A 72,089-nucleotide genomic window follows, 5' to 3' on the forward strand; every position below is an offset into this window, starting at 1 on the left:
GCAGCTCTGCATATAAGTTGTTCTATTCTACATCTGGTTTGTTGCATTAGCATGTAAATTATGTCTCATTGTGTTCGCAAACAGATACACAAAACAGTTTTTAAATATGAGCCTAAAAGCTAAAAAAATAACAACATATGATTGTGCAAAGAAATTCAGTATTAGAATGTGCACATCGGCAAAACCATGCATTTTTCTTAGCAGAATTTACTTATCTAGCCACTGCGTATTAGCCATGTCTTTTATGTGGGAATCTTATCTTTAAGTCTCAGTGAAATTTCACTGTGTTTCCTACTAGTTCAGTCAGCTCACTTGCCTGTATAATGTCTTCTGTTGCCCACGTTCTTTCCAGTTCAGTGAGTAGCTGGCTATTGATGCAAGGACACATGTACTGTAATTATATGTATCTGCTGCTGTAATATTCCTCTCTATGAATAAAACAGAACATAGATGAGTCCTTGGGGTCAGGATGTACTTTAAAACATCCTGGGACTGCCATCACTTGTGGGAATCCAATAACTGGTCCTGGAAGAGGCTGTGCTAGGTTTTTGGTGGAATGGTATTGTAGTTACAGATGAATATAAAACACCAACAGTATATATACATTTGTGGAGGGAGGGGAACTTTAAGTTTGAAGTGTTACACAGGTAGCCTGAAAAACATATCCTCACAGAAATGTGGCTACTAAATTAGATCTGGCAAACTTTAAAAGCTTTTAACATTTTAAGAAGTTTTACCATAACCCACACAACACGCCATTGTATTTGGAAATTGTTGTCAGGCTGAAAATTTCTTCTCAACAAAGATTGTGTGTACTTTATCAAAATACATTGGTTATAAGATGCAATAAAAAGTAGGAAAATTCGGTCTGACTGTACAGCCATGAAAAAAGTGTCATTTCTGCACATGGCCCTCCCTAAAACACAGCATCTACAGGATAATGCTTGTGACTGTTGCAACACACTGTATAGTAGTTTGGTTGGAACAGGATTTTCCAGAGACCCTGTGGAGTACAACTGAACTATACCTTCTATCACCAGGCATATTTTATCAATTAATTCTTTATTTCTATCTGATGTTCAATAGATTTACTGTCCACTCTGATGTATACTTCTGAATATCCACATGGTAATAAAAAACGGCTCTACTTTAGGCTGAAGTGTAATAGAATTTCTTGTAGTTATTTGTGATGTCCTATGGATCTGTATATATTTTATGCCTGTATTTGCACTGAAACTGTACTATATACTTTCCGATTAAACATCACAGACCAAATGGGAATATGCAACATAAAAATACTGAGAGAGATTTAGCTTTTCCATGTATAAACTCCTGTCTTCCTGGAAATTATACACAAGTACAAATAGGGCACAACTTAAGTGTTTCAGTAAAAATCTTTGTTTTCACAGCCTCATCTTTGATCCTGCAATGCAGTCAAAATGTAGACTGTGTAACATCTGATTATAGTCATCATTTCCCTAGCAACAGACTGATATCCTCACTCAATACATTATACAGTATATTTCAGAGAACGAGGCATGCCAGAAGGAAAGAAGATGGATGACTCAACAGGTCTTTTTCATCTGTAATTCTCATCCGTGGAAAGAATTAAGAACTCTCTGGACACACACACACACAACATCCTCATTTGTTTAGAACTGCAAACACTAACAGTGTATAATAATATTAATAATGATTATTCTATAGAAACTGCTACTATTATGGCATTATTATGGAGCTCTCCCCCCAAAATAAAAAAAAAGCAAGCACTCTGGAAAGTAACCAAAAAAATGGCACACTGACACCTCCTGGTGGCACTGGGATGTATTTTTAAAATAGAAAGGTTCAAAATTAAACCAACCCGTAGAAACAAAGGTCCAAACAGCCACGATGGATCGAGGGTGATTAAAGGATTGAGAAAAATCTTTGAAAATCATGAAAGTGGAGTATTGTAAATATATTTTTTACATGATTGAATTATGGCCTTGGGCTTTTGTACTTAATCTCTTAAAACACATTATTCTTCAGAACTTCTCCAGGCACTGCACCCATACCCCATAAATAAGAATTCCATAACTACAGGGAATAAACATGGGGTTTTAAAGTAGGCCTTACAACTGCTTGCAGTAGATTAACTAAATTCAGAAATGCATTATTGGCTGGTCTTCATGCAAACTCTGATAGCTCTGAGGACAACCAAAAGAATCCCAGCCTGTGTTCACCAGTCTGGCAGCACAGACAAAATACTGTACCTTCCTGGTGGCATTTACTATCAGGAAATTAACAGTCTTAGTATATCAAATTGACTATAAACTTAAATAGTCATCATAGCAAAACCAAAGAATCTGAAATTTGTGGAAAGTCTGTGCTTAATTTCCCCCTCCCCACCCCTCCTCCCAAAAAAAACCCAAACAAAAAAAAACCAAAAACAAACCAGAACAAAACACCAAAAGCACCAAACAAGCAAGCAAAAATCCCTCAAAAATGTCATCAAGGCAAATTCAGAAGGGAAATTCCAAAGCATTAAAGAGTGTTTATGTTAGACCTCTCTTTCCTTGTGCTATTCCCATGATCCTGGAGAAACAGCTAGGTGTTGAAGAGATAAATAATGAAGGGATTTCATGGCTATTACCATAACGTAACTCAAGATGTTTCAAAGAGAAGGGGAAAACAGAAGAGAGCTCTGGTGAGTAAACCTATTTTCTACCTTCTTTCTTGATGTCTCAAAGGTGATTAAGTGCTGCGGTGGGTTCAATTTTATATCAACAAATTTTTTCTCTTTTCACTCTCTGGAATATGTTCCTTCTCCAGCAAGTCTTGTGACACATCATTTAGGATTATGAAACAGTTCTGCATAAGACAAGGCCACAGAGAAATTTCATTCCCTTTAAAGTCGTCTATCTATGCTTTTAAAATACAGATTCCACAGCGTATTATAATATGAATTATGACAGGGAGGATAAGTTGTTTTGCAATGGTACTTTCAAACAGAATCAGAATGGTTTGAGCTAGAAGGAACCCTAAAGGTGATCCAACCCTCCTGCCATGGGCATGGACACCTTCCACTAGACCAGGCTGCTCAGAGCCCCATCCTTGAATACTCCCAGGGAGGGAGCATCCACGGCTACCTTGGGCAATCAGCCCCAGCACCTTGCCACCCTCATAGTAACAAATTTCTTCAATATGTCACAAAACTGTTACGCTTGTATCACTCAAAAAACAGAAATTGCTCTTTCACTATGGCAAACACAGTTCTACTGCATGCACAGCTTTCTTCCAAGGAGTTACTGGCAACCTGGATGTACATAGCCACCTGTGAATCTTACCAGTTGTGAATTCTGTTGCTTTTGTTTGGGAACTCATTCCTCTCTAAAACTTTCTGCTTTTTCAGAGGTCACAATGATATATCTGTCTGATGAAAGCAATTTACTTTCCATATATGTATGTGTGTGTTTGTGTAAGTATTTAAGGACTGAAAAATTAGGCAGATATTCCATACCCTTGGGGATGGTGCTATGTAGACCAGGAGCTGGATTTTATAATCCTTCAGGGTCCCTTCCAACTCAGCTTATTCTGGGATTCTGGGATTCTTTGTCAAAGAAAAACAAGTTCACATACTAAATATTATAGAAAAATCCACATCCTTTACTAAATAGGATTCTTCTACCAAATTTTGGGCATGAAATATCTGACATTAATGTAAATCTCAGCACCTTGTACCTTGTGCTGTCCTGAAGACACTGCTTCCAAAAGGCAAAGAACCTTATTTATTCTACCATGGTGGTTTAGCAAACCCTAGCCCTAATTAGTTTTGCAAAACTTGCATGCAGGTCTATTAACATATTTTTAGCACTGTTTGACCTGCAGGAAACCTGCTTTCATGTCAGCTACATACAAGGCCAGTCAACATCTTCCCAAGACCTCACAACCTCTTCAGGGTGCCTCCTTACTGTCTTCCTTTAGGTATTTAGGGGCTGCTCTCTGAAGCATTATTCTGTTTCTCTAAAATACTTCAGTGACAGCTGCTATTGTGTTGTGAGATCAGAAAATATTTAGAGATTACTACTTTTATCTACCATATTAAAACTTTTTTTTTCTCATCTGTTTTTATTTCTGTAAATAAATGGACATGTAAAACTATTCAGTAGATATTCCAGCTTCCTGGATATTTTCACAGTAATACTGAATGTAAAGAACTGAGCAGTTAATTTCAAGCTAGAATACAGGTTATAGAGAAATCTGATAAAAACTCTTCACTCTTTAGTGGAGAGAGCTAAAAATTCCACGGCTAAAAAACTGTGAATTGAGTTGTACCAGTGGTTTCATTTTAAAGGGACAGGATGACACTGCTGTATTACATGTTGTCTTATTTCTTTGCACTCACCTGTAAAAGGAGGTAGAAGATCTATGTCAACTTGGAATGTATTTCCTTTCCCTCTATACTGTGTTCTTTTCTATCTGAGTAGTGCTGCAAAGTGAATTTAGCAGAATTAGCATAACAAATTAAACCAGTGGTAATATCTGAAACTTAATATATTTAATAGAACTCAATACAATTAAATATAATCTAATACTTTTTTTACCAATATGTTTCAGCAATATTAGTAGACTGATTTCATTTTTTTATTATTTCTGTACCACATACTGACATTTCTCTCCACTTTCTGAAGACACTGCTTGCTTAAGCTTGAGACATTTACCTTTGATGCTTTAAAAATCAGGTTATTTGGTTTGTTTAAGTCAAATAGAAAGGCTTTTTTGAACATTTTTACATAGGAAATATGCAGTTTCAAAGACGCATGTGCACTCTGTAAGTAACAACTTTGAGGTGATTCTGTTCTTTTGCCTACAGCCCAGGGAACATTTAGGAAGGGTTTCAGAAGGATAGTGAGGCTTTTTTTTTTCATAATATGGGGGCATACTGACTAAGAAAATCAATCTGTTCCACCACTAAGCCAGGAGCAATAGGTTTTTGCCCCCTTAGTATGTGAATGAGTTCAGAGCAGTGAAGGGTGCCCTATCTTAATACTTGTTTCTTGAACCATACAGTGAATCAATAAAATATCTGTATTTATCCTTAGGCCTATATATTTTTATCTATATCTATTTCTATATCTAATCATATGGATTAGATATAGCCATGTAGAGAAACACTATCCATATTTATACAGATATAAGCATATATATATATATATATAAATATATATATGGATATCATAGGTATATATTACATATCTCTGTAATCTATAATGAGTAGAACAGTACAATTTCCAAAGCAAAGAAATTGCTCAGCTCACCAACCATAGTCACAAGGCAATTCAGTTTGGGTTTTGTTTTTTTTTTTTTTGTTTCAGTTTCATCAACAGGAGAAGCATAACATTTATTTCTTCAGTATTATAACACCTAACAAGTCCAGGTAGGATGAGATTATTTTTTTCTTTGTTCAAATGTCTTTGTTAGTTTTTATATTCCAGTAAAGATAATACACTAAGCTTTTTGAAGACACATTACTGGACAAGGAAGCAATTTTATCTTAAAGCTTTCAGGGTGCAGTTTGACAGCTTGGGGTTTGAAATTTGTGATTTCTGTGAACCAGTTTGCCAGGCTGCATCGCAAAGTACAAATGTGCTGCACATGAAGTGAAGGCGCCACATATAATCTTGAAGCTTCACACATAGGAAAGGTTAGCCCTCTCTTTCAATTGCCATCTTTTAGCCATAAGCCAATATGCTCACTTGTTCTTGCCAGAGAGCTGAGATAAACGTTTGGGGGGAAGTGTTCTGCACAGGAATTGTTTTTGTCTAAGCTCATTTCGTGGTTCTGAATATGACAGCCACTGAGTGCAAAACTCAGGACTGCTCCCTAAACACTTTATTCTTCCAGAAAATCAAGTTCCTACTCTTTTGGACAGCTGTCCATCACTTTTACCAGTATCTTTTAAAGTCAAAACTTAAAACCTTAAATCAGAGTCCTAAACATAGCTCAAGGTCCAGATGCCATGTCCCTTTGTGGCTGAAGGTGAGATCTGTTCCTCTTTCCTGTTGTAAAGCACAGGAACTTTGGGGCATCTTTAAAGAAAATACATCAAGCATACATGAAAAAAAGACAATGGCCAGATGATCATGACAGTACACTGTGTCCCAATCTAACAGTCATTCTGCCTAGGATACCACTTTACTAAAGGACATAGCAATAGTGCCTGTTTCCACAACAGTTTGAAAAATAAAGCTTTGTTCCATGGCATCAAAGGTTTAGCATAATTCTCATGCTTTGTCTGAGGTTTTGAATCTCCACCATCAACCTTCTAGACAACAAAGTATTCTAATGCTGAGATTCTCAAGACTTCCCTTAAAGTTCACATTTCCCCCCTGCATAAAAAGAAATTAAAGGCCTTACTTACCTTCTCCCAGGGGTGAAGCCCATAACCACTAGATTACCTCACAATGGGTCTGAAACGACACCAAGTATTTTCTTTAAGGAAAAAGACTAGGATTGATAATGTCATCTTCAAAGGGAACTACTCAAAGGAATTTGCATACTTAATAAAAGTAGTCAAGCCAAAGAAGAGAAAGGCATCCCAAGCTCAAAAGGAGACATTTACATCCTAGACAAGCAGGTCTTAGACATCATCTTGTCCTATTCTTTACAGGCTTATGTACAAGCACACGACTTCTGCGGATCCCATTACTATGCCCATAACCCAGGGTCAGTCTAGGCATCCTCAAAGGATAAAGAACTGCAGGGGTTGCATCCTCCTCATGAACACAGTCCAACATTTATTAAGTTTTCTCACAGGGAAGATCACAAGCCACAACTAATCTGAAATTTAGATACAACCAACATTTTCTGTCCAATAACAAGAATAATAAAACATCCTTCAACTGTAACTATTCAACTAAGCATTGGCATCCAGGAGCAGATTTCTTTCCAACATTAATATTCCAGGTTAATTTTCGGAGAGGATAGTGACAAACAGCTGGTTTTGAACTGGCATTTACTTATTGCTTCTCCATTCTAGGGTCTTTAACTTAATAACACAACCTGCTTTTATCATGTATGATGTTGATAGTTCATAAAAAAATCTCAAAACATCCTTTACCAAGAGAAACATGCAACTGCAAGAATGAAACCTGAGAACAGAAGAAGAAAAAAAAAATCTGCAAAATCCTTGGAGTTAGTCCTTTTCTGACCTGGCCATTGCTTTTATAGTGTTCCAAACAAATATTTTGATGACACTTAAAAATAAAGACCTATCCTTCGCCAAGAAAGTATATTTAAAACTAATAGGAAAAATAGAACTTATACATCTGTGTTTAACAGAAAGATTTATCTGATGTGCAGATAAATAGGTATATATGTGACAGAAAAGTATACCATAAATCTATAAATATGACTGGAGAAATTGATGAAGTGAGATACTGAAATTAAGTGGTCATCTGAAAAAAGAAAATTACAAGTGAGCAATTTCCTTTGACTCTAGCTCTCTAAAATCCATTGTTCCTGAGTAGATGTGAGTCTGCTGAGACAAATTCAACTCCTGTGACATAAATTTAGGGTAATGGTGTTGAAGTGAATATTACATTTATTTATCAGCTGTTAGGGCAGCAATTAACTGTACCCTGTAATTTCTGCATCATGCTGTAAATCAGATTCATGTTTCATCAGGATCTAAATCTATGGATAGATGCATTTATTCTTAGAGTGTTTGCTGAAAATTGCTACTACACATCCATCAGTGAAGGGGAGGCAGAAGTGTCCACTGGTGTACTGGGGTTCCTTTTAATGCAAAATGTCTGTATCCTAGAAAATGATCCTTAACAGAATCCAGAGAAGATATTTCAGAGCTCCTTTCTTTTTTTGAACATATGACTGCAAATACTGTTACTGCATACAGCTGCATGGCAGTATCTGAGAATAGCATATTGTTCTGAAAGTTCAGAAGAGCAAACAATACATTTGAAACACAAACAAAATCCCCATTCTTCAAACAAAATGTTGAGTATTCTCATTCTCATATTTTTTTGACATTCAGCTTTGAGACTTTAAGGTGTCGTGAGGGGGGTTGCTATTATTATTGCTGCTATTGTTTCTATTATATAATACCGAGTTCATTTTCTTTCATCATAGCTTAATTATGCAAAACTTTCTCACAAAAAAGTCACCTAAATGGAACTGTGGTGAAGCCCATAAAACAGTAAAAAACAAAATAACTGTATGTGTATATTTAATACATGGTAACTGACTAATTTAATATAATGGTACGCATTGGCAACAGACATCTTCTACATGCCTCCAACTTTTATCCTTATGTCAACCCCACCCTGCCCTGACATACCCATGAACCTGAGAACACCATTCTACATCATCATCACCTTTATTTTACTGGGAAGGGTAAAGACAAGGGTCTCATATGCTATATCCTTTTTTACCAGGAACATGGTGCTTTTTTGGAACTTATTAATGATATTTTCTCAGGTCATGTGATATCATCAGTACACTTGACTTTTTCATTGTCCAAAACAGGGGTTTTTTAGGACAGCAGATGTGATTTCCTTCTAATGGAAACCATTAGATTGAGTGTGAACAGTGAGCTGATACACACAGAACTTTTACTTCCCTGCAGGACCAAGGGCCTGAGTCCTAAAATTTAGCTTTTCAGTGCTGTATTCTAGGGGACTCGTCCCATGCTTCTTGCTATACCCTACAGACCTGCTCATTTCTAAGATAGGATATCTGGTAACTGTTTCACATTTTTTGTTCACTCAAAATATGCAAAGAGGCAGGTAACCTTGTTAACATCATATACTTCCAAGTCACACTACTTCATGATTTCAATGTTTTAGAAGAGATGATGGAGGACATTTGGAAATTAAAACAGTAATAAAGCAGAGAACATAGACAGACAGACTGTGCACAGAGATTCTGGAAACCTGATAAATATCACGCTTCTGGTTCAAGCAGAACAACATACAGCAGCATTTTTAAGAAAAGGGTAGGACAGTTAGATTTCTTTGCAACTACACATGTTATTTGCTGCTTCTGTGAGGACCCTTCCTCTGAGTTTCATAGCCTCATTCTTCTTTTTGAAGTGTGTCATTAGTAACTCTCTTCCAGCTGGGACTGCACTTCTCCAACAGCAAGTCCGACATCTCAGACTGGAGCATCTTGCAAAAATCATACATACAAGTCAGCATTTTGTTTTCCTGAATAAGTGCAGATGAACTTTCCCTCTTAGACACTTCACCTTGTCTTATTTCATCTTTTAAGTCTTCCAAGCCTGAGTTATAGAGTGAGATCCCTTTCTTTAAGAGTTTCAGAAAGCCATTTGTAGTCACATAGCAGATGGATACAGCAAAGCATTCTCAAGCTATGAAGTCACATAGCAGATGGATGCCTATTAAGATCATGACAGTCTCTTCTTCCTCTTTTTCACAAAAAACAAACAAAAAACCCCCCACATTTCTTGTCAAGTTTCTCAAGCATTTTTCTCTGTTGCACTAAGGGAAGAACACTTACAAAGCTTGTTCTGTAAGCCAGTGCCCTGTACCAAAACAATGACAACTTGCGCTTCTGGGGACCTGAGTAGGAAGGTAGAACAGCCATTCAGGCAGAACAAACTCTCTGGGCAGAGGCTCAGACGCCAAAGGACTACACAGTGACTTTGGCTGCACAAGCTTTGCTGTTAACACTTTTCATAAAGTCTTGTTTGAAGACGCTACTGCAGAGAAAGCTCTGTTCCCCTCTCAGTCCTTGACCAAGTCATAGGCTAACAAATATGGAAGAAATCACTAATGAAAAAGCTGCAATACACTATTGCAGTTATGATAGTTGTAATTGGTGACACATGTTTTTCATAACCTGTAAGATTTAGATAAGAGAATGATAACCTTTACTAACTAACTAAGTCTTAGTTACTGGTTAACTAAGCAATGTAGAAGAGAAGACTAGGGAGCAGTGTCTTCATGCCTTAATAAAAGCTCTGGGACTGAATGCCTTTGCTGTAATAAGGAAAAAGAGTACTCTTTAAGGGCCTCCCTGGATTTCAGGAGGGTTGTTAGGCAAATACCAATAGGATTTTTTAATGGCATTTGACCACATCATTGTTTCACTCTCTACTACTGCTTCCAAGTTTCCTGACTGCACTGAACCTCTACAACTTTAGGAATTCACCTCAAATAAAGAACAGGAGCATTTCTGCATAACTCCTTCAAGCAAAATCCTCCTTGAAATGAAGGAAACGTTTGCATAGTAGGTATAAGAATCTCAGAATAACATAAGAAGCTCTAAGAATGCAAGATCAGATCTCACGCTGATGGCTTTGGAAGCACATACTGAACCCATGAAAGGATAAAACAGAGCTTTAGTATCTGCTGATAACAAGGGGTCACATTTTTTTCTACACCAATTATGTGGGCGTAGCCTTCTATAGACAGAAAGTCAAGTATCCAGGTCAAACCTTTTAAGAACAACTTTTCTAGCGAGTATTAAGGCAAAAAAAAAAATTCACATCTTGGAAAATGAAAGGCAGAACCTGAAAAAAAATATATTTCGCAGTCTGTTTTTCTACCCCACAGCAGATAGATGAACAGTCATACACAGCATGATTAAAACATATAAAAATGATGTTCCACACCTGTTCTCAAGCACAGAGAAGAATTTATACCTTTTTATTAATAATATTTCTGGAATTATGGAGTTGCTGTGAGAAAAAGGCACAATAAGCTTTTGTTATTCTGATATTCAACAACAATGCATACCCATATGTCCTAGTTTGAAAGACAGGTGTTTGCTAAGGAAAGCAGAAGCCTCCCTTTGAACTGAAAAATGTGATCCCCCCTTCTTACAGATTATTATGATTTTGAAATTAAGGGAGCTCTCAGGCAAAGATATGGGGGTAAGAATAACAGTTCTTTACTAGTATATCTAACAAGACAAACAAGAGCACCAGCAATTATGAAATTACCCACAAACAGAACAGTGACTCAGTCCCAGTGTTTTTTGGCTGCAGGCACCTTTTCCCTGAGCTGCAGTTCCCGGTGCTGGGGGCGGGCGGGTCCCGCAGAGCCGCAGGAGGGCTGGGGGTGGTGGCAGAGCTGTCCCAGGGGGAGAGAGAGATGGAGAGAGAGCTCTCCGCTCATGGTGTGGGTCCTGATGCTCAGCAGAGTGCTGGATGGTGGCAGGTTACAGTGAGAAGGCAGCAGGGCAGGGTCTGACAGCAGTGAGGATGGCTCCCGGTGCTGGGATGGTAGAGATGGGGCTGAGGCAGCGATCGTCCTTCTCGTCCGAACTCCGCGGGGAAATGGGCAGAGCCAGAGCCTTCCGTCTGCTCTTCTGGATGTTTGGATATTGAGGGATTTCCCTCCTCTCTCCCCGCCCCTTGCCACTAGGGCTCAGTCAACAGGTATCTTAGCATGACAATGGGGAAAATTCCACAGAGGGAAAAGGGAAAGAACCAAAACCCAACACCATACCAAGTTCCCTGGTTTTCATCTAGTTTTGGTTGGATAGTACTTTTTAGTCTTGATTATTTAGCATGCAGCTAACTTGACCAAGAAATTTTTTTTGTAATTTTAAGGATGTCCTTCCACTCACACAAAGGATTTCTACCAGTCATTTAAAAGAACTGTAGCTAAAAGTGATTACTGGGAAAGGAAGAATTTTTGTTTCTAAATAATATCTTGTCTATCTGAAAATGAAATAAAATAGTTTCCTTGCCAAGGCGTACAATCAGATTGTATGTAGAAAACCTTGTGTCTGTCAATATACTTCACAAACATTACTAAAAGAAGCACAAAGACATAAATCATCTGTACCACAGCAGCATCCAAATTCAGCTTATCTGCTGTTTTCATGGTGGTTTAATGGTCCTTAGCAGTAATAGGAATATTTTTAAAATAAGCAATACTATTTGTTAAAATGGTATTTCCTCAAACGAGGAATGGCAGGACTTTTAAAGCTGCAAACAAAAGCCTTGAAATGGTACCAGTAAAGAAAGAATTTCTCTGCAAAATAAAAAAAATTCTCAGCTAACATAAAAGAGAATTTGCCTTAAAGGGTGTACATATGCTATTTTTGAGAGCAAGTACAGATTTCTGAATTCAAGTGCAAACAAGAACAATGCAGAGCTACTGTAAATTACTGTATCAAGTAGAATACTGCATGCTGATCCATATCTCCATAGATGTGAAACAGTGACCTCATCCCTCCTACTAGAACTATGAAATCTGTTATATACAAAAATAGCTACACAGTAATTGTAAGCCATTGGCAAAGAAAAAACCAATTGCCTCAAATAATGTCAGTGGAAGCATTTGCTATTTTGTTTTTGTTCATGGCAAAAATAATAATCATTTTGTTAGTAAACCAGATGTTTACGCATCAATCATATTAACTGAGCTGGCATGCACACAACTATAGGATAACATACACAAAAGATGACTGATTAAGATAATGGATGATTAAACACATCAGCTGATAGAAATTACATTTGAGATTTCTGTGGAGGACTTTGAGGGAAGTACAGAACTGGAACGAGCTAAAACAACAATTCAAATAGAAGGTCCAAGACCCAAAAAGTTTGGAGTCTGAAAACAGGGAAAGAAATTGGATGACCTAAGAGATATCTACTCATTCATATAACACGGTAATTCAGACATAGAAATAATAGTACAAGGGGATGTTCAGGTTCTGCCAGTTTCTGTGATGGACTTTCATGTTTGAAATTCATTACAGAATCACAGCATGCTTGAGGAGGGAAGGGACCTCTGAAGGTCATTTGCTCCAACTCCCTTGCTCAAGCAGGGCCACATACAGCATGCCCACGACCAAGGTCAGTGGTCGTGTTTAGTCACCCTCAAAGTAAAAAGCTCTTTCCTGATGCTCAGTCACCCTCACAGTAAAAACACCTGTGTCAGTGTTTAGTCACTCTCACAGTGTTCAGAGGAACCTCCTGTGTTGGTGTGTGCCCACTGCCCCTGGTCCCATCACTGGGCATTGTTGGTAAGAGCTTGGCTCTGTACTCTGTGCCCACTCACTTGAGGTATTTCTACACATTGATGAAATCCCTCTGAGCCTTCTCTTCTCCAGGCTGAAGAGCCCCAGCTCTGTCAGCCTTTCCTTACTGGAGACATGCCCCAGATCCTTCAGTACCCTGACAGCCCTCCATTGGAAGGCCCAGAAGGTCCATAGTTCTGTTGCACTTAGATATCCAGAATGGGATGCAGTACTCCAGATGCAGTGTAGCACTCATCACTGCTGTGTACCAGTGCTGAATAGAGCAGCAGAGTTTCCTCCCTTCACCTGCTGGCAATGCTTTATCAGCGCAGTCCAGGACATCATTCCCTCTCTTTGCCATAAGGGCAAAGACACCAAGACTTGAGGTAATGCATCCTGTAGGACTGGTCAGCAGGGAGGGCATGCCTATCTGTAAATATGGGCTAAAGGCTATATCCAGCAGGTATGCAAAGTGCTGACTTGCAAGACTTAAATGGGGCTTGCTTTAGAGTGACTCAGCCACCATGCTCTAAGCACATCTCCCCATTTGTCTGCTCATACTGCAGGCACTTGGAAACCCACTGAGTCACATATTTATCTGAAGTGCAAACAGTCTCAGACCCTCAAGACATGGATGAATAACCTCCACCTATCCCAATTGCATATGGTGATTTCATGTAGGACACGGGACATGTGAGAGAACTTGGGGTACTTTGAGATGCCCAAGAATCTCCTTTCACGAGGACAAATCACATTTGTATGCTTAAGTTTGGTTTCAGGAAAAAGTAGGTACAAGTACTCTCTACTAACTCTGCTGTCCCAAATTTTGTTTATGGTGTATAAAATGCATACAAGAGATAATACAGACATAGTCATCCAAGCTAGATCAGAGGTGTAAATGAGTTGGCTTCATTTGATTCTGCTTACAATATAGAAATCAGTGAGGGAAATAATAATGAGAGGGAACATGAGGTTGCAGGAGCAATTCTCAAAAGCAAAGTTCTGGAAACAGATGTTCAAATACCTGGAGAGAGTACTTAGGAAATAGCCTAATCTAAAGTACTGAGAGAAAATCAAGCCAAGAAAGTAACAAGAGAGACTGATTTTAAAGTATTCAGAGGAGTAATAGAATTCAGTGGGATTTCTCCGAGTTGCACTCCATTACTAAGCCAGCTCTTTCTGTTCTACTGCTAATGAATTAGGTAGAAAAAGCAGGAATTTCACACTGGTGGAAATTGAATGAAGTGGTCCCCAGAATCAGAGGGAGTTAGACAGAGATGTAGGTAAGAGGACTCTGCACTGCAAAGTTTTCAGGAAGTGCAAGCAGTATCCCAGAACTGTAAAAGATTTTTCTGGCTTAGTTGCAGTTAAATGCACACAAAAAGCATATACAAAACTACAACATTGGGCTTGAAGCTCAGTTTCAGTTCCTTGTTTCTCCTTTCAGTTTTTAGATATTTTATATAATTAGTTCTCCAAAAGTATTTAAAGAAAAATTAAAAGAAGGAATCAATAAGAAAAGAGACAATAAGTAAGAACAGTGCCTGCCAGCAAAATGGTCTTTTTTTTTTCCTCTCATTACTGCCTATGTTTGATCTCTGACTAACTCCTTTGCATTTTAATTGACAATACTTGGCACTACCTGATACATTTATGATCTGAATGGCCTTCCCAAATGGACACAAAAATCTACTGAACACTTAAAACATGTTCATGTGTTAAAGACTAAGAAGAGGCCCATAAGAAATATTGATGCTCAGAGATACAAAATTAAAAGAAAATATTTATTAGAGAAATTTTGTCCAGCCTATTTTACCTTATTTTATATATAATCTGTTGATAAAATAAAATTTAATCCCACTTAAAATCAACAACATCCTCATAAATATCATGGAACTGGCATCAGGAAAAGGAAACAAACAAAATCACATCATAAAGTGTTATAATCAATGTGGAATACATTGATTCTCAAAATCTCTGTTTTGCCCATTATTAAATGAATGCCAAAATCACATACTTAAGTTTTTATTTTGCAAATATTTACCTCTCTTCAAGCAAAAGGAAGATGATTGTGAGTATGAGGCAGAGAGGACAATTTCAGCTCTTCATTCTGCTTGTGGTTTTTTGTGCTTTCATTTCTTCTTTCCATGTTCTCCTCTGTCAGTTTCAGTAACACTTGAAATCAAAAAACTTCCATAGCAGCTGGATATCATTTTCCTAAGTAACAGCTTCTATATCCAAATAGGTTTTTTTTTACACTCAGTATCTTAGAACAAATATCAGTTTAATCAGGCTCTGAATTCAAACTGTGTCTCATGCTGTTGAATTAAAAACAGAAGCCTTGATTCAATTTCTGAGATCAATGTATGTAAATCTTTTAAATCAATATGAAATTTCACAGTAAACCAATAAAGAGAATCAAGGAAAAGCTAGGTCTAATCAAATACTAACCAGTGAATCAAATAAAGGATTATTTTTTTTTTTTGCATCTCTGAATTCTACAGTTTGATCAAATGGCATTAAATATTTAAGAATATATTGTGAAAATTGTTCTTTCCTAGCATGTGTCCCTTCTATTTCTGATTTCTGTGATTAAAAATAGAACTATGCCACAGCCCACTTGCTGATATATTCCAGTATGATGCAGTTTGATGGGCCTGTTCTCCAAAGTGAAAGTATGGACTAATATTTCTGTGTTTCTTGCTCAAGCCTGTGCATATTTGGTGAGTTTTTATAAAGATATGGAAAAGAAAACTTCCTGCCAGATGGCAAATTAGAAAATAAAATGCAACTTTTTTCTTTATATTAAAATCTACAGTAATTATTAAAGTCACTCATGAGCAACCATTCATCACTACAAATAATGTTTTACAATCTACTATGTGCCAAATGTGTCAAGATTCTTCTATAAGTACTGACATGGTGAAATTGATTTTTTTAACCAAGCATCTAACTACATAGCAAAGCAAACTTATATAAAAAAAAACATCTCAGAGTAGCTCAGACTGAGGGCCACCACATTTGCCATGATTACTTCCAGTTTGCTGAAAGCATCCAATGTACTGATCTACACCTAAAAAGAAATTGATTGCAATACCCTGTTGAGCTGGGTGTTGGAGAAGAAGATGTAATCTCAGAAGATGTAATCACCTACACATCTTAATACTAGAAAACAACATGGGCATGCAGATATTTAGCATTTGGGAAAAAAAAAAAAAACACAAATGAGACAGAGGGAATTCTCACCTTGGCCATGCATAAATGTTACTGGTAAGAAAGCAAGGAAGGCCAAAGAAACATAGAGAGTGAGGCTGTGGCTTTAAAAGGTAAAACAGACAATCACTGGGAGACCAGCTACAACCAGAATAGACCTGGAGAATTCATCAACTGGCCTATTTGTTTAACTTAAGGAAAAAGTACATCCAATTTAATGATACTTGGATTAGACAAAACTAAACGTTCTTCTAAAACTATATGAAACTTCAGTGTTTTCTTTCTTTGCAAAACTATTAGGCAAAAATTATTTAAGAAAGACTTGTATTGGTATATCCACGGCTATGTATTCTCAAAGAACTTCAAACATGCAAATTTAGTCACATGATAAGGGCTGATATGCATTGCATAATCTGTCCAGGTTTTTGTTGAAGAATAGATGGATCACAATATCACATTCTGGGAAAGAAGCTGCATATCTTATGTGACAAATAAAAAAGGAAACTTTTCCATCTACCCCTTCAGAATATTTTATTCTGAAACAAAATCTAAGTTCAGCCAGAATTTTTAGTCTTACCATGGTCTAATATAACCTATTCCTCTGCATAGTGAAGAAATACATTATCAAATTACAATATAAATAAAGATTAATTTATAATGCAATTTTAATTTCTTAGTTTAAAGAAATTGCCTTAAAGGGTGAAATCACCTCATCTCATTGACAGAAATCATGGTTCATATATATACATTTAATTTTATTTACCATGCAAGGCATTTGGAGAGTTCCAGAAGAGCAGAATATTTCACCAGCTGTGTGGTCAATTTATTCATACAATACATAAACGCACATGTCTGCCTAGCAAAGTCCATCTTCTAAGTGAGCATTTAGGAACAACAAACACATAAAGTGCTTTGTGGAACTCTCTGGCTTTGCAAAATCAACTTTGGAGCATTGTTTTGTTTCTCAGTAATCTCTCACTTTTGGCTTGTGCTGTGCCTTATAAAGAAGACTGTGTCCTAAAACAGCAAGCTGAAGCATGGAAGTGTGTTGGAAATTAAGTGCAAACAGTGCAGGGATTTACCAAAAGTCAATTTGTTTGTCTTACATATTCTGTACTCCAAATTGCCCTCTTTTTTTTTTTTTTTAAGAATTAGTCTTCTAGTAGAACTGTAAAAAATAATGTCCCAACATATAAAGACTGTAATGCAGGTTGCAAAAGCCAATAGATGGAAATAAGAAAAGAGCAGAGGTACTACATTCAGTGATAAAGTCACAGTCCCTGGTCTCCTTTCTATTACCAGCTACTCAACCTGAGAAAATCTACCCAACAGCTGGCAACCCAGATTTTAAACTCATATTTTCTTTGCCTTTTGGGCATTATTAGAACTAATTTACTTTTTTTTTTTCAGCTTTATAAATTAAGCAATTCATGTTCTGAGAGAGCAAAAACTGCTTAGTCCACTACTGCCTACCAAGTTTTATTTTGGTGTCTGGTCTCGTTCTGTCTAATCGGGGACAACCACAGCATACAAAACCACAACACCGTACAGAGACAAAAAAAAAAAACAAAAACAAAAAAAAAAAAAAAACAAACAAACAAAAAAAAAAAGATTGATAGCAAAATCACAATACTCCATTCCTGAATATAAATTGTGACTATAACCCACAAAAGAACAAAAAGCATTCTTGCAGGAATTCAACTGAGGAATTATTTTAGTAGGAGAGTAATCATTCTTGTCTGTAGTACTCAATTAAAGTTAACTGCAAGAAAAAGCTTATTAGGAATATTTAAATTTTAAAGTCCCCCTGTGTGAGCATATCTGAATTCCCAGAAGCTAGTTATAGTGCAAAGTGTATTAATTAAAATACCGCTTTGGGAGATATCCTTCTTTATCCAGTGTTCATTATTAACATGAAAGATAGTGGAAAGGTTTTGATTTTTTATGAAGATTTTAGTCATTGTGACAGGGATTCAAATGGTGCAAAAGAGCATTTGAAATGTTAATGAAATTCTGATCATTCTACAGGACTTAGTAGTTTTTTGACACTTCTGCCCCAAACAAATCATTTGCACTGCTTCACAAAAACCAAGGACAAAGTATTATCAAAACTCTGGATCCTGGAGTTTTTTCTAATGTGACTAATGATTTGGAACAGTACAGTTTAGAGATTTTTCTATATTTATACATACAGAAAGCCACATTTATTCCACAGCTTCTCTTGGCCTATCTAAACTGCTTACAAGATTGATAGCCCATTTCCCACAGCAACCCCTCTTTATCTGGAGTGATGCTTGGATGTATGATTATTTCTAAATGTCAGAGCTTTTTTGCATTGTATTTTACCGAATACATCCTTTACCTTTCCAGGTATCTCTCACATGAGTGGCTACATGACAAACAGGGTTCACACACAGGAAACGAGCTGAGTTCATTGTTGCCAGTCAGGTTGTGCCAGCCATAAACATCTGCCTGTCACAAGCAAGCAAAGGGATATCTTTATGTCTCAGCAATACACCTGGGAGCTGTGAACAGTCCTACAGTTCTTCTGCAAACTTGACAGATTCTGGCAGGAAGATTTGGTGCCACTGCTTCCCTAAGTTTTGAAATTCAGGACACTTTCAAACCTTAGACCACAATTCCACGTCTCTAAGCACTTTTGAAAATGCTGACTTATGCAACCAACGATCTAGACTAACCTGTCACTTTTATTTAAGCCCACAAACCATAGGGAAAATAGGTTTTTATAATTTATCTCTTCCAACTTGTTCCGGTGGGCAAACTCCTTTTTTTTAACCAACAACAAATGAAAAGCTCTCTCTTTACTGGCCAGCAGAAGAAGACCTGAGTCTTTTTGGAAATTGTGTCAATGTTAGGTGGCCTCTGTACACACCTGTTTAACATCTGAGCATACCTCAGAATGACTTTTACCTCTCTTCCTTGGAATTCCTTCTGGAATTACACGGGTGGGCATGGCTGTGTTTGAATTTTGATTCTTTGCAACAAGTTTGAGTGAGGAAGACAGAGCTTTTGCATTTAGGGCTGTGTTTTCCTAATTCTTCTCCGAGCTACGCAGAACTCTGAACACTCAGGACAGTAGGTGTTCAGACTGCATTACTTTTTAAATGCAAAAATTTCTATCATCATTGCTGACTTCGTGAAACAACTGATTTGGAAGAGGAACTAAATATATACTGGTGCCTACAGGCTTACCATAGCATAGCACATGTAACTTAAGATGTATTAGTTGAAATACTCCCAGCAGATGCAAAGAATCTCAGTGATGTGGTAAGATCACCTCTCCAGGACCGTTTAAGATTCTGATCACACATGAAATATGAACCAACAAGGAATAAGCCAAATAAAGCCAGCATGGTGGCTATGGAAATGGAAAGCAGAGCTTCTGAAGACAGTTCAGAAGAGCTCTGCTTTGTTTAGGCTAACAAGCCAAATACTGAAACAGAACGGATGCTAATTCCCTATAAATGCATCAAGGAATCAAATAGTAAAATACACGAGCCAGAAATAAATGTTGGCACAAGCATACACAATGCTAACTAGCAATTAATAAATTTAACATATGGTTTGGAAAAAAAGTCCTAAATGTTATAGGAATGTCATTGCATCAAAGACTTGAGTTTGGCACAGAAAAGTCTACAGATGGAAAACACAGGCTTGGGGTTTTTTTCAGTATGAAGGTAAATTTGTGAAGGCATTCCTGTAACACAGTGGCTATGATCACTGAGGTCTAGTCCCCTGTTCCCCACACAGACACCACAGTTAAAAGACAGCTGCTTTTCAGCATCAGGGGTCCTTTAAAGCATGCTGTCCACAGTTATAATTGCACAACCCATGTTCAGACACCAGCCACAAGAGCCAAAGAAACCTTTTAGTTTTGCAGCAGAGTCTTAATCTGAGGCAGATATTGACTACTCACTTGTCTCTTACCCTGGAACACATGATACATTTGGCCAAGCAGATCCTGTAGACCATATCAACTACAGAGACAAATCTCTATACACTGTGCTGGGGAAGTTGACAGTTACCTCAAATATGAACACCACACTGTAGATACTTAAAGGTGGGTGACCTGAAGTTATTACTGTTATCCTGTTTTTAACAAAAATTGCCTAAAATTTCAAAGAGAAATAACAAACAAAACCAAACAAAATGCACCTCTAATATGAAACCCTTCACTAAACTGAGAACATCTTTTCCTCTAGTTTTGAATTTTCAATCCACATAAGGAAACATCATGAAAGGAAGTGTACTTCTGGTACACTATCCTAATGGTCAGTTTATCACAAAATGCTTGGTAGCTATAGGCCTATTTAAGTTCTGTGTCAAAGATTTAAAGGATCATTTGCAATGTTTATAACTTTGCAATTTGGTGGCAAAGTAGTTACTTATGGCATGGCCTGTAATTTTATAAGCATAAACTCTAGAAATCAAAGGCAGCTCTAAAATGTACTTTTACTAAATTAACTGGGAAAAAAAAAGTGGCTGGAATTACCATATATACCCAATCTTTTGGTCTCAAATGATGATGTTAATCATCTATTAGTCATGATGTACATGCTGGCTGTTTGGCATGCAGCATCTGGATCTATTTGTTCTGTGCTAAGGAGATGCAGAAATCACAACATTACCATAATCTCCAATTTAATGTAGTTTTTATCTATGTTTCTCTGTGTTGCATTCACAGATGTGCTGTAAGGACAGTAAGGACAGTAACTGTGATTCTATGGGCAAGTGAATCTGCATCAACCAACTTGTCTAGCAAGAAGAGAAATTATTTGCATGTACCTGTGAAGACAGCAAAAGGATGCTTGTGAAGATTGTATGTAAAAGAAAGATTTGCAAAGAATGCAAATTTCTGTAAGATTTATTGTACTTTAGAAAAACTTTATTAGTTGCTCATGGCATATTACCACAAGAAAGACAAATTAAAGATCTTAAGAAGTAATTCTAAAATAATGGCTTGAAGAAAGAAATATTGAAATGCTTTGGTTGCTAAAAATGTGGAGACCTTTTGTAAAAAGGAACAGAAGAATTTCCATATGTATCAAGCACTATTTATATTCATTAGCCAACTGCAATTTAACAGCACTGTTTTCCAAAAAATACATCCATACTCAAGTACTATTCTGTAGCAGGAGAGACTAATCTTGTATTAGCATCTCTTTCAGTTCAGAAAATAACAGGGTGGGGAAAGGGTGGGGGTATCCATTGTCTGCAATTATTTTCAGGACATGAGCCTGGAATCATTTTTTTCTGTGTTTTTCCTGTAGTTGTCCTAGTTTTCCCACAAGCAAGGGGACCCGCAGTAAGGCCACACATCAGCACCCATCTGTTCAGCTACCGGGTGCTGAGGGTGGAGGGTCCCTGGCACCATCCCAGTTGCTGCCGGTGCCCATCCAGAGATGCTGGATGCTTTGTCGACTGCACGGTCTTTTCTCCTTATGTGCTTCGCTTTGGTGTTCATGTTCAGGGAGGGTCGTGGAGTTTGTCTCTCTGGAGATATTCAAAATCTACCTGGACGCCTCCCTGTGTCACCTGCTCTAGGTGATCTTGCCTTGGCAGGGGTTTGGACTGGATGGTCCCTAGAGGTCCCTTCCAACCCTAACAATTCTGCGATCCTGTGTTTCATGTACAAGCGCTGCTCTTGGAAGGAGATCCTGATCACAGCATAACCTCAAGGCACGGGCTTCAGGACCCGTCAGAGCGCACCTGAGTCAGAATACGCCTGGTTTCCGCAGGGAGATGCCCAGCCCAGGCGCCTGCTCCCTTCGGGAAGACCCAGCCAGGTGCGCAGCCTAAGGGCGGGTGACGCGGCCCGGCGAGGCGGAGCGGGGTTTGCGATGCCGGTGACGGGCGGCGGGCGGGGCGGGGGCCGGGGCCGGAGCCAGCGGCCGCCCGGGGCTGCGGCCGCCGCCCGCCCGGCCAATGGGAGCGGCGCTTGTTGGCGGGCCGGGCGGTGGCGGCGTTGCCACGGCAGCGGCGGTCGGAAACCGAGCCCAGCCCGAACCGGCGGTCGGGGCGCGCCATGGAGGGGCCGGAGGGTGAGCGGCAGCGGCGGGGCCGCGGCAGCCGGCGGGGACCGGGGCGAGGCGGGTCCTTTGTGTCCCGGTTGGGGCGTGCTCGGGCCGTGGCGGTGGGAGCGGGGCCCGGGCACCGCCTTCCACGTTCCCGGAGCCCCCGCGGCCGGGAGTGCCGGGGAGGGCGGCGGCGGGCTGAGGCGGGAGGGCGGTGGCAGGACCGGGCTCCCCGCGCTTTGTCTCGGGCGCGGCTCGGCTCCCGCGCCGGCCCCTCCCTGCGGCGGCCGCGCTCCGAGCCCGCTCGCCGGGGCCCTGCGGGCGGGGTGCGGCGCGGCGTGCGGGCCCTCCTTGGCAGCAGCCCTTTTTTATTTTTTGCTAACAGATGGCTAAGGTGGGTGTTAAGATCCGCTTATCGTACTAGGGAAATGTTCAGTGCGGTGAAGAAAGCTAGGTATGAATTTGCTGACGGGGTATTTTCAACTTTATCCTGTTCCCGGTTGAATTCGTGAAGACGTTCTTGCTCTCCGAAATTATGGTATCATTTTCATCCGTGATGTTATCCATCATAACACAGTTACCAGCTTGGAATTAATGAAGTTACAGCTTGCAATCTGAACATTTTTGTAAGCCTGTCATCGCTGCGTTTTGCGAGCTGCTGTAATCATACTACTATAAAAATACAGACCTGTTCTGAGAAACTCTACAACACAGTCGTTAAGCCATGCTCTACTTCTCTAGAGGTAACTTAGTGCTTAAACGGGAGTAAGCGCAAACTAGCCTTTGTTCTTTGTCCCTTCTACAACAGTTGGAGAACTGAAGTAATTTTCACAGAATACCTGTGTTCTGTTTTTTGCTAGATTTTACAGACTCTGTTCTTGAGCCTAGTGACTCCATCATTTAGAATGACCTCATCATTTAGAGTTATCAAGACTCTAAATTTGGATGTAACTTGACATTAAAATCCCAAGAGATTTCTTTGATGTACTCAATATTCTTTGCTGATTATTAATGCCTTTGAAATTTGAAGGATGGCGTCCAGTGTTTATCAAATAATGCCTTATCAGGCATTCCAGCTCTCAGGACAATGGTATGTTGCCTCTCCAAAGGGGGAGAGCTTGCCTTCATTTTGAGTAAGCTATGCATTTGACTGCATTTGAGACTATACATCATCTACAGTACATCTATCAATTGATTTGGCTGTTTGCTTATTTATCAAGGCCAGCTATGCTCACTGTGTTGTGTAAGCTCTAGGATCTTAATTACAGGGGGCAGGAGAAAAGTACATCTACAGATAACAGCAGAATCCTGAAAAAAACTTGTGATTTTCTTCATAACATTTGTCCAGTTTCTGACTTTGTTGGGAATGGTTTATATTTTGTTTATATTTCAGAAGGTACTGGGAGTGGAGGGGACTGCTAAATCATAGATGAAATCTCATGTTCTGCTGAACCTTTTCTTGAAAGTACTTTCAAAAACTGGAGCTTGTCAGAGCATTTTTTCTGTCATGTGCAATGATTCTTCTGAATGCTTGAGATTAATTTCAGAATAGCACAGGAAATAAGTAATGTCTAAAACGCCAGTTGTCCATGCCTTGTGAAGACTCATATCTCACACTGTTATCCAGTGCCCTTGTATGCAGAAGTTTTTAAAACTGAAGAGCAATTTTCTGCATTTTTATGGGTCATTTTGTGCCATATTTTCATTTTTTAAAACAACCAAAAAATAAAATACTTTCATTCTGCTTCAAAACATTTAAAGCGAGTGGGTTTGCTTTTATTTACAGTTTTTCAGTTTTTCAGCTGTCTCGGCTCATGCATATTAGCTTAGGCTCAGATTAAGTTTTTGTAGAATGGTTGCCCTAGGAGAGAAAAAAATGTAAGCAAAGCCAATAATATTAATAATAATAGATTATTTCATTGGTTATTATGCTTTTATTCAGTCATTGCTCCATTGACAACTCAGAAGAGCATTACTGGTTGCCATCTTAGATGAAATTTATGCTTGGATGTGCAATTGCACAGTCATACCCATCTGACATAGAAGTATGGGCAGCTTCTGAAATCTGGCTCAGCCTGCTGCCTCATTATATTAGTGCTTAGTAAAATCATTTCCCAGAGCTGGCTGGTGCAGTAGGTGCTTGGCAGCTGTGTGTGCAAGGTTATGGGGAAGGGTAGGACTTGATCTGTTGAAGCAGTCTCTTGGTTTGTCTGTGACAGTGGAAGACCCCCTCAGGCTCAAAATGCTTGTCCTGGACTTCCCAGCCTCAGAAGCTGGTGCTTTTGCTTTGTTGAAGATCAGCATTATACGTGAAAGATCTGTTTTACTTTGGTTTATATAAGCATGCTATTAATAAGGAAGAACTCTACCCAGTTTATAATGGTATTTTCCAAAAAGTGGAGAGATGAATGTGTGATAGTTGGCATGTGGAACTGCATTAATGACATTTAAAAACCTAAATAATATTTTCAGTTTCACAATTGCATTTTCTCACTGTGTGCAAGTTTAAATGTTCTGTGAAATGGCAAAGGAGGTTAGTATGTCACTTAAAAGTTTCTTCTAAAATTTACTTTTGTTGCTCCTTTAAGGCTGTTGCTCTACTAGGTTATTTTTATCAGTATTGTTATATTGGTATATTAAGTCAAATTTGTACCTTTGAAGTTTTGAAAAAGTAATGAGTGCACGCTTGTGCACTTAGAGGTGACAAATCTGATTTAAAGTCTAAAGTCACTAGCTCAGCATTTGTTACTTTGCAGCTTGTGCACTGTTCAGCTGTTTTTCAATTTTCCTTTAATTTACTGATGAAAATAGAAGAATAGACTGGCTCTGTCTGACATTGTAGTGGTCCCTAAGGCGAGCTTAAAAATCCATTAATGAGTAGTTCTCCATGTGCTGAATCTCAGGACCGTTTTTGATGGATTAACATGTTCTTGTTGCTTTCACTGCTGGATGTCAAGAAAAAAGCTGTTGCACTGACATGTTTGTTGCTCTCTGTTTTGCTTGAGCGACATGGAGCCAAGCACTGAATTCCTGACTTCATTTAAGCCAGAGCAGTCCAGTGGTGGTGTTTGATCGGCTTCTCTCCAGTCTTGTTTTTACTGGGAGGGTGCCGACAACAGCTGCTGGAGCCAACTAAATGCCGCTTCCCAGACTTGTTCACAGCCCATCCCAGCCTAAGGAATAAGGGGCAGAGGGGCAGCTGTGTCCGAGGGCAGAAGTCCAGCTCTCTGTGGTAGGTAGTGGCAGTGCCCCACACTCGAGCAGCCAGGGAAGGCTGGCTGTGGTTGGAAGGGGCTGGGTGACTGCGGGCTCAGGAAATAGCCTGCAGTGTCAAACCCAGAGCTTTCCCTTGCGGATCTGCCTAGGGACTAGGTTCTGAGCAGTCTGGGTGTGTCCTCGAGGTCTCTGTACAGCATCTTCTGCTGAGAGCTGAGATCTGTGCTATCTTAGCATTTGTCCCTGGACCCTTCCCTGGCGTGGGGAATGTCTGAGATGCCCTGCTTCACCCTTAATAGCGCAAGATCTCTCCTTTGGGTTTTATGTTAGTAATGTGACTCTTGAGAGCAAGTCCTTATTCTTGCTTTGACAGAATTTCTGATTGCCCAACATTACTTTTTTCCCCTAATAGTGCAGAAAATTATTGGGTTGTAAAACAAAAATAATATTAATGTGAGTGTTCTTTTCATTTTGGAGCTGATCTTTCTCTTGCTTCACTGGATCCATTCCGCAGCTTCCTTACTTTGGCAGCCATTTTCTTTAGCATCATTTGACTTCAGCTTTTATTATTTTTTAATAGGTATATCTTTTGTCCAACAGAAGAAAGAATTCATTTTATTTTACACTGTTCTTAAATTGGCAACTTGGAAACAATTGAAGATTGAAATGCGAAACTAATATTAATGTATATAATTTTTAATAAGTTATTTGTCTCTGGTAGCCATTAAAACACAATGATAAATGTGTCTTTGCACTGAACTGATGCTTTACTGGGCATACTTGCACCTCTGTTAAGTGATCTGAATTTGACATTTAACACTCTATAACTGGTCAGTGTATTTCCTCTTTTTAAAGCCATCATGTTTTTATTTTTTTTAATTAATGGTTATTTTACTTATGGAAAAATGCTGAAAGCTGAGTTTAGGCTGATATGATATGGGCAAGTGCACTACCAGAATATGTTTCACCTTTAAAGGAGATGAAGTAGACAGGAATGTGTGTAGACAGGAATTTGAATGCTGTCTTCAGTGTCTTAGACCTAATAGATTTTATACCCCTTTCTCTAGTTTTCTTAGATTTCTTGTATTTTTAACTTAAATTGCAGAAGCTAAATTGATCTACTAATTGAATTCACTTGGTTGAATATAGTGGAAAGATGAACATGTTTTACCTGCACACAACACTGTGTGTTTGTTGTCATCAAAAGCAAATTTCAGTGAAACCTGGTTTCAGGAACATGGTAAGCACTTGACTGGAGCAGCTGAGGAGTGGGCTTACTTTCTAAAGAAATCCTGAGGGAGGGGCAAACTAGGAATCAATATATTATAAATTAAATTTATTACCAGGGTTTTTTTTAAACATCATTTTTGCCAATTAAGATTCTGATAAGCAAGCAGACTTAGGTGAGAATTTCTCTGTCCAATTACACTTGTGTTGTAGAGTGCATAAGCCCAGATTTGCTTTGGGGATCACTATTGCAAAACAGTCTTGGTTTGTGGCTGGTGTGAGAAGGGAAGTCTTTGCCTGACTGCCCTCACAGTCATAACAGTGCCTGCAGCCTAATACAGGAGAACAGTGTGCTTATGGTGCCAAAGCAGAGCTGTGTAACATTTACATCATTTTGCAGGTCACATGCTTTCTAGTGCTTCTTGTTGATATTGTTAATAGGAGGCCAGATGATGGATCTGGCATTCAGATCAATCAAATACTGCTACATGTTTGCCTTTGGTTTAGTTGCATTTCCATAGGTTTTGCAGGGGAAGGTTTCATAGATTTTTCTGGATGACCGTCATGACTGAGTGACTTTCTAGAATGCCTGTCCATTAACACTCAGTGTGGAAACAAATGGGATGAATTGGAGGTCTGCACTCTCTTGTAGGGCTAGGATCCAGTTGGGATCATGTGTAGGTGGTAGGACAGCTCACAGGATTGCAGTGCTGTGGTGGATGAGTACAGGCTCTTCAGGAAGAACCAGCTGGACGCCAATGGGGGAAGTTGCCCTTTATGTGGGAGAGCAGTGAGAATGCAACGAACCTTTGCTGTAGAACCACCTGGGGGAGTATGAATCAGGGTTAGCAGGCAGACCAGTGTGGGAAAAGCTGTTGTGGCTGTCTTCTAAGAGCCACTTGATCAGGAAGAATATGAGGTCTCCCTCATAATGGGAAGGTTCTATGTATTCATATGCCTTGGTCCTCATGAGAGACTGTAACCTCTGAAGAGACTTTAATCTGCTGGAGGGACAAATCAGCAGGGTGCAAACAGCTAGGAGGCTTCTGGTATGCACTGATGACAAATTCCTGACCCAGGTGACCAAGGAGATGACAGGAGACAGTCCTGCAGTACTTCATAGATACAGACATGTGAGATGTAAAGGTCAGGGGCAGCCTTTCCTCCAGTGACTGTAGGATGATTGAATCCAAGATCCTGAGAGGAAGGAGCTGGGTAAGTAGCAGAACCTCAGCCCCAGAGTTCGGGAGAGCAGGCTGTGACTTTGGGGATCTGCTTGTAAAAGTCCTGTGACATATGGCCATAGAGAGCGCTGGTTATTTTTAAGGATGTGTAGTGTGACTGGCATGTTTTCACATGAAAAGTTATGCCTCATATGAGGAAGGAAGCAAAGGACAGACAGTTGTAAAGGGGAGTACACCATAATGTGAGTTGTGTGTGCTGCTGTTACAGTCATTCTTGACTGCATGGAATTCATTTCTCAGTCACCAAAAAAACCTATATAGAATCCTTATCCAGGCTGTCACTTTGAGGCAACAGGTCTTGCCTTGATGTGTTATTTTCAAGGAATGCAAGAGAAATTCTCCATCATCAGACTCATTCATGTTCAGTGCAATAACAGGGTTTTTTGACAAATGTAATGCATTTTCATTGAAAAGCTGATACAAAAATGTGCAGAGGTACTATGAAAGTCTTTTCAGCTTGAAGGAATGGATACAGTGCTACAGTGCTTTGTGTTATCTTTTGGAAGCAGAAGTGACAGGTTTATACAAGATTGTCAATACAGGAGAATTCATGAGGCTTTTCTATAAAATTGGGAGTAGATAGATAAAAGTAGATTAATCTGCTGTTTGTTGGACATTTGTGGGAACTTCGCTGATTAAAAATTTCAAAGTATATGAATGGTTGAATAATAAGAGGAAGCGCTTACTATGATTTCCTTTTCCTTTGTCTCTTTCCTGCAAGCTGCAGAACATCACAGGTGAAAGGGGTGTGCTTGGTGGGGTAAAACATGCACATCATCATTTTTTAAGTAGACTTGACTGAAGTATGGCAAGTACTGCCTGTTATTAAGATCTACACTCAGTGTATTCACCTTCCATTTTCATTTCAGAATTCCTTTTGGCAAAATAGTGCAAATTTGCAAAACTTCAGTAGTTACTGGAATACTTTTTCCCTATTTTGGTACATTCATATTTTCATTGTGTCATTTAATTATCTTCAAAACTGCTTTTAAAAAATTAATGCTCTAAATTTAAAAAATTAATGCTCTAAGGACATGTTCAAAGGCTGTGCAATGTGGTCTAGTTGAAAGTGTTCCTACCCACAGGAGGGGCGGTTGGAACTAGATGATCTTCAAGGTCCCCTTGCAGCCCAAGCCATTCTGTGATTCTGTGAAGTGTTCCCTACCTGTGTCACTGCACTGGTATAATTTTTAGGTGGCTCTTGCTTGTAGTATTTGCTGTTGGCTAGGCTATGGTTAGTTAGTGTATAGTGTCAAAAAATATAAGTCCATCATTGATTATTGGACGTACGTTAGAGACTGGGCAGTCCTCAAAGAACCAGATGCTGTGTCTTAATGATACAGATTCTAACTAATGTGGGGAATGAACAGAATTTTTTTATTGTATCATAAATATGTGGAACTCTTTAAGTGACAAATATCTTGCTTTTGGAGATGAAAATAGAGTCACACTAAAAGGAATAAATAGATACTGTTACAAAGTGCAGTCTTGTATCTACAATTTGTATCTAAATACACCCACATAATTGGGTGTATAGAGCTCTCTGAAAGAGAAAAGTGTAACAAAACTTCAGTTATTCAGCAATACTGGAGGCTTCTGCTCCTTCTAGGTGTGAAGTTTATTTACACAACTGCTTTTTCTGTAAACCTGACAGCAAGAACAAGTGCTATGGCTGTGACTGTGTCAGATCAAACTTGTATGTATTGATGGGTTCACACATTGTACTGAAAAAGATAAACTGAAAACTGGCAGCTTGCTTTTCCTGCTGTAAATCAATTGTGGTATGTAAATATGAGAGGAGAGAAAGAAAGAAGCTGTTCCCTTGAAATCTAGGTTTCAAGGAAGTCTAAACTTATCTATAATATTAAAAGCACCATGATACATCTGGAGACTGTACAGCTGTACTGTCAGACTTAGTGGTCCACCCAGACTTTATAGCTAAACTCTTAACTTCAGGATCAGGAAGTATAGGCAACTAGCTTGTAACCATACTCAGAAGCAATGTGTGCAATAACTTGTGTAGATATAGACCCAGTGATTTGGAAGTAGCTGGAGGAGGAGGAGCCTTGAAGGGAGCAGTTTGCAAACATGAACGATAAAATTATTGTAGCCCTGCTAATAAGCTTCCAATCTAGTTAAGTCAGATACCCGGCATCACACTGGGTTGTGCACTGTGTTTTTATCTGAGACTTGGTCTCAGGGAGGCAGTAGAATGAAGGATATAAAGCTATGTGTCATCTGGCATCACTTCCACTGAAATACCACTTCTGTGGTATTCACGTAACCATTTTGGTCATATTTATCTTTTCTCTAGATGTGTTTTGATTACATAAGCAGAAATAATTATTTCAGTCCTTCTCCAAGTTAACTATATTCATTCATGTTTAATAGAAGCATCTAAACTACTGGTATGTTGATCAAAAAAATTGGTGGTATTAAAACTGGTGAAAAGGAAAAGAAGTGTAGCTGCTGGATCTTGGGTTTTCTGTGGCTGTATAACCAAAATGATTTAAAAAGAAGTCATGCATTGTTGCTAAATTTAAAGACTGAGGAAAATTGGTATGATACTATCTTACTACCAATTTCTATTTTCAGACCAATTTGTCAAGTATATCCACTTTCTGTTTCCTGATTTGAGTGTTCCATTTCTTTTTAACCTCTTCCTTGCAGTGCATCCCAAATTAAAAACCATTTTGGTTAACTTTTTTCAGGAAAAGTATTGCAATGATATCACACATGAATGTCCTTTTAAAAAATAAACAAAACAAAGCCAAAACTAACTCAATTGCAACTTTCACAAGTTTTTTCATGTGTCTTACTTTTATGTTATCAGATTTCATGTGGATACCATTGCTAACTCTTCTGTAAGGGAAGATTTGTGGACTCCTAGAAAGAAATGTTAAGGTTTTGTTATTTTGGTTTATTTGATTTTGAGGGGGTTTTTTTGTTGTTTGTTTGTTTGGGTTTTCTTTGGTTCTTTTTTGTTGGTTTTTTTTTAAGTGAGGAACATCACAGAGGAATTAAGAAGCTGAAGGGGTACGTGTGCAAATATAAAGGACACAGCTTCCGATTTTCAACAAAACTTCAGGAACTTTAATTTTTTAAAAATAACTTCCTTAGGTGCTTTGGGTCAGTGATTTTTGTTAGACAGGAGTTGTTGGCAGTAGAAATAGCTCTAGGCAGATGTGATTACCTGCCAGCACCAAGGGAGGGTGGGAACGCTGTAAGGAAATGCAGCTCTGTAACTGTAGCTGCACTAAGTGGAAATGGGCATTCCTTGTGCTTTGGCATGTCGTATGTAAATACTGCTCGTTCAGGTGAGCAGCTATCAAGTCTGCTTCTTTTAATGTGGAATTTAAATATCAGCTCAAATTCTAAAGTTCAGTGAATACAGAAGAAAACTGTGGCTGTAGCTTCTTTTACTATGGCAGGTATCGGAAAGAATTCTCTTCTCAGCCAAATTCTTGATCATATATTGTATACCTTATGTCAAGATCACTAATTCTGAATTATTTCAGTTAAATTATTGATTGAACACTTCATATTTTTGGGAAGTACCTCTCACTTTTTTCTGCAAAGCTGGGAGTTGTATCAGAATTTTAACTTCTTAAAAAGAAGTTGAGTTCTTTAGCAGGTGAGTTTGTAGAGCTGTAGCTTATCATTATTAAGAGTGCTAGGGACTCTGAAGAATGAAGTCATGAAATAAACAAACAAAACCGTACATTTCTTGTATTTTTGAGTGGAATAATTGAGAAAAGGTTACAACCATTGCTGCTTACCCTTCAGATCAGTGGTGGGTGCAGGTTCCCAGTCATCTAATCTTTGTACCAGTGTTCATGTGCTCAGGCTTGTGAATTTATGAAAACAGACCTATGGGAAAATTTTCAGACATGATCTTTTTTAAAAGAGTTTGAAAAAAGCAAGTGAAAAACAGTTAAATTCCTAGTAAATCTTCATAGCATGCAAGTATAATTCAAATGCAAGAATAGAAGAAAACCTGCTGGGTTGTTTGTTTTCTTTAAAAGAGCTGAGCAGCTATTTGTTGTTATAAAGTTGTTTATTGCAAAGGCACATCAGTCTCAAAAGACAAAGAGAGTCACAAGCGCTAAAGTCCACATTAAAAGTTTTTGGCATAGAGTCCTAAACAGAAGGTAAAGTCCCAGTTAGAAGTAGAAGCTGCTCCTGTGGAGGTCCTGGGAGGGCCGATGCTGCTGCTGCAGCTCCTGTCTTCTTCTTGGGTTGATGATGGCAGTGAGGAGAGAGAAGAAAAGCGAGAGAGAGCGCACGTCTCTCCCCAGTGCATAGATTCTTGTACACAAATTACCCAGTAAGCTAAAAACACAAACCAGAAACGTTTCTTCTTAACCTACTGGAATTCTAATTTTTTAGCATGTCAGGTTACATATAAACTACACATGTGGTCTGTCTTGTTCTATCTAAAACATATAAGCAATATTCTTACTATAGTTTTGTTATTTATTTTATTATATATTATTATATATAATGGTTGTTATATAATTATAGTATATATTATACAATATATTATTGTATATTATATTTTTATATTATATAATTATATATTCTATTATTGTATTATATATTATAACATACTATACTTTATGGTAATTTTATTATATTAGTAATGTATATTTATTATCTATTTTATTAATAGATATATTATTATTATGTCCCGTCCCCTCCCTTGGTCTAGTGGGAAGTGTCCCTGCCTACAGCAGAGAGGTTGGGACTAGATGGCCTTTTAAAGTCCCATCCCAACCCCAGTAATTCTGTGAAAAAGCCAGTGTGACACACCCCCATGTTGTCTCTCTGTGTGTCTAAAGCTATGTTCTTGGAGCCTATATGGAAACTTGTTTTCAACACTTGTTCTCTACACTGGTATCTAGGACTATGTTTTTCAACCTTCACTGAAACTTGTTGCTCTCTCTCTGAGGAGCTCAGAGAGGCCTCTGTTTCAGACTCCCAACAAAAAACAAGATTCAGCTGCATGTTTTGCATTTTTCCTACTTCTCCTATTTGTGTTCATCTAAATGCACAGATATTTAGATTGCACAAAAGGAAGCTTCAATATGTCTTTCATTTGTAAAACTTGGTTACTGTCAGTGCAGTCCTGCTGTGCTGTGGCAAGGACAGGCTTATTCATATCTACATGGAAAAGGTATATAAATTAATTAAAGATATGAACTAAATGTTTTAAACTGTACTTTTTGTGTGATTTATGAGTCTTAAAATGCACTGTGCTCCATAGTATGTTCATACAACTCATACATTGTATGCAGTTACATACTGGGGGTGAATGTGCTCTAAGTAATTGAAAAAATCAGAAATAGACAATAATTGCTTATTGTTAATAGAGATCTCATTTTTAATCTTTGCCTTTGGGCAAAAAAGGTTTTCAGTGGGAGCCATGGCTGCCTGAATCTCTGTTTGTTTGCCTGTGGAGTATTTAATTAAATTATTCATTTCTTTAGGAATGGTCATACACTTAGTTAACAAGTGCATATGTTTAGATGGAAAACAGTTTTCCACTGGGAAACTCTGAACAAAAGCTGATCAAGTCATTGACCATTACTATGTTGATACCTTTGTTAGTGTAAGATGCTGCTTCGCCTAAAATACAAGTCTGTTCCAAGTGGTTTTATTTTAATGTGGTGTAAATAGAGGCAGTTGTATTGTCTCCAAGAGTCAGATTGAGTACAGAGAAAGCTACTAATAAGTCTCAAACATAGTCCAAATTTACTGTCTCTTTCTTGATCTATATGTGATATAAAAATATCCCTATGTTCCTCTGGTACAATACTAGATACCTTTTATTGGGAAACCCTGGAGTTTTTAGTCTCTACCACGACTCTGTTGCATAATGCATACTATATAAATAGATTTGCTTGCATAGGCCTTGATACTTTGACTTATTGGTCTTTTTTCTGGTTCTGTGGATCTGCTCTATGTCAAATAGCCGATTTACATTTTCTTTTTTTGTTACCAGTGCTTGAATAGCAACATCAGACAAACTTCTGTAAACCATCAGTAATAGTCTGAATAAAATATATAGTAAAAATAGCATTCAAGACTATTTTCTTTACAAGAGAAAGTGGAATAGTTTAACTTAGTAGAGCAAAATAAATGATGGAATATGTCTTTTCTGTATTTGATACTAAATTTGATCTCTTCCAAAGACACAGAAATACCCACTAAAAAGCTTTTTTCTTGGTGTGTATTTGAGCTGTCATTGGGATTTACAGGGGATTTTTTTTTTTATTTGCATATTGATATGCATGCTTTTAAGGGAGTGGAGTTATGTGTTATAAAGAAACAGAATTGCTGGTGACATGTTGCTGGGCCTGACAGTTTCCAAAAGTACCTAAGGACTTTGGTATATTTTTTGCCTTTCTCATCTGTATAGTCTGCATAAGTCAAGGATGCATACTTTTACAGTAACAACTTCTTATGGCTAAGTGTATGTGAGGTTAGCATTTTTGAAATAATGTTTTGTCATTAATTTAATCAAATTTTCTTAAAGAAGTATGTTGGGTTTTTTTTAAGGTGAGGTTACAGTGCAAACTGGAGATCTGTTGCCATGTAAGATTTGTGGAAGAACTTTCTTTCCAGCAGCTCTGGTAAGTGGTGTGAGCACTGTTGGCTTTTAGATTTGATAAGTTGATATGAAATCTAAACTGCGCCCGCTATAGCTAAATAAAATAGATTGAAGTGCTTTGTTTTGATAGGGGTTTTGGTGTTGGCTTTTTTCCCTCCCGAGTAATTACTGATTCCAGTTGTCTCAGGTTTGAAGCTCCTTGGAAGGGGTTTAATTTTATTTTGAGGCCCCATCATCTTCTGAAATACATGCCTCTAAAAGCATCTTTTCTAGGATTACAGAATCAATTCTTGTCTTCTGCAGTTTTAAGTCTCAGCTAGTAAATAGAGTGTTTTGTTAGCTATCTCCAAAACTCTCTTCTCCATTGTTAATAGAAATCGGTCTGTCCTTAAATGTGAATATAAATTTCAGACACCCTTGATTTGTTTTGCCACTCAATGCAAAAAGTGCCTACCTATTATAATTTTTTTATGTACGAGGAGCAAATACTGATGCCTTCTACTTTTCTTCTTCATTGTCGCCTGTGTTTTTTTGAGTATGTATACACATCCTGAATTCCTGTAGATCTGTTTTAAAGTTAATGGCTGGGCTTATCCATCAAGAGTTGGGGCTTTTTTTGCTAATTTTTATATCAAGAAAGAGAAATAATGTGTTAATAAGTTCTGTTTACAAAACTTAAGTTCTGTATTCTCCTTTTGTTTTGCTTCTGCTTGTAGAAAAAGCATGGACCTATTTGCCAAAAAACTTCTTCCAAGAAAAGGAAGACATTTGATTCTAGCCGACAGAGAGCAGAAGGAACTGACATTCCCACAGTAAAACCTCTTAAGCCACGGGTATGTTATAATTTACCCAGAATATGAATATTTTAGGCGTATTGTATATGCATTGTAATAAGACTTATTTCTGCTGGCAGTTTGTGTTAGTTAGATCAACTAAGATTTGGGAGAAATCTAACTATGGTGTTATGTAGTAAAATAAGGTGCATACTTAGCTTCTAGTAAAATCTTCAAATATGCAAAAGTTTCTCTTTTTTTTTTTTTGCCTCTTAGCCAGAACCACCCAAAAAACCTTCTAACTGGAGACGAAAGCATGAGGAATTTATAGCAACTATACGAGCAGCAAAAGGACTTAATCTTAAAGATGGTGGAAAACTCCCTCCACCACCTCCACCATCATATGACCCTGGTATGTAAACTGGTCAAGTTCCTTAGATACTTTTCTTTAAGTTGATGTGTAGAAATTTGAACTGAAAAGGAATTTGTTGGAATACAACAGTCACAAGTTCTTGAAGATGACTTATTATCCCTGTTATAAAAAGAGCGGGAGAGCAGCTCAGACTTTTTCCACAGGCTTTATTATCGTCTGTGAAGGGGTCAGGCTACAAATCCAAAGATGGGGGATCACACATGTAATTTTATAGGGTTTGAAGGGATTACAAGTAAACCAATGGAAAACAGGGTTAACACATTTTGGCCAACTACATTATCTTTCTTTGTTTGGGACAACCACTTATAAAGAATCAAACCTAACCAATAATATTCTAAAAGGATAAGAAGAAGAGCTTACATTTTTTTCTAGCATGAGTCATTCTAAGCAAGTATTTTTTCTTACCTCAAAGAAAGTGCCAGGCAGCCCTCACAAGGGTGTCTGCAGAGGGATTAGTCTCCTCTACACCTCATGTTGTGGGGGTACTTGTGTTTTGGAACCGCTAGGTGTGTGGAGTTCACGTTAGTGAGGGGATGACAGTCCTTGGGTACCTTTGAACTGAGACTGGGTGAAGTATTCAAGCAGTCTGATGTGAATAAGAAGGAAATGCACTTTTCATTTAACTTCTGGGGTATGATGAGAGTTTGAAGAATATATATTTCTTCCTCTTGTCCTAAGAGCTAAACCATTTGATTAGCTGAATGGCTATTTTCAGAAAGATTGGGAAAAAACATGTGTTTGCTTCTGCCTGTCTGTGGTCTAGTGAGGATGTGAAGTGTTCCCTACCCTGTTTCTTTGCAGGGAGTGTGTTGGTCCAGGGTTAGGATTGTAATTATGTAATTAGCCACTCTAAGAGGCTGTATTATTCAGCATTCTGTACTTACAATCTTGAAAAGCCATATAGCTAATTTTAAAGAGTAAAAAAGCCAATAGCAGATACTGTGGATAAGAATCACAAGGCTTATCATGGAAAGAATCACTAATAATCTATATAGCATATGTATAATCTATCTAGCTGTAATGGGTTTAGTCTGCTGGCTTCATCCTGCTGCAATGGGTAAGACTTAGGAAGTGGAAACCAGGAATGCACAAAACGATCAGTGGATTTTCTTCTTACAAATAGAGCAGGAACAGCCATGGATGCCCATTTTCCACTTTTCATGTAGGAGAGTGGGAAGATTGTGAATGTACCACTAGTGTATCCATCCTTTCCTACTCAGCTCTGCCTTGGGCAACCAAGTCTTTTTCCTTTTAATGGAAAGGATATTCATATTTTCTACCTAACTGCTCTGAGCTGGCAAATAACCAGTATTGCTTCTTCTTCCATCTCCTTTTCCCCTTTTGTCTGAGGAAGTGCAGAATAGTATCAGGTTAAGAAGGACCTTAAGTCACCCTGAGCATGACTGCATATGTGTACCTCCCTGTTATTTTGATTAGATTTAGTTTTATAAAGCTTATATTGAATCCTGTTCAATGGAGTTCAGTGTAGTTCTTCTGGACAGTATGAGCAGTACTTTAAGATAGCAAAGTGTCTGAATGGTACTGTGTTCTACAAAAGGATGAAGATTCTTAAGAGTATACATTCATCCTCTCTAGTCTGATACATTTGTGGCTTTGAAAGTTTTCTGTGAGAACTGAGCTCTGCACCAGCCAGAAATGGCATATTATCTAGGAGCTTTCACAGCTGCTTTATTAATTTTTTTTTTTACTTTCTTTGGAATAATTTTGGTTTGAATACGTAGCTATTACAATTCTGTTTCTGATTTTTTTGTCTCTTAAGATGTAGTTGATGTTCGAGGGTTCTGACAGTAGCAGAGCATATGTAAAATAAGTAAATAAAAATTGTTGTTGTTACCCCATGAGATTCCCATGCTGTCACTTCTCTGTGTTCTTCCTCTGTCCTTAGATCACTCTTCTTGAGTCATAGTTCATGGTTTGGTGCCCATTACATAATTTAACTTCCTCAAAACTGTTTATAAATATTTAAAGGGAGAAGTATTTAAGGTAGATCTACTGCATTTGGACTAGTAACATGTAATCCAAAACGTATTTTAGATTTTATAGTATCTAATTGTAATTTTGGGAACAGTGACTGTTGAAATTCATCTAATTTTCTTCAATACATTTCTAAAATTACCTAGAAACACACTAATTTAACCTGCTTAGCTGGGGTCAAGCTTTTTTTAAGTTGATGCTTACATGATTTTGAATACTGTAATCTGGGGCATACAGCATTAATATCTCTGGACACTGAAATACCCACTTGTCTGAAACTGCAGTCCACATATATAATTTTCCAAGGGCACTGTATTTTAATGTGTGTATTTCCAGCATACAGGTTATGTATCTTTTAATATTTTAAGCATTTGTGTATCCCTTTCTGTTTATTCCCCAATGAGAGTAATTATTTCTTGTGTGTAATACTGTTTGCAATGTGACTAAATTAATCTTGCAAAAGTAACACGGCCACCAGTTATTTTCTTTTGCATGTCTCTAGAGATAGCTCCTAATTTTGACTGATTTTATTATTTTTTTTTCCTAAGGATCACTTTGAGTATTGCAGTTAGTGTTTCTCAGTTGTTTCAAAATTGCCAGAGGAAACAGATTCGTTGTCTTTTGCTGCTTGTGTGGGAAAGGTTTAAAGGTATTCCCATATCTTGAACAAACTGAACTGTTTGTGATTTTTTTCTAATTTTTGTTTGTTTGTTTGTTTAGCTTCTTCCCCACTTCTAGCTCATCTCTCTGCCATGTCGTTGTACCTCTTTGGCTACCTTCTCTGCAGAATAACACCTCTTAAAGTGTTTCTGATTTTGCTTTGGTTATTACTAATCCTCTTATTCATCAAATGAGAATATGCTTTTACCTGGCAATCTCTATTTTGTTTTCAGATTCAAGAAGCCGTACTTTCCCCTGGAGAAGAGGCTGGTCTTTAAAAGACTTTAAAACACTCTTGTTTTTAAAACAGATTATTAATTTTAGATTTTTATGTTTTTAAGATTACATTCAGTGTCCATACTGTCAGAGGAGATTTAATGAAAATGCAGCTGACAGACACATCAATTTCTGTAAGGAGCAAGCTGCACGTATTACTAATAAGGGGAAATTGGCAGCTGATACCAAAGGGAAGCTTCCTACTCGAACACAGGTGAGCTGTAACAATTCTCTTAACTTGTAACTTGCATTCAATGTCAAATTGAGCTTGTTAAATAATGTGCTGCTTTTAAAAAGAATTAACTATTTTATTCTGTCATTTTATTATTTGCGCTTACTGAAATACTGACCCTGAGCATGGACAAGGCTTTTGCTTTCTTAAACTGCAGAAATCCCTAAGTCAGATGGCAGCAGTTGTAAAGCCAAAACTAGTCATAAATGTAACTGAGAAATGTGCAAATTACAGGTAAAGATAGCAGGTGGAAGTAGAGATGAAGTTTTTGCAAAGGAGGTGGAATTTCTGTTGTGCCAGTTTCTGAATCCAATTAAAGACTTGCTTAAGGGACAAACAAAGGTACCTGGCTACAGGACAACTGATGGCAGTATTGTGGCTAATTAGAGGCTTTAGAGGGATTCAGGTATATTACACAGTACTTTGAATCGGTGCTAGGATTGGTCCAGACCACACAGGTGAAAGTAAGATTTGGATTTGAAAGATAAAAATAATTCTACCTTTGAGTAGTCTCTTTTAAATCAAATGGTAGTGAGATGATACTTTTAATCTTAACTTCAGTTTTATTCCAGCTATGGAAAAATTTGATAAAAGCTGTAGAAAAGAAAAAAAAATGCAGACATACAGTTGAACAGCAAAGCCACTAAGTTAGAAAATGTTTCCTGCTAGTATCATCTGTATTAGAAAACCAATTATCAGAAGCCATTTGCATGTTTATATACCAGAAACAGGTTACCTAGTAGGAAATCATCATCTGTTCTCCCACAGTACCTGAAAGAACTACCTGTTGTGTTACATAGATAGCTTGATTTAATTGCTTAAATTTCTAGGTTGTATTTTGTTACAGTACAAACCTGCTCCAGTTAAGAAGATGCCTTCTGTGGGATCAACACCATCACCGTCCTCACGCTTACCACAGCCAAGTGGTGTTAGCAAAACTGTTGTAGGTATGAAATGAATGTTATGAATTGTTCTGTGTCCTTTCTAAATAGTAGTTCTCAAACTATGCAGTAAAAATTGTTTGTTTATTTGATATAGTGGTTTGTAAAATCTCATTGAAAATAAATTTGGAAGGGGCACTGATTGCCATCTATCTAAAAAGACTCTTGAGCACTTAGGATTCTGGTTTATGTATCAGGGCAATTTTTTTTTTTTCTGAATTGAATATGAAAAATTATTCGGTGTAGTAATGCATGATTGTATTGAATACTAATCTCTCACCTGAAATTTATCTAATGCTTAATTCTGTGACTAATTTGGCTGAATATGATGATAAATTGGTGACAATACATAGTCAAGGCATGTATAATTATGCAAACAGTGGTCTAATTTGGGTTTCAGATATATTGGATATCAAACATGTTCTGTTTGTACATACTTTGACTTTCCCCTTTTTTCAGAGCAAAGTAATTGAGATACAGTATATTTTCTTAGAATAAGATACTATGTCTCAGTTACATATTTTCTATGCATTTTTTTAAACATTTTTTCTGTTGTCTTGATACTGGCTCATATCTCTGTATTTCTAAAACTCTTGTTTTGAATTTTGCAATTAATCTTTTTCTAATAAATTGTATCATTTCAGCAGCAAAATCTTACATTTTCTTATATTTCCATATATATTTCCTTTTCAACTGCAAGGTGCCTCTTCAGGTAAAGCACTGTCTTCTTCTGGATCCAGTGGGAGCAAAATTCAGACGTTATCACCAGCTCATAGAAACTCTCTGGGAATGGTGAACCCACAAGCAGGGTGAGTTCCAACTGATTTTGTCATTTGTGCTTTATTTAATATTTGTTTTTCTAGTTCTAGAAGTCTCTGTGGTTTGTTTCACTTGCTTTTTTTTTTCCCTATGAGCTTCAGAAGTACAGTGTTTTGTGTTTATCCTTTATCTGTGCATTTATCCTGTATCTATAAATATAGCAACTGTTTAAGGAACATTGGAGAAGGCAAAGATTTTATCAAGTTGATTTAACAACAAAGGAGGTCAAGAGATAATAATAAAGTATATTGAAAAATTACAGAATAGGCAGAAGTGGTTGGAGTAATGAATTTTTTCTTTATAAAACTGAAGGGTTTTAAAGCAGAAAACATTAGGCATAATTTCCTACACTCATGGAAATAGAAGAGAAAGGCTTCTGCCATAGATTACAAGGCAATTGTGACAGGATCTCTCAGCACAAAAGGAGGCACAAAACTTAGCACAAAACTTCCATTTCCTGTCTTAAGAGGCAACAAATGAATAAGCACAAATAAGATAAATCCAGTGCACTTACAACAGCAAGGAGTGCTACATGATACTAGAGTTCAGTGGAAGTGCTGGTGTGATCAGGGCTGTGACTCCTGCTTTGCTGGAGGGGTTTGTGGAGATGTTTCAGAGAATCTCATAGAGAAATCTGTGGAAGGGATTGAAGAAAAGTAGTGCAATTCTACAGAAGTTTGAGGAGCACAAAGGAGCCCTGAGAACACAACATATAAAAGGAAGTAATTGTAATTATAACACTGGTGATTGAAAAATATTTATTCCTATAAAAATGAGTATTTGATTGGTGAGGACTGCATAATGTGGGAAAATCCAGTGTTGTAAGTTCATGAGGAAGAAAAAGGACGTTCTGACAACTCATGGGGTTGGACAGCAATTACACAAAACTAGAGAATTTTATTGTATCACTCTTAAATTTTACAGGTTGTTCATTAATGTGAATTGCTGCTCTGTCATGCTTCCCTAATGCCCTGTAGCATCAAGATTCAATTTTGTCCCTCCTTGCTCTATCTGCTCCTGATATCTGTTTCAGACACAGGTCACATGTAGAGTCCATGAGGTTGACAGATGGCTTTCTTTTTGTATTTCCCCCCACTTCTGGTGTCTCACTAGTCTTTGGTCAGCTTTGCTACCATTTGTAGGCATCTATGCTATGACTGTCAGAAAATCCCAGCCCCTTATTTGCTGATTTTCTTTATATCTCCATTTTTAGAAGTTGAATTAACACGTACTGATGAGAGGCAAACAAGCAGGTCTACAAACCATAGTAAAAAAGTCAGCTGAGATAATTTGAAGGCATGTTTTTGAGTGTAACCCACCTGTCTGGGAAAGGATTTTCCTTTTGAAAGTTCCTAATTGAACTCTGTATTTGTCTGTGAGGATGCAGCAATTTTGGTCTTCACTTCTTAACAAGGAAGTTCTATTTAAATTTACAAGTCAGTTGCTGTTGCAATAAGCATATGAAATTTGGTAGAAAACAAACCCCCTTGTGTTCCAGCTACTCCTCAGAGATCAGAGGGGCTGGATGCAGCTTGGCTTAATTTCTGATTTTAACCAGTTAGGCACTATGGCTGGTTATGTTCAATGAGAACTTTTACAATTCCAGATTCACAAATAATGCAGTTTATTGAAGCAGCAGATCATTGACTCTTGTTAGATTGCTGGTGATAAATGCAGTAGATCTACAAAATGTGAGTGTACAGTGCTATGTGTAACTGTTCCCAGCTATACTCTTGATGCAGCTGGAGGTGCAAATATTACCAGAGTCATCCCTGCTTTGGGGAGGGGTGAGAGGAGCAAGCCATTGTCTGTGAAGTAAGGTCATGTTCTCATACTCTAAAAATGGAGGATTTCAAATACCAATTTTAGACTTTTTGGAAAAGTGGAGGTATGACTATAGTCAAATATAATTGGTTACCAGTTGCTGCGGTGCTAGCTGGTGGAAAAGCAGCTTTTTTCTCATTGTCATATTGGTGGGTGCGTTTTTCAATATATTATCTATCTTTGGATACCTTTGGCTTAATTGATTGTAACAAAGGCAGCACAGATCCCTAATAATTCAGTATTGCCTTCCACCCAGGTGAGGGAGCAGTGGAAGCCACCTGACATTACTCCTGCCAGCATGTTACAACTTCACATCATTGTCTTCCCTGAGGAACAGTTTAGTAACAGAGGCTGGCTGTGCATGGGTAAGGGGGAATGAGGCTGGTACCAAGGCTTGGGTGTGCTCCTCTGCTTCACTGAGACACCTCTGGGCTGTGAGACCTCTGCCTCACCCCTGGCATCATTCAGTTGTTAAGCCTTGCTCTAGCCTAGTGCAAGATAAGCAAGTGGCTTAGCTACATTTTTGCTGAAATAGCTTCATGAATTCTCCACAAACTCACAGCATCTCTGTATCTTGACATAATAAGTCTGGCTGTTTTCCACAGTTGCTTAATGGACTTTGTTTTTAGTAGTATTCCATTTTCTCCTCTGTTGCTTGGAGAAAAAACTGTGATGTGATGAAGCCAAGTAGCAGCTGGGGAGATTTTTTTCCCAGGTTCTCTCTGTTCATGCATTCTGCTAAGCACAAATAGAAGACTTCTTTCAGGCACAGCTCTCAGATAATGATCTCTGCTGAAAGGCAGTAAATGTTAGCTTGGCTTATAACTTTAATTCTAGTAACTGTGTAGGCAATTTAAGAGTATGGGTGTGATGAGTGTGTTTTTGCCTGCAGTCCTTCTCATTGTTCTAAAAAACTTGTTCTCTTCTTTTTTCCAACTAGCCCTTATGGTATTTGCTGCTGATACTAACCAGTCTTCTACAGGTGGCTGTTATATGTGTCTCCTTCCTAAGTGTTGTATCTGTGACATTGGCATTTCTATTTTTAACTTCATTGCATTTGCTTCTGGTGACAAATTTGTCTGAAGTTTTATTGAAGCGAAGAGGTGTAGGAGCTAGTTACATCATGGAAAAGTTAGGTTACTCAGATTGGTCACTGGTGACAATTTTGGCCTTAATCATCTCAACTTCTGCCATATAAGGTATTGGGGGATGAAAGGGAAATGCGTTGAGTTCTGTTGAAATACCTGCAAAATGATACCAGAGCAGGGACTGAGACGCTAACAGTCAATGTCCTACATGAGAGTGAAAATCATACTGCAGTGACAGATTTTCAGCTTTATAATTTATCTTATAATTTTAATAAGATAAAATAATTAATTTTATAATTTTATTATAAATCATTATAAATATTTATTATTTTATTTTACTTTATAAATTAATAATTTATCTTATAATTTAGGCTATAGATAAATGCAGCTGGAATTACTTTCTAAAACGGAAGACCTTCTGAACATTACCCTTCAGTGGGATTAAACAAGATTTATTTCTTTTACTACACTTATGATTTAACCAGTAGAATGACAAGCCTCAGTGTGAGATCTGGGATTGTGTGATACTGAAGTCAGACAGAGCTTATGCTGGAAGATAAGATGTTATGCTCTTCTGAGTTGTTAGTGAAACAAGCTGCTAAGCAGTGTTGTGTTTTAAGGGCAATCTTTTAAATGGCATGTTAAGCAATCACTTTTTCTTTTCTCCTTGACAAATATTAAAGACCCTACACACGTTATTTTGACCAGGTTAAATTCCAGGTTTTGCTGTAAGAAACAAGTTCGTGCAGTTTGCACTAAGGGAAACTAACTTTGGGGGGTTTTTTTAGGTATTACTTCACTGTGTAACCTTGCGTCTTTGCCTAGGTTGTTGTAATTCTGGATTTTCCAGACACTTAAGAGAAGAGAAGCTTAACAGTAGAATTACAGTTCTGCAGCGTAATACCAAGGATGAATGGAATGTACGCAGCGATGGGGCACCGCTGCCTGCTGTGGAGCCGTGGTCGCACTTCGTGCCGGGGTGCGCGGAGGGACAGGAGGGGACGCTGCGCTGAGCGCGCTGTGCCGCCCGCGCCCGGCAGGTGGCGCTGGCGCAGCGCGGGCCGGGGCCGGAGCCGGAGCAGAGGGAGTTCCGTAAAGGGAGGGAGCTGGGAATCACCTCCTCTGAACCTCGTGTGCTGCATCGCAGCCTACTCTTGTGCTTGGTATGGGCAAAAGTGGAACCCTGTTCTATGAGCTCACTTACTGTTAGTGATCTCTACTCTGCAGGGTCCTGGTTTTTTTTTTGTTTTTTTTTTTTAATTTGAATTCTCCTGTTCTGCTCCCCAAGTATAGGAATACTGAGAGAGCACAGCACAGTATCCTCAGCGTAAGCTCTGTTAATGCCAGTGATGCTTACTTCGAACGTGCAGATCAAGATGTGTCAGCTGAGTTCTGCTGTGAGTTTTCTTTTTCTGCCTGGGCAGAGTAAGGACACAGACTTCCAGTATTAATGGAAGTGTTGCATAAGGGCATCATTCCTGGGTCATATAGAGCAAGTCAGGAGTAGCATGTGACTGTTGTAGTCACTAAGAAAATCTTCATTCGTTTGGGTGAAAATAGGTTTTTTATCTTTTTTATATTGAAGAACTGAGAAAAGTGAAATTAATTTGATGTAAGTTATCTCTCACTAGGCCTATAATTTGATATCACGTTATGAACCAAAGTTTGATATGTATTTTATAACGGTATACAGGCTAGCAGTATGTTACATTTCTTGAGGTGTATGGCAGTTCTACTAAGCTGTCAGAAGTAATAAGATGTTCAGGAGAAAAAACTGGGTAGGTTCTTCCTAACCTAAGGGTAAGCAAACAGGTAAACTCCACACCCACGTGCAAGCTGTTTTGCCCAGCAGAACCTGACACCACTGTTTGTGGCCAGACAGGATTTTGCACATACAGATTAATTGTCTGTACATGTTTTATTTGTGAGCAGTTAGGTTTGTTTGGTTTTTTCATGTGACTTGGAAATTATGTGATAATTTTTAATATAGAAAATGAACCTTAGAAATTAATTTTTAATTTATATTTTATTTTGGCGATAAAACATACGCTTTAATGTTAATGTTTCCCTCCTGGGAATCATGTCTGCTAGTGACACATCCACTACCATCTTACAGCTGAAATACAACATCAACAGCACACCAAATCAATAACTGTAAATTTTAAATTTGACTCACATATTTGCCGTAAAGCGTTTGTAACCTTTTTAAAACGTTTAAAATATTTTGTTCCTTTTCTGAAGACTGTAACTTACAGGGCGTTGTTCAATGAAGTCAAGATATGTAAGTAGTTTTGTCTTTGCATTTCAAAAGATTCTCATGACCATGTTTTGTTTTTTTTTCATTAGAATGTGAAAGGGCTGTCAGCTTTGGGTTTTTGGTTCTGTTAAGGGGTGAAAGAATACTCTAGTGCTTTATTTTGACAGTGTTCTGATGGGTTCTAGGATATTTCTTTGGTGTTGTACTCTGTATTTGCCTGGAGTTCACAGATTACACTGATAAATTAAAGTTCAAAAATAACAAAGAAAATCATGTTAGGTTGTAGTATGTGTCATAGAGTGTCAAAGACCTCAGTCTTGCTACTCAGTTTCTTGGGACTATGTAAATAGTATATATTGGGTCAAACAGGAGTTAATTAGTTTGAACTAGAACATCCGTTTGGGAGGCTATTTGTAGGTTTTCCTTTATGATGATAAGATGATAAAAATACAGGACACAACTCGAAGATCTGATTTTCTAATCTAAGTTGTGATTTCTGAAAAGCTGCAGTTTTCCTTATGAAGATGTGAGTGAGGGATTTTTTTATTATTATTTTATTCCTTGCCTTTTTTTAAAATGTTTTTAAAACTTGATTTTTGATTTATTCTTTTTGATTTGGAAATCTTATCCATAATATCAAAACCAAAAAGTATTAAAGTATTGGCTCTGTATATTCTGTCTATTGTAAATGGGGGTTTTGTTGTTAAAACAAAGCTGGGTTTCTTTGAGGCTGTCCTCTATTTTGCCTTTACAAATAAAAAAAAAGGAAAAATTTTTATTCTTGACAGTTCTAGAGTTGTACATATATATGTTATTTTCTAATGTTTAAACTTATGACTTGTAATTGAGCCCCCTTTTCTAGACATGTTGTATGACATCATGAAAGCTGCTCTTAAAAGAGACCAAATGTGAATACAGTGTGCAGAATATGAGGATAACTGATATTAGTGTTTTGCTTGAAAAAGAATTCTAAAAAAATTATTGGAAACCTGATCCAATGTCTATGAAATCAATTCCTCATCAAAGCAAGAAGAAACCCTTTTGTTTGCTGGATAATTAAAGTCTGATTTGTACTTGTTTTTTTAAAGTTAATGGGATTTCTTTGGCAATGCAAGTACTGAATTGTGAGTGTATTTAATATCTTTTTTTGCATAATTTGAATAGCAATATAGCACTATCATTATGAGCACCCCTTTATATATTTTAATAGTAAGATGGACAGGTTAGGCCCACCACTGCGAACTGGAAGAGATGTGCAAAGGTTTTATGACACTGATACAAAAACAGACAGTGCCATCAAAAGGCCAAATGTGCCTGTAAAGAAATAAGTATTATGAATCAGTGTGGTTTATCTATTTTGCAAAAACATTTCTCCTAAGCAGAAAAGTGTGCCCTTGATGAACATCAGCTGCCCAGTATTGTCTTCCTTATAAGTCCTGTGGGAGAAGAATGGATGATATGATTAGTATCAGAGTGAGGTAAACAGCTTCATAGGACAGGGAAGATGAAGGTTGCCCTCAGATTTGATTTCGTGTGTCACTGCTTGATTACAGGTAAAAAGTAATGAATTTGCATCTTGATTGCAGATTAAAAGTAATGAACTTGTGCCTTTCTAAATGCAGTATAAAACTGATTTGCATGATGCAAATCCGAAGTAAGCATCTAAGCCTGATAACTGTTCTGGTTTTTGACAAAGCAATTTTATTCTCTTAAGGTCAAATATTTCTCTAACTTGTATATCTGTAAGGTAACTGTGATGGTCCCTAAACATGAGGAAGGCAGACTTTGTAATGAAAGGTAGAGTCTTTGGTTAAGTCCAACTTACCTCATATAAAGATTTCTGGATATTCAGAAGTCTTTATAAGATCTAAGTTTGGAAGGAAGCTTATTCCAATTATTCTAATCTTTTAAAAAGGAAATAGATACTAAATTGTAGTTAAGCCTTTGTTATATTTTGGAAGGTACTAAATTCAAATAGTCTTTTTCATATTGTAAAAGATAAATAAGTAATGAATTATGTGGCACATACATAGAGGGTATTGCTTAACATAGTAGAAAGGTGTCTGAAGATCTTAATGCTGTAACCAAAGCTTGTAGTATCTTTTGAGACAGGGACAGAATATTTGACTTTGGCTTTGAAGAAGCAAAGGCAATTAATGGAATGAAAGCTCTTTTTAGACAAAGAGAGTTTCTTTGGTTTTTTGCTCCTTTGTGTGTTTGGTTAGAGTTATAAATCCTGTGATCCATCAAAAATTAACTCCATTTTTCATATTGTAATGTATTATTAAGATGCTGAAAATTTAGCTTAGCTACTACAATTACTTAAAATAGACCCTATCCATAGAGCAGGGATTTGATTTTTCTTCTCAAGAAAAATTACTTAAGAGTATAGGCACTTTTTCTGTTCTTTATATAATCCCTGTTGTTCTTACTCAAGTATCTACTGAGTTCAAGAAATAAATCTACCTTACTTGCAGTAGGTTATTTAGTATATTGCATGACAACATCATTCAGCAAGTGTGAATAGTTCCTAACCATTCTTAAATTCAGCATAGCAGTGTGGATGGTTACAATTTATGGCAAAGATTTCTGGACTTTGGGACATATGTCATTAATCAGCACTAAGTTATTTATTAATTTGCACAGACCTATGAGCTGTTGTGGGTAACAGTGACAGCTGTCAAGAATACCTGAAAACACTCTGTCTAAGAAGCAAGATTTATGTATCAGTATTTTAAGACAGAATTTAACCAAGTCATGAATACGAAAAGACAAGCTTCTTTTACAAATTACTTTCAGATTTTTGTTTTGCAAGCAGTGGTAATTCAACTAGATGTACAACACAAGCTGCTTTAGGAAGGGAAGCCACTTTCAATCTTACTTTTTTTTTAAATAGAGAGTGGATAAAAATTTATTTAGAGTATGTCTAGATTTTAAGAGTTTCCAGCTGGTGTTGGTACACAGACTCATCTGCTGTCAGGTTCTATTCATACTTCATGTGATACAATGTAGAGCAGGATTTAGATAGCTTTTCAGAAACAAAATCCAACCAAACAGGTGAAAAAACAGAAGTGGACAAGTATATAGAGAAGGCAGAGATGGGGCAGATCAGAAGAAACCAAGCTGTGGTGGCACAAGTTGAAATAACCAAAAATATCTTATTCTGTTGGAAGGTGTCTGTCTCTAGAGATCAGATTGCTACTTAAGGATGCAACTTCAAGATTTGTCACCTAACCTGATGCTAATTGTGTGTCTAGATTTGGGCTGAATAAAGTTGTAGAGACAGTGGCAGCATACTCCTTGTGTTGATTTACTCATCAAAAATGTCAGAAGACACAGAATGGGTACAGCTGGAAGGGAAGTTTCTGGTGTAAAAATATATTTGAGATTTCTTACATATTTTTAGAAAACTAGGTGTGGAAAGTGAATGCAGAAATTGTGCAGAAAGCTGTGTTTAAACAGCTTGGAATGAAGGTGTCCTGTTAAATCTTTAATGAGTGATCTTTTATCTGTTCATGAGACTTTGCCTCCCTTGATATACAGGGTGGACTGTGCACTTTGAATGTGACTTTTCAGTATTTCAATTTCCTCCCCTCCCCAGCTCACTCAGTAGCCTGAATGCTGTATTAAGACACTGATTTCTCTGATATTTCTTTATTTTTTTTTTTCTGAAAAAACACCATATGAATTTTCAGAGTACTTAATGAGATGAGAGTGTATGATACTGCTAAAATAGAGGGAAGAATAGTGGACTGGTTTTCACATCAATTTAGTCCATGTATCCAGGATTCCTAACATGATGTTCAAAACTGATTCAAAGTGCACTCTGAAGAGACTTCAATTTCAGAAATTAATGCTGTCAGTTTTGAAAAAGTAGTATGTTGGTCCCAAAGTGAAAATCCAGAGAAAACAGAGTTAGTAATAATTCTGAATTTTTTTAATTACTTGGAGCTGTCTAAACAGGGATTGATACACAATTCTATTCTTAGCTTTATTGCCTGATCATCCCTGATCCATGATGATCCCATAATGTTTCTGTGTGTGCAGCTGAATTTTTCTTTATATGCTTTCCTGTCTTCCATAACAGGTGAAGTAACAGTCCAGTATGTTCTTTCTACTATAGAACTCTGAGTTTTACTCAATTATAAGCAAAGGTCTCTCTTCATTGTAAAATGAAATGGTAAAAATAGCACAAGATGAGTATTTAGCATCTGTACATCATAGCAGTGTAATTTAGTTGCATTTAGAACTTCTGTTCTAGAATTATGTAACTTCTGAAAGGCTGACATAACTTCCAGTAAGTTTTAATTCTGATACAACTGGTGTAGTGTTTTTAAGTCTGCTCAGTATTTTTTCCCAAATAAGTCCATCTTTCTAATCTCCTTGCAAAATGAGGGGGCAGACAGGAAAGCTAATGGAGAAGGTCAGTGTTCTGCCCAGTGAACCATGATCTTTGATCATTCCACTCCATCTGTTGCAGGTAGAAGCCATTCTTTAGTAAGATACAATTTCAATTTATTTAATCTTAAATTTAGTTGCTGATTTCCACCAAATAATTATTTGATCCCTTTTCCACTGGTTGAAGTGACAGAAGGAGCTGAAAAGCCGTCTTTATTCTATGTGTATGACATGAAGGGAGAAGTGTTTTATGCAGCACGTCTATAATTTTGGAGTTACTACATATTCCTCAGTTGTGTCAGTGTTACATTTGAAGTTACTGGAGTTGAATGCATTTCCTTATATGTGGTTTGAAAACCAAACCCAAGACCAGATAGTTTATAATTCTTAAAGGAGCAGTTAGATTTATCTGAGGGGAATGAATGGTCTCTTGGTGACTTGTTTTTTTAATGGAGTCTTGTTTCAATTTTTTTTTTATGTCCTTGAGTGAGTCCAAAGTTAAATTTCATTTATGCATTGATGTTCAAGAATGAGAGCAGAAAAACTTGTTTATGCACATGATGTCATAGTCTGAAGATTTGCCAAAGAAGAAATTCCAGTGAATGGCAATTCTTTTGAGCAATGATGAAAATTCCTGTCCCTGATGATAAAATTATGCCACTTCCAATTTTTTTTTTTTTTCGTGTTACTCAGATTTTTCAGGGGATGATGATGTTTCTCTACTCATTAAAGCCAGCAGTATGATGTTCTCAATGTTTGGCATGTGCTGATCATTGTATACTGGCTTCTCATAGTGTTCATGAGTCCTCAGGGAAGCAGTTTCCATATCTGTGTGGTAATACTATTGACCCCAGCTTTAGGAACACTGGCAGCTTAGAAAAAATTGAGGCCCTGAAGCCCACCTGGATGCACTTTCTTTTTTCTCCTTCTGTTTATATTCATGAATATAATTGTGCTTTGAAGAAAAAGGACTTACAGCACTAGCTAAGAAGAAAGGAGTCTTGTTCACTCACTTCATATTGGTCACAAAGTATTGAAAATATGGTATCCTTTCTACAGATCTTAAGTTATTGTAACCTGCAGTCATCTGCTCTCTATTTTCCTAAAAGAGACCTGCCAGTCCTAAAAAGTGACTTATGAATTGTCAAGGTAGACATTAAAAGGTACTGAGCAACCAATAATGCAGGATATCTACCTGTTAGGAAGTGAGACACATGTACAGGAAGGGACTTGCTGTTTCATTTAACTTGTCATTGTAGGGTTCACGTCATAACAGTTCAAACCATGCAAGTCCATGCCAAAGCTCCTCTGCTGTTGGTAGGAAATTAGTTATTTTTCATGCAGTTAACTAATGTGTAGATGGTTGCACGGTTGTGTGTGTGTGTGTATATATATATATATAATTTGAAAATGCATATTCTTGTATGTATTTCTCTGTGTGCGTATAAATCATCAGATATTTCTTCTATTTTAGAGGTGCAACAAAAACCCGGACATCAACCCCTCCTAGTGTGGCAAGAGCCATGAGCACGGGTGCTTTAACAAACAGAAGAAAAACTAGCAATTCAGATGTTAACTTAAGGTAGCTTTTAACTTTGTGGATTTTGTCATTAATAGAGCTGTCATTAAAGGGGATTGCTTGCTACAAAAGAAGTTGGGGAATGTATTATTCTCTGCAATTAATAGATTATCAGTATTATTTATGCTCAATATATTTGGTATGCTTAACATCTGACAGCACACCTTTGTCATCAGCTTTCTGAGATGTGCACAGAAAACCCTGTTGGAAATGTCAAATATCACTTGGGAGCTATTGAAAAAAAAGCCAAATATTATTTCAGTAGAAACTCAATGAAATTTGCATGCTAAGCGCACAAATTATTTTGTCCTTTTAAAGGGTAAGATGAAAATTGTATTGCTTGTTTAGCCTTCCTTTTTTTTGACAAGCTAAGTTTTAAGTTTTCAAACTCTCCAGTTAATCTAAGTGGTCAATGAAATATGTGATCCTGCCCCTCGAATTCTGGTGGTTTTGTTTTCTTGCAGGGAAGGTGGGTATCTGGAGATATATATGGAAGGCTGGGTAGCACTGTATGTAAGATATACCACTGTAAATAGGAAGTGCAGGCATGAAAATAACAGTAACAATAACTATATTAATGGCCAGGATTAGACTAATTTTACATTAAGTTATATTGAATGGACTTATGGAGAATGTTCTTCATCTGGGAATTTTCAGGTCTGACGGGAAAACTGGGTATGACATTGGAGATTACCCATCCTCAGTCAACGGAGGAAGCGCAAAAAGCAGCGAAGGAATTTCACCTGTACAGTTATCCAAGTTCTGCCATGAATGTGGAACAAAGTATCCAGTGGAATGGGCAAAGTTCTGCTGTGAGTGTGGAATTCGAAGAATGGTTGTGTGAACACATTCTTTAAAGCAGAAAGAAAACAAGAAATTGGAACATCTGCTGTGTACTGTTGCATGGAAAGCTTGAGCACTCCATCCAGACTTTATGCTGCAAACGTTGAAACATCATTTTGTAATTTTCTGAGTGCAATCTTCTGGTTACACAATTATTTATAAACAGTGATATATACCGTATATAAAAACAACAGCTACCTAAAACTGTGCCATTCAAGGAAATACTATTCACTCTTTGTTGAAAATATTTAAAATTAAGGTAAAAATGCATTATGTAGCCTAGGTAGCAGAAAAGGTTCAATTTTTTTTTTTTTTTGTAAATCCTATTAGGCAAAGGGTTTTTAAAATCTCTTATGTAGGATAATACTTACCTATAGGGAACTAGCCATGAACAACTTGGGCTTCAAAAGTTTCTCTGTGGTGGCATTTCCTTCATCTGTGACAGTAACTTAGATGCTGTGTTCTAAGTGAAAACAAAATGAGCTCCGTATATACTCCTTATAAATTCCCAGATAAAAGTGTAAAAGGTTTGGATCTTTAAAATCTTCAACAGTAATATGCTAATTGGACTTTCCAGTTGCTTCCTAGGATTTTTTTAAAGAATTGAAGTGGAGAGACTACCTAAGAATTCTCTTTGTATCTAACTAAAAAGGCAAGATTTTCTTTTTGTGGCTTTCCATGTTCTGTTTTTCAGTAAAAACGTGTTACTATTTTTATGTATTTATAAGGACAAATATGGTATTAATTTTATTATTATTCATTTTATTATGTTCCTTTTGTTTGTAAATATTTGTTTTCCTCCTCCTGTGCTCCACCATGACTAGCATATCTAAAGGTGTTGTGCTTTGTCCTCTTTAAAGTCCTGCTCATGTTTTTTCTTTTTCCTCATTTCCTCAGATTTTCCAAGGAAAGTCGAAGTCTATGCGTATCCTACCTAAATGTTGAACTCTTATTTTAAAAACAGCCTTCTTGATGTATTCAATACCAAAATAAAATAGTTATTTAAAAATGAATTCTATTAGAACAGTAGATCTTGATGTAAGTAGTGAGGGGTTTTTTTTCTTATTCCTCTGAATGCATAAGGGAGTAATGGTGCTTCACTGGCATATGTGTCAATACCTGACTTTTTTTATTTTTCTTTTTCTTCAATTTTGTGTATTCCTGATCTCAAAACAGCAGTTTCTTAAAGTTAGTAATAGACTTCACATTCATCCATTGGGAAGACAGGAGAGACTTAAAGTTGTTGGGTTTTTACTAATTACTCAGCAAATTAGTAAATCACACATGTACTAATAAAACCATTCACAAGCCAAATCACTGAATTTGCATCTTAATGTAGTAATTTACTTTGTGAAGTTTTGTTTTGAAGTACTTGCTCCATTTTCATGATGTGTGACAGAGCAATCTGAAACAACTTAACTGTGCCTTTCCCGCAGTAAATAGATTTTTTTGTCAGAAACTGGTACTTTCAGCTCACAAACATCATTAGTTTCCATTTATTTAATTTCGTTGCAACTTACACAAAATATAATGTAGTGTTCCATGAGAGCATTATAGTCGTTGCTTGCATTCTCAAAAATTGTGATTTTCAATGGGGCCAATTTAGAATAAAGTGTGATTGAAGAAAAGTTCTTCAAAGCAGATACCAGTCTAAGAGAATGGATGATTTAAGAGACTTGATGTAATTGTGTTGCAGACCACAAGCTATTCATGTTTTAAAATTAGTTCAGTGCATGTCTTGCACTTTTTATGGGATTTTTTTTTTAATTATCAGCGTAGTCTTTTCATAATTGGTGTAAACTGGCTACTGTTTATATGATGGATGACTGGTAATGAGTTAGAGCTGATAAATCCTAGACAGTTTATTTCATGGAGTTTAGATTCTAGGATCTGTATTATGCCACATTCACATCTGTATTTGGAAAAACTGGAATTCTGCATTTTTTCCATAGATAAGCCTCCTTTGGAAAACGTGCCCTGGGCTTGGGCCATGGAATTATGCAAACTGAAGTATTGCAAGCTGGGAGTCCATCAGCAAAGATACCAGTCCAGAATAGATTTGATCAGATAGTGAATCTGCTCTTAACTGATGAATTTGCCGTTGTTTCTGCTGGAAAATGCATTTTTCCATTTATAAAATGCTTTCTAGAAAGGGAATGTTTAGTACAGCACTAAATACCTTTCAGATGTTCCAGGATTATTGTAACTGTAGGAAAAAAACATATGGACTCTCCTTTGAATTGTAGGTGGTAGATATCCTAATTTCAAATCAATACTCATACAGTTACTGTATTTTCTGCTTTGTGACCTGTTTGTGAGATTCTTTGCTTTCAATGCAGCATTTAGTAAATTACTTGAGTACTGCAGCATTTGCTTCATTTACGCTTACATGATTTATCATGAGGATTAGATAGGGAATTAATCTGAAGGGAAAGAAAGGTTTTTTCAAAACTCATCTTTTAATTTGGCCCTACAAAGAAGGTATATGAAACATAATTGACTATTGATAGTAACAGTAGATAATGTGTGTGTGTTTAATCCACAGGAAGTATAAGCAGACAATGAAATTCTTTTTGACTGTGTTGTTTGGTGCTGTATGGTAAGACTTCTGGGAGGCCCAGTAAGTTTTGTGCTTATCAGCTGGTTTTATAACTGAATGATATAGGTTTCTGAAGTCTGTGATTTTGCAAATCCTAGCCTGTATCTCAAGGTATCACAAGCACAGATCATTGTAATTCCATCTCAGTGGATATTTGTACAAAAGAGTGGATTGTTTTTCATCATGTCCCTGAAGAACTGAATGTGGGAAACAAATTTGTTATATTTAAAGAAAAATATTTTCAGGGAGTTGGACTGATTTTTTAATCTTCAGTGTCTTACGTGTCTCAAGGAGTTCGCAAATTTAATTTATTGATGGTCTACATCCAAACCCTCTTGCCCTAGTCTCCACACACTTATGCCTTGGTTTTCATGGGAGGAAAAAACATGAACTATGCACTGTCTGTTTATAGTGACATTTAGTGATGCAATTGTTGTGATAATTCCTATACCAATGCATAACCCTATGACAAATTTACTGTCTGCCCTTTTATCTTCCTAATGTTCTTACTAAAGTTCTTCCATCCGTTAAAGAAGGGGGGGAGGGGAAGGTCAAAGGTAAAATTCCATTTAAGGAAACAAGGAAGAGGCCGATTTTGATGTTTGGCCTGAGGGAGTTTGCATTCCCATTCTACTTTTATACAGCAGATCTCTTATACAAAGGACCTCTGTATTCCAGGAAATAGTGCAGGATCATCAGAACTATGCTGATAGAAGTGTAATGGAGTTAGGAAAAATGCTAGCTTCAGTAGTAAAAACTGCATAGCATAAAGCTTAATATCAATATGATGTACCTTACACAGGTTTATATTTATGCATGATGCCCACCCTAGGTAGTTTCAGAACTGGAATCTCTAAACATACAGCAATTAGAACATGTGTTTGTATGGATAATTAGTCTTATGCACTGCTGCAAGGAGATGGGCACAGGGGGCTGCTTCACCCCATTTCAGGTTGTAACTATGAAAGGAACATATAGGCAGAATTTTTCAGGTTTGCCAAAGAGCTCGAAGAGCCCTTGAACTCCCTGGAGGGAGTGGGAAGCTCCACCTGTGAGTTCCCTGGCTGGGAGGGCAGTGGAGCGGGGGAGCTCTCCATGGTGCTCCAGCGCTGAGCTTCTCCCACAGTGCCAGAGCAGTGGCTGCTCCAGTGCAGCCAAACATCCTGTGCCTTCTCAGGATGGGAACTCCAGACTGTATTGTAACACCTGACCCAGTCTTTATGCACATGGAAGTTCTCTGTCATCTGCAAGGGACTAGCTCCTAATTCACCATCACAGCTGAGAGCTGGTGCCTGAAATGCAGGGAGATCATTTCCCTGATGCCTGCTTACCAATTCAGTGGAAGGAGCTATGACTGCAGTACTTTATATATGTGCACACTGATGCAGACCGTGTAAATAGTCTGCATATAAAATTAGATGGTATTGTCTATGTGTTACAAAGGTCACAACAAGTGCTAGTTTCCACCACATAGACTTTGTATAGCTGCAAAGAACAAACCTGTTATGAGTGTTTTTAATCTTGGCTAAAAGATTTGTGTTTAGCAAGAGCACTTTTTTCAATTTCATTTCTATCCAGTTTTACTAAGCTATGAATAGTTATATGGGTTGTATGAGAAGGTAGAATATTCATCTTTGATAAAATTTTAGTGACTCTGGTGAAAATTGTTTTATTGCCTTTCAAGTACAGCTTATTCCAGCTTGTGATTATTTTGTTGCTGGTTGGTTTGGTTGTTTTTTTTCCAACTTGCTAAAGTAAGGTTTGAGTGACCTAATTGTGTTGTTGGAAGAAGTGTTAGGTAAAAGACTCCATTAGCTGAATTCAGTAGTTACTTGGTTGATATTTTTGTTCCAGTATTCACAGTATAAGAGGTTACTCTTGCATCCTAGTTAATTTTTGTTTTGTTTTGGGTTTGGTTTTTTTTTTGTGTTATGTCAGTCCAGAATAATACATGTTTCTAGACAATCCTATTTAGTCCCATTCTACTTCATCTTGCCAGGAAACAGCTTCTTCATATTTTCTCTAAATAAATGTTCGTTCTTTACAAAAATAATTAGTAGGGAATTTATATTTCCCCAGTTTGAACATTTAAGTCAGCAAATCAAATACTCAGTTTAATATAGCTGAATATTGAACCCATATTCTAAACAGAAGTGCATGGTTTGCCATAGTTCTATATTCCAGTTTGGTTTTCTGGCAGAACCTTGAATGGATTTGGGTAGAATCAGTAAAGTGCTGAGTACACTACAACTGTTACAAAACCTACTTAATATGATTGCTCTAACTCTTGGTGTTCACCCTTCATATGAAATTTGTTTCTTCTTTATTTATTAATGTTCTGTGCTTTTAAATGGCGTGTTCATTCATGTGTTGGAGGTGAATAATTTTTTCAGTATTGCAGTTATTATGCCTTGCCCCTCAGTACATGAAATATTTGTTTGTGACCATCCAGTGAGAATGGAATGAATGAGTGAGAATGGAACAGAATTCCTCAGTTTGTTTGCCTCTTATTTCATATATTATGTTCATTTTAAAGTGTCAGTTCTGTTTTAATTAATAAATGTAAATCACCACATAATGCTAACTTGCCACATGTTAACAATAAAGCAAATATGCCAATAAAACTTCTTGTGATGTGCAAATCTTTGTAGTCAAATGTAAAGTTATCTTATATAATGTAGCATACAGGTAGGTAATATAATTTCATCCTTATTAATATTGTGATGTCTGATCTCAGGTACACAAAGAGTAGGGTTTTTTAATTGAGTGATTTCAATTCCTAGGTCACCTTGAAAAATCTACCAAATATTTAAATCAGTATGGTCTGCCTATATAAAATTAACTCTGTATCTCCTCTATTTCCCCAACTACACTGAGAATTTAGTTTATATAGAGCCCATCATGGCGACATTTGTAGTTTTCATTCTTTTTTTCTTTTTTTTTTCTTAATACTAAAACTGAAAGGGATAATAAACTTAAGTTTCATCTAAGTTTGTTCTCCTTCATGACATTAGAGCCCTGTTTTGTTGATGAAATTATTAAGACAAAAAAGCAGAAGTTTATCTTTTTCTTCAGAAGTTCATTTATGTGAGCAGAAATTGCAATAAGGGCTTGGATTGTTGATTTTTATTTTTACTAAATATGGATGAAGAGGCGTCAATTCCTCTTTTCATTTCTTTTTTTAGGGGAAACTTCCTTCTATTGACCTCTTCAGTTTACTTGGGGAGATACAGATTTGAAGGGTAGATGATACCGGACTATTTCCTGTGGGAAAGGAATTGACTGGACTGATACAGCTGGAAAGTGTCTCCGTGTCCAGGTGGAGGCTGGTAACAAGTGCTGTCCCTCAGGACTCTTGGGACGTTTGTTTTGGTGCTCGTCTAGTGTCTGTGTCAATGACACAGTGAGATGGAGTGCACCCTGAGCAAGTTTGCAGATGACACAAAGCTGAGCAGTGCAGCTGACTCACCAGAATGACAGGAGGCCATCCAAAGGGACCGCTGTAACTTCTCAAATATAATGGATAGTGACTTAGACACTTCCTCTGCTGGTTTCGTCAGAACCCACAAATGCATCACACCCGGTCCCACGGACTTCTGCACCTTCAGGTTCCTTAAATGATCTCAAACCTGAACCTCTTGCAACAACATTGTGAAAATCCTTTTGATTTAAATACCTATTTTTTTTATCCTTGACACCTTCCCATAAATTCCATGTACTTCTAAATCATGGTTTTGACCTACTCATATTGTTTCTTTTCTATGGTGAAATGAATAAATAAATAAATAAATGTGTAAGTGAAAGCGGCAGGGAGGTAGGCATGATGGTCATAATACCATGCACAATTTTCATGCCTTTGCCAATTCCTGAAAAGCACTTTAGTGCTACATTTGTAAGTTCAGGAGACCAGAGGAAGTTCTCAAAGGGAAGGAACAAACCAAAGAGCACATGTCACTGCTTTTAGCTGTTTAGTGTTTGCATGTAAGTGGTGACTCAGGAAATTTGGCAACACGAATCAGATAGGACATTTTTTAAGAGAAATAATCAGAAGAAAGACACAATTTCATAATAACTTTTTTAAAATTTCTGCTCTGGTTCTACTCTTGCTCTTTCCCCCAGGGTAGTCCTGGATTTGCTTTATTTCTCTCAAGACTTAAGTTGTGGACTGCTGCTTAAGTAATTTAAACTGACTGACCTTTCAATTTAGTAGTAGCTAATGCTGCATCTGTGTATTTTTACTTTAATTCACACTGCCCTTTCCTTGCCAAGTGGTTATTAGGAAATAAATGCTGGCTTTCAACTGTTCCTGAATTTCCAAAATATATCAAAACAAGCGTTCTTCAGTCTCAGAGACCAGCTGAATCTGCAGTCTCCTGGGTAATCTTTCAGAAGAAGGGATTTCCCATCCTTACAACTGTGGTTATGTTCACTTTATCTCCAGTATGATACTGGGAGATGTTTCCTTTCCCTGTTCCATAGAAGATTTATGGGTTAGGGTTCGTTTCAGTTTTTTAAAGTGTCTGGAGTTAAAAGTTGCAATCTCTAACATGAAGAGCTAAAGAGAATACCTGAAAGTCTCAGACAGACTTTACAAAGTTACCACTCCTGCCTTGTCATCACCATAAATACATGGGGGATTGGAGAGGGTGTATTTCAGGAAAGCACTTCATGCTTGCTTTGCTCTCGATCTCCTCCCTCTCAGATCAAATAAAGTGATTTTATTCCAGTCAAATACATAAAGCTAGTGCTGTTTACAGTCAACTGGGCAAACAGTTCTTTGAAGCACATCCTATGCTTTTTCAGGTGTTTGTTCTGAATACTAAAATTTTTTCAGAGTAGTTTTATGGAAAAATTCTTTTAGCACAGATAAAACAATCTATATTAGTTTACTTTGAACCAGGAAGCAACAGGCTGGCTTAACTAAAGCTTTTCTGAAGTATTTAGTCCAAGGTAGATGGCTGACATGGAAATGTTTACCTAAACTGGGCAGGTTACAAGCAGCTGAGAACTGGGTATTTTAAAACAGGAAGTGCTTTGAATAGCTAACTGTCTCTGAAAAAACCTAAAAAAGGAGTCGTGGCAGTCAAAAATTGAACAACCCAATTTCATAGAAGACAAATATTTTATTACCAAAGGAGTTATATCAAAGTAAACTGCAAAAGAGTAATAAACAACTATAAAAATACTTATATTTATTCAAAATAAAATATGAGCACTTTATTAGATAAATGCCAATATATTATTCTCTGACAATATTCACACTTTTAAAGTTATGTTTTCCTTACATCTTTAAAACATGTTATATAAAATAATTGCTTATGAGAAATCACAATCTGAAGCTAAGGAATTCTAGCTCCTCCTGCAGCTAACTCTGAGCTGATCAAATGCATGAGTGTAGTGCTATTTCCCATCAACTAAACAACTTATATTCAGGCATCTCCCTTTTCTTCTTCCACAGGATCCAGTCTTGCCTTGCATGCTTCAGCAGAAGCATGCTGCGTTTCTCAAAAATCAGTACCCTTCCTAAGTTTTTCAAAAAGCTGTCTTTTTCCCAGTTTTTCCAAATCAATTAACCCACCCATTAGATGCACACCGAAAACACTTTTGTGTCAGGAGAACATATCCAAGATAAGCTGCTGCTTTGGTAAATTGTTACTTTTGGTCCTTGATGCACTTTGCATAGATATAAAAAAAACAGCTACTTTTCCATACTCTTTACCTGCAGATTCCAAGATGTTTTCATAAATTCCAGCAGATGTGTGTCTGCTTTCATATGACAGTTTTATAAAGTTACTTGAAAAATATCAGAAAATTCAAAGTAGTTTCCAGAGCACAGATTGGACACAGACTCCTGCAGAGTTCTTTGTTTCAAATGCTGGTCTTCTATTTCCACTTCTTGGAAAGTAGAAATGGCAGCTTGGTTCAGCCATTTCTGTTTCTGACATCTCCAGGAACAAAGTACCTGGAGCCTTCCATCAGAATTCTGGCATAAAGTGTTCATATAAGCGAGCAAGGTTACTTGAAGAATGCATATAAAATGCAAAGATACCAAGTAATGCCACTTCAAAAGAAAATAGCAGGATTCACCTGAAATCACCTGGAAACTACTTTTTCAAATTTATTCCAGCAGGATCGAAGGCTAGATATATTTTCTTTCAGTTCACAGATTTCTTGGTTACATTTCTTTTTGGACTGTTCACCTGTCTCCGTATCTTCTATGCGAAATACTTCTGGGCAAACCTGAAACAGAACAGATTTTATTGTTATCTGAGAACATTTGAATACTGGAGAGAACTTGCCCATGGGAGTGAAAACATGGTTTAACTCAGAGCAGAGTTAAAGAGCACCTGAAAACAGTGTGTCTAACTGAGAACATATACATCCTCTGTTACAGATTAAAAGTTGTCCTCCATTTTCTGTAGGACCGAGAAAATAAAGCCAATTAAACTGTGAGCCAAACTTTGACTATATGTATTGACTAGTGGAACAAGACAGACCAGTTACAGGGCCTGGTGCTGGGCACTGGCATTCAGGATCTCAGCCAGACAAAACTAATATGGTTTGTGTTCATATTCAATGACTGCTCACAATTGTTTGCTAAATTACTTTAATTGGTCTTTAAATAAAAACAGGGATTCATAAGGTTAGGCAGGAGTGGCAAGAGTGACACTGACTTCTATGACTTGACTGGATACTTTTAAAGCAAGGCAAATGTTGAATTCACCAGAGGTGACAAAGCAAAATATGGACATCAACATTATTTTGAAGATCTTGTCCCCGATGAAAAGTGTCTCCACTCCCAGGAGAACAATAAAGATTTAAATGAAGCCTTTAATCCATTTACGTGTTATATCCTTTGTTGCCTATGTTGATGTTGGTTAATATTTTTGTGTTCAATAGGTAACACTGAGCCACACTTAAAAGAACACTCTTCCTTTGCTACAGTAATCTGTAGATCACTGTGCTACATTTAAGTGGCACCTCAAAAGGAAGATTCTGCCAAATACTAAAAAAACAAATATTGTCATACCTAATTGTTCTTGTTGAATTTGAGACATTGTGGTTAAAATAAAGGCCAGAGAGATTACAGAAAAGAGAGGATCATTTCCTAATTGTTTGTTGAAAGAAATCAAATTAAACACTACTCTTAGGGTTGGTGAGAAGTTACAACTCTGACTCTATACTCTAGAGAAGTTTAAAGACCTTCTTTGCACGAGTCTGGTCATTGTCTCTCACTGGAGAATTAACTCAGTTATATCACTTCTGAACCAGAGCAAGTATCTTCACCATAAACTTCCAGATAATTGTCTTAGTCTTTGCACTGGGCTTAATGTCTATTACAAGACAAATGCTGTCTGGAAGTGCAAACTTCCTCTGGCATAGGACATGTGCGTGATAGTTGTATCTTCTGGAGGTGGATGTGATAGTCTGTACTGAAGAGCTCTAGAAAATAAGGCAAATGGTTAAGCTATTACTCACTAAAGGTGAGTGCAACTCACCTTTTCTTTTTTAGTTCTACATTTACACTGTAGAACTTGTAATGTCCCACATGAGACGAATGCTGCTTTCTCTCTAAAGGCTTTGCTGATTCTCTGCTTCTTATAGAATCTGAGCATGTTGCATGCCATGCTCTGTAGTGATTCTATTTCCTGTCAAGAGAGCAAGGAAAATATGTCCTGAAAAGCTGGTGCACCATTATTTCTTTGCAATGTTGGTTTATGTTTAAAAAGCCCCAAAACTTCCATCAATTACTATTGGTTTCTTTTGCTTTAATAGTGCAAATATTTTTCAACAAAACACATAACTGATCTGACTTACCTGCCATCTTTTTGAGATATTTAAAGCAGCAATATTTAGGAGTAATAATAGTAGCATAAGGATATTAGGGATAAATCACAACTGTAATCAAATCAATTGATACAGTTAAAAAAAAACAAATTATTTTTGCAGCCAGTCCTTTTATCAAGTAATGATAAAATCTGCAGCAAAAGCTGACAGTTGTGCTTTCTGGCATTTGAGATCTGCCCAAACTACTATTTTAAAGCTTTCAGGTCTGAAATGAAAAGCTTAGCTAATATAATTTTCTGTAGAAAAGTAAAAACAGAGGTTGGGAAATTTTAATGTTTATTTCCATTGGCAAAAAAAAAAAAAAAAGGCGTTGTGTCTGTTTTGGATTAAAAATGTAGAAGAATCTTCATATAGTAAGGAACCCCCCCCCACATTTCTTGGATATGGAATTGCTTAATAGTTAAATGTTTAAAATATCAATTTACTTGACACATCATATAATTTCAGATTTAAAAAACAAACCATCCTGAATACTGTGATTCGGCTTTTAAAACTAAATACTACCCTATCACACTATTTTATCCTGGACTGTACAAAGAACTCATTTGGATTTGTATTCTCTAAATTCTAAAAAGTTAAATTTTACCTCAGTATCATTGCAGAAAAACACTTTGATATTTCCATATTTTTTATTTTTGCAGCACCTGTCACGATCCTCTGCAGACATATTTACCTGTAAAATATCACATATGTTTAGACATGGAAGTACTGTGTGAGTGCTCAGTCACCCTCACAGTAAAAAGCTCTTTCCTGATGTTCAGAAGGAACCTCCTGTGTTGGTGTGTGCCCCCTGCCTCTGGTCCCATCACTGGGCATTGCAGGTAAGAGCTTGGCTCTGTACTCTGTGCCCACTCACTTGAGGTATTTCTACACATTGATGAAATCCCTCTGAGCCTTCTCTTCTCCAGGCTGAACAGCCCCAGCTCTCAGCCTCTCCACATCAGAGAGACGCTCCAGTCCCTCAACATCTTCATGGCCCTTTGCTGGACTCTCTCTAGCTCAGTATTTCTCTCATACTGGGGAGCCCAGAAATAGACACAAATCTGTTGAATTTAAATCTTAAAGTTCTATCGAATTGCTTTGTTCTTTGGAAACTTTGAAACATACAGCAATGTTTAAATCTTATATTTGAATTGTGACATTGACTGTGTTGAATACAGTGCTTGTCAGTGTTTGTCTCAATGAATATGTCCCAGCTCTAAACAGATGGTAGCACACATTGATGATGTAATAGCAGAAGATTGCCTAAGCAATATCACATGGTCTTTTGCCTGATTATAATACTTTATCAATACTTTATCCTCTTTTGTAGTTTTTTCTTCCAGTTTCACATTTGTCAGCAAGATGACAATGGAAGCCAACTCAACAGAAGCTTTGTCTTCTTCAGACTGTATCCAGACATTCCAGTTAAGCCAAAGGGTTTTGAAAATGGCAGCTCACGATAGTATTGGTTTAGATCTCTTCACTTAGCCACATGTGTATGAGCACATTATACAATTATTTCTTAAAGTTTTTCTGCAGAAATTGCCTGTATTTCAGAAGCTCCCCCAAGATAAACAGAACTTTATCGAGAAAGTGTTGTCAAAACCAAGAGTTTAGGGAGTCAAATATTCACTGACAAAGAAAAAAAACACAAAACAACAAAACTAAATAAAAAAGCCAAAACCACCAACATCAGGAAGCTAATGCACATCTTTTCTTGCACCACAACAGATATTGCTCCAGTCACAGCACCAGAATTTATAATTATTTATATATATACATATTTATATAATCACCCTAAAAATTATATATGTGTCACTTCATTTGCTAAATGCTATGAGATTTTCCCATCCTCTCTAGTTTCCTCAGATCACCTCTAATGTAATATTCAGTTACAACATCTGAAGGCAGTTTATTGGCTGTGTCTAAACCAACCTAAGGGAAATCCTGACCTCAGAAAAGGCATTAATGAAAAATTAATTACCTTTTACAGAGATCTAGTATGTGCCTCACTATCCTGCTCTGCAGCAAACCCATAGCTGCTCCAAACATATGGCTGAGGAACTGAAAGCTATTGACTTTGGCTCTGCAGTTGCAGGAAAGTGCCTATTGGGCAGTTGCACACATAATATTTGCTGTTAACTTTTAGTGACAATACACTGATTATACAGAGAAGAAAAAATTCTCTTAAACAGGGAAAAGTAAAGACAGAAAAAATGAAGCAGCTTGCACAGTAATTGTTTGTATATGTCTTCTAGGAGGTAAAAGCTTCAGAGCTTAGTACATTCCCATTAGGTTTCACAAAGATTAATTCATGAAGGTTTTATTTATGTACTTATTTTGATAACTATCTTAGTTTTTATACAGTCTTTTATATAAAACCCTACATCTTAAAAAATTCTCAATTATATTTATTGCAACTAAAAAAAAACAAAACAGCAAAGAAAAAAACAACTCTCAAAAATGTATCTGGAATAATAGCATTGCTTCATTCCAATCCTTGATGGCATGGGGCACTGACTGCATCAAGCTCCATCCTACAACAGGACAGTGGCAAGGTATTGCCCTATCCAGGCCAGGAGAGTCCCCCAGCCTCCCTGACCCTGCATCTTGAGCAGGGCTGGAATGCACCTTGTGGATCTCCACCACCAGAAGGCAGCAGGATCTGTCTTCCAGATAGTGTTATTCCTTCGTATCATTTTCTCTTAGAGGTCAGTTATCTTCTAACTGCTCACCAAGAGAGTTTTTTTTTTTTTCTCTAGGGAATACTTGTCATTGTCAGAAATAAGACAGCAAACTAAAGGGAATACTTATCTGTTCTAATGTGGTCATTAAGTTTCTCCCCAAATTTGATGCCTAATTCAGGATAAAGTAATTTATCTGCAGAGAAATACCTTTCTCTCTTCATAATCTCAACCAATATAACATGATCAAAATGTTAAAAGATCATTCTCTGACCCTAAAGGTATTTTGTTTCCAGATGAGGGTTGATGTGTCTTGGTAGAGAAAGGTTGGATAACACTGCCATAATGCTCTGAAGGATGGTGGTAGTTCGTAAGTGAAGAAATGCAATGACTCCTTATTTTGTCTTTAGGAAAAGGCAGCACTATTATTTATATTTCATGCAAATAGATTGATTTAAGACTGCAACAGAATGGTGAATTGTCATTTAGTGACAATCTGTCAGAAAAATCACAATTTTTTGTGGGAATATCTCTACTAATACAACTGTGCCAAGTGTTCCCCGATGGAAATATTCTTGACAGATGAATTTAATTGCTAATAATTTATGATGAAGAATTGGAAGGTAAGTTTTGGGCATGGATTGGTAATCTGTTAAGAAACTGTTTTGCAAAGCTGTAATAAATGTGGCTGATAAAGCCATAATGGAGGAGATTTACACATGAGAATGTGTTAAGTTCTTCTCTGTTGCCATCTAGAAGAGATAATTTTTGTTGGCTAAGCAAGATATAATAGGTACAGAAAGAAACCTATGAAGATACTAAGTTTTTACTGTCCTACGAATTTTGTGCCTTTGTGCATTTTTATTCAATGGACAACATAAAATTTCAGTCAAGAACTCTACTTAGTAGAACAAATTACAGGTGTAATGCTTTCTTCTCTTGATAAAAATATACAAACAGAAATAGTAATGAAATTACTTAAGCAAAGAGCACCTTTTAATGAACTATATGATGCATGGCCAAATGGTAAATGTGTCTAACTTCATGATGCACAGGCACAAAAAACTATCACAGTATTTGTACATGCAAATAGGCATAATCCAGAGATTTCAGAGATTTTAAAGAGACTGAATTGTTGCCTCCACTCAAACAAAACCACCATTCCAACATACCTGTGACTTTAAATTGGTCTTTTATCACGTTTTTACATTAGAGCTTTATTATTAATTGTTAGCATCTAAAAATAATCAACATCTTTTGGAAGCCCAAGAGCTACTACCTACCAGCTCATTGATGTCGTGACTTAGTATATTCTCATACTTCACACGGATTTCAGTTGTTCTATTTCCCATTGCACAGCTAGATGCATTCACTGGAGACAGAACAAGGAGCAGTGACAGAACTGGTAATGTAGATCTAAAAAAGGCTGAATTACAAGAAGAATGGTTAGGTACATATTAATGTCACAGGTTGTGTGCTGTATTAACAAATGCATTCTGTAATTTGTTAAAATGGTTTACAAAGGATCTTTGTACAACCAAAAGACTTGTGCCTTGCTAGAGGGAACGATTCAGCTCCATATTAAGACAGTCTTTGAGTGTCTAAACTCTCTCATACCCAAAGATTATTCAGCCAGTGTGGATAAGAACCTACAACTATTGAGCTGACCAGCTGCTTGGTGACTGCTCGGGCTGAATTCACCTTCAGCGTTCACTGCAAGCACTGAATTTTATGGGACCATAACCATTGGGACATATGTAGAGAGGTGTTTTAATCCTGTATGTTTAGACATTCAAGTGTCTTAATCTGCAGCTGTAACTCATCTTGACGGTCCATTTTCTCCTTTGATAATTTCTACCAATCCCCATGAACACATCTCTATAACAAAGGTGTGTTTCAACACATTTTCAGGCTGACCAAATGTGCAAATCCATGCTACTGGCCATAACATGAGATAAAGCAGCAAGACAACCTTCTCTGCAGATTTTTACAATCTTTTGGAGCAAACTTCACTGCGCCTTGCTTTGTTTCTCCCTTTAGTGGACCACCTTCCTTTGCTCTGACCCATGGTTTTCTGTCCTTGCATGATATCCAGGAAAATACGAGTTTCGTGAGGAAGGGCAGAGGAAAGACCAAAATATCAAAAGAGCCTGAAGAGACTGACAGGAGGCTGCAGGTGACTCACCTGGTACTGGGAATGAAGGAGACTGAGTACATGATAATATGTGATTAGGAATAATTGGACTTTGGCCTATCACTAGTATGGCTAGGATAAAAGGAAGGCTTTTGGAAAAAAAAAAAAAACAGAAAAAACAAAGGTAGAAATTTATGCTGGAGGTCTAGAAAAGATCACAAAGTTCCTGAAAGAATATGCAGTATTTCTACCCATCTCCACTACTGAGTAAGAACATACAACTGCAGGAAAGGAAGAGGGGATGCCCTGGCTCCAGCTGTTACTATCTTTCCTCTGTGGCAAGGATGGGCTGTTGGGTACAGCCATTCCAGCACTCAAGAGATGGGCACCTCTAGACTTGGGCATCACTAGTAAATCATAGCCTCAGAGAGGAATTGTGAATAACTAAGAAAACAGCAATAAAATTTGGGTCAATTTTGATTGACCCACCTTGCAATGCAAGAACCACTGTCACACCATGTGCTCACTGCCATTGAAAGAAACACAGTCCTTTACAGCCCATCCCAGCCAACTCCCACCACACACAGCGGACTGAATCCTCAAAGATGAATACATGCTTTCGCTGACTAGAAAAGCCTTCTCTTTCTCACAGATTGCACGTGAACATGTTGTGATGTACACCTCTGTCCTAGAAACAGGACTGGAAAAATTTTACCTGTACAGAAATCACAGAATTCTTGTGGCAAGCTGCCTGACAAATTTTAATGGGAAATTTGATGGGTTGAAAACCCGATTTTCTGACCTTTTCATATGCTGATCAGCTGAGGACTCTTAATGTCTTTAAAAAAATCTAGCCTGATAAGCTAAGTAAATCTTAAATGGATGCTACATGTAGTAAATTTAAAAATTCTGTGAAGTGACTCCATTATGATCTTCAAGCTCCAAGTGGACACACCTGACTTCCACAGAGCTTTATATTTGTAAATCTCTATGCTAACTGTAACTGTTGGACGATTTACCCGTTTGAAGGACTAAGATGTAGTATTTTAAAAGACACTTACAAAAACATTCAAGAATTATAGGGAAACATTTTTCCAATCTCCCATTGCACCTCTTGATTCCAGTGCAAAAGATTAACTGCAAAGCTTGTTTGCAAATAGGGTAATACAAACAACTTGGATATGCTTCTCCACAAACATTCTTCAAGGGACAAAAATAACAATCCTCTAAATTAAAACAATCTGACTCCATCACTTTAAACTTGGTTTGTCCAACAAAAAGTGGAGATAAGAGCTGAAACATGAAAAGTCACTTTTATTCTGTCATTTTTACTTTCTCTGTATTGTACAGATTGCCAATCTTTTTTTTTAATGAGGAAATTACAGAATAAAAGCAGGTCATGTGTTGCACACTCATGAAGTCCCTTGAGCCACTGCAGGATGGTGATCAAATCTTTTCAGACATTCCTAAATGAGTCCTCTGGAAAAGATATTAGACAAATGTCAAAATGAATTCTAGAAAATATAGACTGAAAGTTGAAAGGGATTTTCTTAAAGTGAGGTAACTTCGAAAGAATGGGAGTTTATGGCACTCCATATGGCCAGCAATTCAAATGAGAGAGAGAGCATGTATTACTGGTAATAACTCATCTTTCCAGTAAACTCCCAGAAACTCCTAAATACTATCTGGAAATCCCCAAAAATTCTCCTAAAAAAGTCAGGAAGAGCTAGTACTCCAGTATTTCCACATATTAAAACCAACCAACCAACCAAAAAAACCAAAAAACAAAAAAAACAGAAAAACAACCCTCTAGGCTTTTTAACGCTAAAACCCCCTCCTGTGCACACAGCCCGAGGCACGGTGTCGGCGGCACCCAGCGGGATCCTTGCAGCAGCCCGGTGCCTCATAACCCACCCCAATCTCGGCGGGGCACTCCCTCTGTCCTCTTCCTTCCCCGCTGCCCATCCCGCAAACCCCGCGGGGAACGGGTCACTGCCAGTTCTTTTCCCTCCGTCCCGCTGGACCCGTGCGGAGGGGCGGGCGGGCGAGCGCACCCGCCCGGGGGCGAGGCACCCTCGGGGCTGCGCCGCACCTGCTCCGGGAGCACCCGCGGGAAGGCAGGTGCCCACGGGAAGGGAGATGCACCCGGGAAGGGAGATGCCCACGGGAAGGGAGATGCACCCGGGAAGGGAGATGCCCGCGGGAAGGGAGATGCACACGGGAAGGCAGGTGCCACGGGCCGTGGGAGCAGCGCTGACCGGCGCGCAGCAATGCCTTCCGCGGCTCCCCCGCCCCGCGCTGTCCCGCTGCCTCTGCCATTCCCTAGCTGCCCTTCCCGGCAGCAGGCGTGATGGGAACCGGACTCTTTTACTTTCATTCTACTGGGAAAGGAGGAAAAAAAATAGCAAAACTGGGAATTTCCCCGGCCGTCGCCAAGGGTTTAAAAGGCACCGGGAAGCACCGCTCCGGCAGAGCAGGCGAGACGGCGGGGCCGACGGCTCGGAGACAGCGGGGCAGGTGAGGAGCCGGCGCGGCCGGGGGTGCGGAGCGGAGCGGCGGAGCCCAGCCCAGCCCAGCCCAGCCCGGGGGCAGGTGAAGCGGGGCGCCTTCTGCGGAGCGGAGCGGTGCGGTGCGGTGCGGGGCGCGCTCCTTACCATGGAACATGGTCCGCGGGGAGGCTGTCGGGGAGCTGCGCCGACGGGTCCGCGGTCATGGTGGCGGCGCCGCCTCGCCCATGACGCCCGCAGCCCGCGGAGCGCCGCGCAGGGGCCGAGAGGGACCGCGGCACCGGGCCGGGCTCAGCAGCCCCCCGCCGGCCGCCCGCCCGGGGGGACCGCGGCGCTGTCCGGAGCGGCGGCGGGACGGGCGGGCTTTGCCTTTCCCATGGGGCTCCGCCGGTACTTTCACTTTCTGCTCCGCCGCGGCGGAGCTGCCCGCGGGCCGGCGGCGGGCGGGGGCGGCTGCGCGGCCCCCGGGGCAGGCGGCATCCCCGGAGCTGCCTGGGGCGGGCGGAGCGGAGCGGAGCGGAGCGGCAGTGGCGGGGCCGGGCCGTGCCGCGGGGGTTACATAGAGCCTCGGCTACACGCCCAGTGCCGTGTGTGTGCGGCCGGGGAGGGAAGGATGGATCTTGGCACTACGCGTGGAAAGAGCCGCTCATCCGCGGGGAGGATATCCTTAAAAAAAAAAAAAAAAAAAAAAAAAAAAAAGGAAAAGTCACTGCGTGTTGGCGTGTTGTGGAGTCGCTTTTACAGAGAAGAGTGGCTCTTGGCTTGAAAGCTGATGCGCTGCCCCTTCGCTCCCTCAGATGCCCTTGGATGGGCTGTGGAAGGCGGGACTGCCAAGAGGGCTCTGTCTCCGGTCAAGGGTTACCCCAGGCTATTGGCCCGGGCCCAGAAGCAAAAGGTGGATGGTTTTTGCAGAGTTCGTCGTCTACACCCTTCCGCCCCCCACCCTTCTCCTGCCCCGCAAAACAACTCTGTGGAACCTGAAAGGATTAAGGAAGGATGGTGAATGGCTCAGGAAGGTGTTTCAGCCTGGAAGACACCCAAATTCTAAAAGGCAAACATGTAGAAAGATGTGTTTTTCTAGGTAAATTCAGAATGCAAAAAATTTCATGTGCAGTTCAAAAGGCTTGGAATAAAACAGGCAGTGAAATATCTTAGTAGTGTGCCCTTCGCATCTCCTGCCCAGAAACTCTCTGAATTTTGAGTTCTACACCACTTTTCCTGCTCTGCACAACCACAGAGATCTGATTGCATAACCCCTCATTCTTCAGAGAAGAGTGTTTTTCGAGATAGATAATGGGGTGTGAATGTTAAGGAGCAAATATGTGGAATGCTCAGGATAGTTTCCTCCCATTCTCTTTAAATGAAATTGTGCTGCTTCCTTCCTGTGTGAGGAGGTCCTTAGTCCCCCTCATTGTCTGTGTATTCGACTCTGTTTTGGATTAGACTCTGATTTAAATTTATAATTTCTTTTTCTTTGGAAAATAATTTAATAAATTCTTCTTCAGAAGTATTCTCTCAAGCTTCAAGAGGGATGTGGTTTTCCACCCTTTCAGCTTTGAGCTGCTTGGATTTACTAGTGATTGCCCATGAGTACGGCTTGGGTGAAGAATAGGGATCAATATCAACACAATTCCACACAAGGAGCTTGCTTATTCCTTAAATGAGTGCCAGGATGG

At 38.1% G+C, this 72,089-nt stretch overlaps 1 protein-coding gene across 1 annotated transcript; it reads left to right on the forward strand.

Moving 5' to 3' along the window:
* Positions 1 to 21,969: 21,969 nt before the first annotated feature.
* On the forward strand, positions 21,970 to 52,660 carry ZC2HC1A (zinc finger C2HC-type containing 1A). The gene is made up of 10 exons (XM_062514681.1): positions 21,970 to 22,013; positions 22,051 to 22,268; positions 34,490 to 34,563; positions 35,258 to 35,374; positions 35,591 to 35,726; positions 38,744 to 38,892; positions 39,758 to 39,857; positions 40,552 to 40,660; positions 51,712 to 51,819; positions 52,474 to 52,660. Exons 1-10 carry the CDS (start codon positions 21,970 to 21,972, stop codon positions 52,658 to 52,660), a joined length of 1,242 nt encoding a protein of 413 aa, XP_062370665.1.
* Positions 52,661 to 72,089: the final 19,429 nt, after the last annotated feature.

Source organism: Cinclus cinclus, chromosome 1, assembly GCF_963662255.1.
Source record: "Cinclus cinclus chromosome 1, bCinCin1.1, whole genome shotgun sequence".
Lineage (NCBI taxonomy): Eukaryota > Metazoa > Chordata > Aves > Passeriformes > Cinclidae > Cinclus > Cinclus cinclus.

Bases quoted from the DNA above. Each gene is read 5' to 3' on its own strand.
- ZC2HC1A (XM_062514681.1), top strand. From the start codon at position 21,970: ATGCCCAGCCCAGGCGCCTGCTCCCTTCGGGAAGACCCAGCCAG. The intron at 22,269-34,489 runs GTGAGCGGCAGC...GTTTTTTTTAAG, and splicing joins CGCCATGGAGGGGCCGGAGG to GTGAGGTTACAGTGCAAACT. The intron at 35,375-35,590 runs GTATGTTATAAT...TTTGCCTCTTAG, and splicing joins TAAAACCTCTTAAGCCACGG to CCAGAACCACCCAAAAAACC.